Source organism: Stegostoma tigrinum, chromosome 4, assembly GCF_030684315.1.
Source record: "Stegostoma tigrinum isolate sSteTig4 chromosome 4, sSteTig4.hap1, whole genome shotgun sequence".
In the NCBI taxonomy this organism is placed as follows: domain Eukaryota; kingdom Metazoa; phylum Chordata; class Chondrichthyes; order Orectolobiformes; family Stegostomatidae; genus Stegostoma; species Stegostoma tigrinum.
This window is the reverse complement of record NC_081357.1, coordinates 35,958,307-36,027,513: the sequence shown is the minus strand read 5'-3', so window position 1 is coordinate 36,027,513 and position 69,207 is coordinate 35,958,307. Positions and strand designations below refer to the sequence as shown.

General features: G+C 40.4%; 1 protein-coding gene and 1 long non-coding RNA gene across 2 annotated transcripts; one reads left to right on the top strand and one right to left on the bottom strand.

The window, feature by feature from the left end:
• Positions 1-16,437: 16,437 nt before the first annotated feature.
• Positions 16,438-30,139, bottom strand: irak1bp1 (interleukin-1 receptor-associated kinase 1 binding protein 1). Its single transcript, XM_048531877.1, has 4 exons — positions 29,840-30,139; positions 24,741-24,806; positions 21,120-21,250; positions 16,438-17,063 (listed from the first exon to the last, which is right to left on the bottom strand). The coding sequence occupies exons 1-4, from the start codon at positions 30,119-30,121 to the stop codon at positions 16,793-16,795; spliced, it is 750 nt and encodes a 249-aa protein (XP_048387834.1). The 5' UTR covers positions 30,122-30,139; the 3' UTR covers positions 16,438-16,792.
• Positions 30,140-30,309: 170 nt separating this feature from the next.
• LOC125452807 (uncharacterized) lies at positions 30,310-53,236 on the top strand. The gene is made up of 3 exons (XR_007247602.2): positions 30,310-31,009; positions 41,596-41,702; positions 52,256-53,236. It is a non-coding gene; the product is annotated as an uncharacterized LOC125452807 (long non-coding RNA).
• The last annotated feature ends 15,971 nt before the right edge of the window (positions 53,237-69,207 follow it).

The following is a 69,207-nucleotide window of genomic DNA, read 5'->3' as shown; positions in this document are numbered from 1 at the left end:
CCTCCAGTGCTAGTATATCTCTTCTCACTAAGGAGACCAAAACTGCACACAGTACTCCAGGTATGGCCTCACCAGGACTCCATACAGCTGCAGCATAGCCTCCCTGTTTTTTAAACTCCATCCCTCTAGTAATGACAGACAAAATTCCATTTGCCTTTTTAATCAGCTGCTGCACCTGCAATCCTACTTTTAGCGATTCATGCACAAGGACACCCAAGTGCCTCTGCATAGCAGCATGTTGCAATTTTTTTACCATTTAAAACATAGTCCTTTTTGCTGTTATTTCTACTAAAATGGATGACCTCACATTTATCAACATTTTACTCCATCTGCCAGACCTTTGCCCACTCACCTAGACTATCTATATCCTTCTGCAGTCTTTCAGTGTCTTCTGCACACTTTGCTCTACCACTCACCTTAGTGTCATCCTCAAATTTTGACAACCACACTTAGTCCCCAACTCCGAATCATCTATGTAAATTGTAAACAATTGCGGTCCCAACACCAAGCACATGACGAGCCACTGACCACCAACCAGAAAAACGCCAAATTACCCCTATTCTTTGCTTTCTACTAGTCAACCAATCCTCTATTCATGCCAATACATTACCTGTTACACTGTGCAACTTTATCTTATGTAACAGCCTTTGGTGTGGCACCTTGTCAAATGTCTTCTGGAAATCCAGATACACCACATCCACGGGTTTCCCATTGTCCACCATGCAAGTAACATCCTAAAAGAATTCCACCAAATTAGTTAAACATGACCTACTATTCATGAACCCATGACTCAAGAAACATAGTAAGTAGTGTATTTTCACTCCTCCCCCAGCAACTCAACGTAACTGATCCTATCCCTCTAATTTAACATGGAACAATGTCAGAGTAGAGTGAGATCTCACTCCATCACACTCTCTTGGGTGAGTGTCTCGGAATTGCAAGCTGCTTGAGCCCCTTTAAACACATTTTTTTGAGAAAGGTAGTATAAATATGTGAAATGGAATAGTCTATATTTCCATTGGCACGTCTCCTCTTACTACACATTCATTGCAACATATCCACAATATTTTCCATAACTTTTGATGAATTTAATTCACTATTTTATTTCCTCCTTCATGCTAGGAATACATTTAAATTTAGCACCCAAATAGAACAATCTGTGTTTCCTACTCCTATCATAGAATGGTATTCACAGTACAACAACTATTGTTACTATCCTAGCTGATGGTACTACTGGACAAGCCAGATCCCAGAATGAAATAGAACCCGATAAATTTTTTAAAAAGATTTCAGTTAACAGGATGGTCGTTCATTGATACATGCTCACACGAGATTGCAGAATTTATTTAACTACAGCAGTTTATAACAAAAAAGAAAAAAATTAAACTGAATGCAGACTGAAAGGTCTAAAAACAGAAAGTGTCATCCTGATTCCCAACACTATCCATCACAGAGACTCAAATCCAGAGAAATTATGCAGCTGTATCAAATTTTTATGTTCAACTTCATTGGTTCTGCCTAGTTCTTTCCTGTGAGTGTTACTTTTTTTTTCACATGAACACTCAAAACTGAAGCTGAGACTTCCTCATCAACAGATTTCTAACCAGCTCAGCAGGTCTGGCAGCATCTGTGAAGGAGAAAACAGCATTAGCATTTCAGATCCAGTGACCCTTCCTCAGTGTTGGACCAGTTCTCAGGAAGGGTCACTGGACCCGAAACTTTATCTCTGATTTCTCCTGCACAGATGTTGCCAGACCTGCTGAGCTTTTCTAGCAACTTTGTCTTTGTTTCTGATTTACAGCATCCACGGTTCTTTTGGTTTTTATTTAGATTTCTAACCAGTTTTGGTTTGGAAGTTTCACCAACTATACTTTTGCTTTGAGGTAACTGTGCCTTCCCTGCATTGGCCTATACTCCATTCTGGGAGGGAAACTGTTTTACTTCTGACTTCAAACACCTCTGTGAAATACTATAAACTTGTTGATTTTCTCAAATCAATCCTTGATCATCATGATCAAGGGAATTCCAGGATTTCAACCCAGCAACAGTTAAGGAACAGCGGTATATTTCCATGTCAGAATGGTGGTGTCTTGGAGGGAAACTTGCAGGGGATGGTGATATCTTGTCCTTCTAGATGGAAGTGGTCATTGGCTTGGATGGCTGTCTAAGACCTTTGGTGAATTTCTGCAGTGCATCTCGTAAATAATACACACTGCTGCTACTGAGTCGGTTGTGGAGGGATTGAATGTTTGTGGATATAGTGCCAATCAAGTGGGCTGCTTTGTCCTGGATGGTGTCAAGCTTCTTAGGTGATGTGGGAACTGCACTCATCAAGGCATGTGGGGAGTATTCCATCACACTCATGGCTTGTAGATGGTAAAAAGACATTGGGGAGTTATGAGTTAGTTGTTGCAGTATTCCTAGCCTCTGACCTGCTCTTGCAGTCACTGTTAATGTGGTGAGTCCAGTTCAGTTTCTACTCAATGGTAATGCTTAGGATGTTGGTAGTGAGGGATTGAGTTATGGTAACTCCACTAAATGTCACGGAATAATGGTTAGATTATCTCTGATTGGAGTTAGTCATTCCCTGGTGTTTTTGAGGTGCAACTGTTACTTGCCACTTTTCAACCCAAGCCTGGATATTGTCTCGATTTTGTTGCATTTAAATATGGACTGCTTCTGTATCCGAGGAGTTGTGAATAGAGCTGAACATTGTGCAATTATCAGCAAACATCCCCACTTCTGACCTTATGATGGAGGGAAGCTCATTGATGAAACAGCTGATAGTTGGGCCTAGGACACTACTCTGAAGAACTCCTGCAGAGATGTTCTGGAGCTGAGATGACTGGCCTCCAACAACCACAACCATCTTCCCGTGTGCTGGGTATAATTCTAACCGGCAGAGTTTTCCCCCCGATTCGTGTTGATTCCGAGTTGCTTTGGCTCTTTGATGCCACACTGGGTCAAATGCAGTCTTGATGTCAAAAGCTGTCACTCTCACCTCACCTCTGAAATTCAGTTCTTCGTCCATGTTTGAGCCAAAGCTGTAATGAAGTCAGGAGCAGAGTGACCCTGGTAGAACCCAAACTGGGCGTCACTGACCAGGTTATTGCTGAGCAGGAACTGCTTCACAGCACTGTTGATGCGACCTTCCATCACTTTAGTGATGATTGAGAGTAGATTGATGGGGTGGTATTTGGTTGGGTTTGATTCGTCCTGCATTTTGTGTACAAGACATACCTGGGAAAATTTCCACATTGCCGGGAGATGCTAGTGTTGTCGCTGGATTGGAACAGCTTGGCTAAGAGACCGGTAGGCTCTGGAGCACAAGTCTACAGTACCGTCGCCACAATGTTGTCAGGGTCCATAGCCTTTTCAGTATCTAGTGCCTTCAACCATTTCTTGATATCATAAGGGGTGAATTGAATTGTTTTAAAATGGTATTGGCAATGCTGAAGACCATCGGAGGAGGGTGAGATCCTGCAGCTTGTGGTACCAGCCAATTAGTGCAGATCGCTGGTCAGCAAAGGGGGCACTTTTGACTGAAGATTGCTGAGAATCCTTCAGCATCGTCTTTTGTACTGATGTGCTGGGCTCTTCCATCATTGAGGATGGGGATATTTGTTGAGCCTCCTCCTGCATGGAGTTGTTTAATTGCCCACCACCATTCACAACTGGATGTGGCAGGACTGCAGAGCTTACATCTGATCTGTTGGTTGTGGGATCACTTAGCTCTATTACTTGTTGATAAGGTGTTTGGCATGCAAGTTTTCCTATTTGGTGGCTTCACCAGGTTGGCACTTTATTTTTAGGTATGCCTGGTGCTGCTCCAGACATGCCTTCCAGTGTTCTCCATTGAATCATTGTTGATCACCTGGATTGATGGTAATGGTTGAACGGGGAATATAAAATGTCATGAGGTTACAGATTGTGCTGGAGTATAATTCTGCTGCTGCCCACAGCATCCTCATGGATGCCTAAATTTGATTTGCTAGACCTATTCTAAGTCTGTCCCATTTACCATGGTGATGGTTCTATACAACACAATGAGAGCTATTCTTAACTTGGAACTTTGTCTCCACAAGGACTGTGCGGTCGCTTTTACCGATACTGTCATGGACAGATGCATTTACTGACACCCGGTTGGTAAGAATGAGGTGAAGAATGATTTTCTGTTTTGTTAATTTGTTTACCATCTGCTGCAGACTCAGTCTAGCAGCTATGTCTGTTAGAACCCGACCAGCTCAGTCAATAGTACTGCTGCTGAGCCACTCTTGGTGGTGGACATTGAAATCCTGCACCCAGAGTTCATTCTATTCCCTTGCCACCCTCAGAGCTTTCTCCAAGTGTGTTCAACGTGGAGGTGCATCAATTCTAGTTTTGAGCGAAAATGGGACATGGTGATCAGGATGAGGTTTCCTTGGCAAAGTTTGACCTGATGCCTTCAGATTTCATGAAGTCTGGAGTCAATGCTGAGGACTCCCAGGGCAATGCCCTCATGACGGTATACTGTACCACTGTGTGGCTACCTCTGCTGGGTCTGTCCTGTGTTGGGACAGGAGATATCCAGGGATGGTGATGGTGGTGTCTGGGACATGGTCTATGAGGTGTGATTCTGAGAATATTCCATGTTGCTGGACTAGCCTGTGAAACAGCTCTCCCAATTCGGCATTTGCCTCCAGAGGTCAGTAAGGAGCACTTGCATGGTCGACAGAGCAGTTTTGACCATGATCATTTCCGCTGCCTCTGTTGATGCCACATTATTGGTCTTTTTCTTCTCTTTTGAAACTTAGTAGTGATTGATAAAACTGAGTGGCTACAATGGTGCTATGGGTCAAACGAGGTAAGGATGGCAGATTTCCTTCTCTAAGAACATTATTCAACCAGTTTTTTCCACAATTGTGATTCATTGGTCATCATTTTACTCGTAATTCCAGCTACTTAGTGAATTCAAATTCCACCGTCTGACAAGACAGGAGTCGAGCCATTCCCTAGAACATGACCTGAGTTTCTGGATTAATGGACTAGCAATATCACAATTACAGTATTTTTTCAGTGTCACAGATATTAAAAGCCACTGAAGGGTTTCTGCTCCTCTGGCTTTCTTCCACTCAGGAAAACCTTGTCATTAATTGACTCTTTCAGTTTGCTTTAGTTAACTCTGTTTTAATTGAAGTGTGAAAGCTGCACGCTTAAAAAAACAGATATCTGTTGCAATTAGCCAATCACCTACCTTCACCTGATTGTAACAAAACAGGTCTTTGCATAAAATACAGTGCAAGAAACAATAAACGCTGTAAAGTGGAAATCCAGTCATAAAGGACAGTGTTAAAAGTGTTAATGTTTATGGAAAAGAAATGCATACCTGAGAGCCTATTTGAAAAGCAGTAACCAAGTGCTGGGTATTATCAGAGATAATAGGAACTGCAGATGCTGGAGAATCCAAGATAATAAAATGTGAGGCTGGATGAACACAGCAGGCCAAGCAGCATCTCAGGAGCACAAAAACTGACGTTTCGGGCCTAGACCCTTCATCAGAGAGGGGGATGGGGTGAGGGTTCTGGAATAAATAGGGAGAGAGGGGGACGCGGACCGAAGATGGAGAGAAAAGAAGATAGGTGGAGAGAGTATAGGTGGGGTGGTAGGGAGGGGATAGGTCAGTCCAGGGAAGACGGACAGGTCAAGGAGGTGGGATGAGGTTAGTAGGTAGATGGGGGTGCGGCTTGGGGTGGGAGGAAGGGATGGGTGAGAGGAAGAACAGGTTAGGGAGGCAGAGACAGGTTGGACTGGTTTTGGGATGCAGTGGGTGGAGGGGAAGAGCTGGGCTGGTTGTGTGGTGCAGTGGGGGGAGGGGACGAACTGGGCTGGTTTAGGGATGCAGTTGGGGAAGGGGAGATTTTGAAACTGGTGAAGTCCATATTGATACCATTAGGCTGCAGGGTTCCCAGGCGGAATATGAGTTGCTGTTCCTGCAACCTTCGGGTGGCATCATTGTGGCACTGCAGGAGGCCCATGATGGACATGTCATCTAAAGAATGGGAGGGGGAGTGGAAATGGTTTGCGACTGGGAGGTGCAGTTGTTTGTTGCGAACTGAGCGGATGTTGCTGGGTATTATCAACTGTTTAATACAATAGTATTAAAATTCCACCAGGAACAACCTAGTGAACTCCTGACTGCCTCTGAGAGCCTTGGAAGCTGCAATAACCATTGCTTTCCCCTTTGTGTTCTAGTATTAAAGCTTGCAACTGATGAAATACAGGTGGAAAAGTACTGTCCACATGATTGGAGTACTGTATACAGTATTCTTTACCATACTTATGGAAAGATGTGAACATGATGAAAGCCACTCAGAAAAGATTTTCTAGACAAATTCCTGGAATGAGCAGATTGCCTTATGGGGAAAGGATTCCTGCTCGCTCCATCTCCTCTGGAGTTTAGAAGAGTCAGAGGTGATTTAATTGAAGCTTATAACATCCTGAGGGAACTTGACTGGATGGATGTGGAAAGGATATTTCCTCTTGTGTGAAAATCTAGAATTGGAGGTCATAGTTAAAAAATTAAGGGTCATCCATTTAAGACAGAGATGAGGAAACACTTGTTCTCTCAGAGGGCAGAGAGAGTTTGGAATTTCCTTCCTTAAAAGGCAGGGGATGTAGAATCTTTAAATATTATTAAAAGAGGTAGAGAGATTTTTGGTTACTAAGGAATTGAAAGATTACTGGGGTAATGCAGGAATGCAGAGTTAAGGTTAAAAGTAGCTCAGCAAATGATCAAATGGAGTGGCAGCCAAGATGTCTTTGGTTTATTGAAGCTATATATTGAGATTTTACATAATATAGGAACATCATTATAAAAAATGACTCCTCTGATTGACTTTAAGCAAGTCTTGAAATAGTCACATCCAACTCTATTATCATTAACTGTTTCTTTCTCTTCAGATGCTGCCAGACCTGCTGAACTGTTCCAGTGCTTTCTATTTATATTTCCAGCATCGCAGTCTTTTGCCTTTAGTTGTCTCAAGCAATGTTGTGAAAAATCTGCTCAAAGCTGCAAGTGTAACCTCTTTAATGAACTTTAAACTGCTTCATTCTTTCTCTTATTGGGATTGTAGCCATAATGGTCTCAGCAAGACTGTAACTGGATGAAGCCAGCAAGGGGCAGTGCTCACAATATCTGCAGGCACTGTAGCTTCTCTTTTCGAAGTCTGTGCTCTTGCCAGGTGCCTGCACCTGCTGGGGACACTTAAGAGTTGTCGTGTTTTAGAGTTGTACAGCATGGAAACAGATCCTTAGGTCCGTGCTAACCAGATATCCTGAATTAATCCAGTGCCATTTACCAGCATTCGGCTCATATCCCTCCAAACCCTTCCTGTTCATATATCCATCCAAGTGCCTTTTAAATGTTGTAATTGTACCGGCTTCCACCACCTCCTCTGGCAGCTCATTCCATACATGCACCCTCCGCTGCATGAAAAGGTTGACCCTTAGAACCCTTTTATTTCTTTCCCTCTAACCTTAAACTTATGCCCTCTAGTTTTGGACTCCGCTACCCTGGGGAAAAGACCTTGGTTATTTATTCTATCCATGCCCCTCATGTTTTATAAACTTCTATACAGTCACTGCTCAACCTCTGACACTCCAGGGAAAACAGCCCCAGTCTATTCAGCCTCTCCCTAAAGCTCAAACCCTCCTATGCTGGCAACATTCTTGTAAATCTTTTCTGAACCCTCTTAAGTTTCACAAAACCTCCCTGTAGCAGGGAGATCGTAAATGAATGCGGTATTCCAAAAGTGGCCAAACAAATGTCCTGTAGAGCCGCAGCATGCCCTCCCAACTCATATACTCAATGCACTGACCAATAAAGGCAAGCATATGAAACACCTTCTTCATTATCCTGTCTACCTGGGACTCTACTTCCAAGAAACTATGAACCTTTATTCCAAGGTTTCTTTATTCAGCAACACTTCCTAGGACCTTGCCATTCAGTGTATAAATCCTGCCCTGATTTGCCTTTCCAAAATGCAACACCTCACAATTATCCAAATTAAACTCCATCTGCCATTCCTTGGTCCATTGGCCCATCTGATCAAGTTCCCATTGGACTCTGACAAAACCTATTTGGCTGTTCACTACATCATCAATTTTTGGGTCATCTGCAAACTTATTAAACATCCCTCCTATTTTCACATCTAAATCATTTATATAAATGACAAGCAGAAGACCCAGCACCGAATTTTGCGGTACACCTCTGGTCACAGGCCTCCAGTCTGAAAAGCAACCCTCCACCATCACCCTCTGTTTTCTACCTTTGAGCCAATTCTGTATCCAGATGGTTTGTTCTCCCTGTATTTCATGTACTGTAACCTTGCTAACCAGTCAACCATGCCGAACTTTGTCAAACTCCTTACTGAAGTCTGTATAGATCATGCCTGACTTCATCAATCCTCTTCGGTACTTCTTCAAAAAACTCAATCAAGTTAGTTAGACATGATTTCCCACAAACAAAACCATGTTGACTATCCCTAATCAGTCCTTGGCTTTCCAAATAGATGTAAATCCAGTCCCTCAGGATTACCCCCAACAACTTGCCAACTACTGACGTTAGACTCACCGTTATATAGTTCCCTGGCTTTTCCTTACCACCTTCCTTGAATAGTGGCACTGCGTCAGCCAACTTCCAGTCTTCTGGCACCTCACCAGTGGCTATCGATGATACAAATATCTCAGCAAGGGGCCCAGCAATCACTTATGTCACTGCCCACAGAGTTCTAGGGTAAATCTGATAAGGTTCCACGGATTTATCCGCCTTTATGTGTCTTAAGACTTGATTGATGAACCAGTTCACACATTTCCCTAATGTCTTCAGATATCTTTTATTTCTCTCTATGACTTACCCTTCTAATTTTAACTTCTGGTTAGTCATATAATAATTAGTTAAGCAATGCAAGGTTAGAATATATTTTGATTTTGGTTTTAGATTAATATGAAATAAGCAACTTTACACAAAAAAAAATCAGCAGATCTTTACAAAACCATGCCAATAAAATGCAGAAAAACTTTAAGACATACACAATTCCATAACACAAGCTGTTATAATATGTAACATGGCTTCCATTCAGAAATGCAGGCCCCCTTATAATGTTCAGCTAATGATTTGCGTGATGGCAGATAATGGTGTAAATTAAAGCTTGAATTTTAAAATGTGGGGTTGGTTACTTTCATGAGGGCTCTTTTTTAAAATATGTGGGCCATACAGCCCTTCTAGAACAGTGACCTACTCCAGTAAACATCACAGTAAACATCTCTTAAACACTGGCCTAACAGCTTGTGTTTCTCTGGGGTGCAGGAACCAAAATTTCCTTTATATGCCCTCATATTCCATAGCAGAAGAACTGGGACAGTTTCCTACCAGTGTCCCCTATGCAATCCACTACTTTTAATGGTAGGGTTCAGTTTTGCCTTCTCTGTGGGACCTCCCTTTTCTCTCTGGCTTGTCTATGGGGTATTTACTCTGCCCTAATTCTTCTCTGGTGTCGAGACTACAGTTTCCCTGAGGTTATGCATCCACGTATTAAGTCATAGTCATCCAAGTATCATTTACCGGTGGCAGTGACATAGTAGTATTATTGCTAGACTAGTAATCCAGAGACTTAGGCAATGCTCTGGGAAGCCAGGTTTGAATACAATAAAATATTTTGAAATTAGAGACCAACAATGACTATGAAATCATTGGCAATTGTCGTAAATAATCCATTGAGTTCATTAATATTCTTTAGGGAAGGAAAACTTCCATCTTCACCTGGTCTGGTCTCCATGTGACCAGTTCCACAGCAATGGAGTTGACTCTTAACTGCTCTCTGAAATGGCTGAGCAAGTCACTGAGTTTTATCATTTGCTGGCAAGTATTTTTGACAGTTCAAGCAGCTCTCAAAGGTAATTAATATTGGGCAATAAATGCTGGCCCAGTCAGCAATGCCCATTTTCCATTAAGCAATTTAAGAAAAGGTCATGCAAAACTTGAGTGTTACTGAGGACAATTTTTGTCAGAGCTTTTCATTGTGCACTCTTCAGGACAATTTGCAAGAATGCCAATTCAAAGGAAAAACCTACATTCTTATTGCATGAGCGGAGAGTGATGATTGATTGACAAGAGAATTCTGATTGGTGGACATAACGTGGAGGCACCAGTGTTGGACTGGGGTGGACAAGGTCAGAAGTCACATGATACCAAGTTATTGTTCAAAAGGTTTATTTGACATCACAAGCTTTCTGAGTGCTGTCCCTTTGTCACTTCACCTGATGAAGGAGCAGGGCTATGAAAGCTTGTGATGCCAAATAAACCTATTGGATGATAACATGGTGTCCTGTGACTTCTGATTGGTAGAGGCATTTACATGGAGAGTATATCTATTAATGTTGCCCAGTGCCTGGTTTAATAGTTAACTGTCAATCATCATTGATGGGACATTCTCCACGGCAACACCGCTATCAAAGTCCACGTAAATGCTGGTTGTCCTCTTAAATTTGATATTCTTATAAACTGTCCTGATGGGTACAAGAATTAGTACAAGAAGTAGTGGAGTCACCGGACTCAAAACATTAACTCTCCTTTTCTTCCTCCAGATGCTGTCAGACCTGCTGAGTTTCACTAGCAATTTGTTTTTGTTCCTGTTTTGTTAACCCTCTTAGTTTGATGGAAACAAATATTTTTATTTCTTTCAAGCACAAAACTAGCACGCTTCAATTAAAACTTAGTTGACTAGCAAAATTAAGGAACCCCAAAGAAAGAGGGATTTTATTACTTACTACTCCAAAAGAAAATAATAAATTTATCATATTAAATACACATAAAGGTAGAAATTTCTTCATTTCTGAAGATGAGTCTAGGCCTGAAACGTCAGTCTTCCTGCTCCTCTGATGCTGCTTGGCCTGCTGTGTTCATCCAGCTCTACACCTTGTTATCTCAGATTCTCCAGCATCTGTAGTTCCTGCTATCTCTGCTTCTCAGAGTCTTTGAATTATGAGAATGACCGGAGTTCAAACTGTTTAGCTGTTTCGATTATTCAGCAATGATGTAGTTTGTGGATCCTGATTTCTCAGTGAACGGCTGTCATTCTGAAACAAAACAAAGAGTGCTGGAGAAAGATTGTTGTTCCGAGCTATTTTTTCCACTGGGTACTGAAGAGGGAAAGAGACATTCAGACAGTCAATTCCAGTTCTTGCTTGGAAATTTCTTTTTCCTTGTTTGTGCACTACTACTCAGAAGCAGCAGTTGGTAAAGCTCCAATTGTATATTCCTGGATCTGCTGCTTTGCTGAGCTGAACACTGCAGACACCTTTAATCTTAATGTGTAGCTTCCTGAAAGGTGTGAATCAATAGGCACAGAACTGACCTGCCTTCAGTACCCTTTTATAATGATGTTCATTTTGGCTCAGTGATCTTTGATAACTGAGGGTTTCACAATCTTGGCTCAACCTAGAAAAATGATTAGATCAGCTGTTTTAGGTTGTATTCGTTCTTTTTTTTAAAAAAAGAGAGAACCATGAATACTGGAAATCAGAAACAAAAACTGAAATTGCTGGAAAAATTCAGCAAGTTTGTTCCTGTCCTTTGATTATCATTTATTCCTTCCCCTTTCCCCATCCCATCTTCTGCATAAATACCAACCTTTTCCTTGCTACTATCAGTTCTGAATTGGCCAACATGTTAACTCTTATTTCTCTGCACAGATGCTGCCAGACCTGCTGGGTTTTCCAGCAATTTCTCCTTTTGCTCATTTTAAAACCATTTGAAAGGTTTCAAGTATCAAAATTAGATGATGGTAGTTTAATATTTCTAACCAATTTTTATTGAGTCAGTACAGAACACTATGGGTCGAATAGCCTCCTTTTGTACTGTAAAATTCATAGACATTCTATAACAGATTATGTTCTGTTTATTTTCATGCAATGTGGGCATCGCCCAGACAACAGTTAAGAATCAACCATATCGCTGTTGCTCTCAAGTCACATGTCAGTCAAACCAGGCAAGAAATACAGATTTCCTCCCGCAAAGGCTATCAGTGAATCAAATGTTCTTTTTCTCTTGAAAACAACAATTGTCAGTGGTTAAACTAGTTTTTTTATTAAGGTTTTTTATTGAATCCAAGTCTACCACGATGGGATTTTAACTCATAATCCTTACAACATTAGCCTATGATTCTGAATTACTAGTTATCTTCTTAGGAATAAGCACCAAAATGGCAGTGGAGCAGGTCTCCAAGCTCGGGGATCATCCACTTCTCATTTCTTTTAGTTTTTGTTTTTTTCCCTTTCCCTATCTTTCACTTTACTTACTATGAAGAGTTTTGATGGCATTGGCGAAGGTGAGTTATTCTAGTGCAGACTCTGAGGACAGCAAGCCCAGTGCAGAGGACAGAGTTCCCAGAACGGGGGAAATTGAGCCCTGTTGGCGAAGTTGGTGAGGTGGGTCCAGCAGCGAAAGATGATGCCTGAGGATGGATGACTTTGACGTTGTTTTGTCCAGCACTGGCAGTGAAGCAGTGGCAGAAGGGCATCACAGCAACATCGACAAGTTGGGCTGTGGTGAGAGCCTCTGGAGTTGGTGGGTCTGCTCTAGGTGGTGGCAGAGGTGAATCAGCCCAGTGGGGAAAGATGGAGCTTGAGAAATCGGCAACTTTGATGTTAGCTGGCTCAGAACTCGAATGTAGATAGACTTCTTGTTAAGCTATACGTTTTTCATTTTTCTCATTCTTAAACTATCAAAATGGCAGTTTTGTAGTGACAAATGAAAGCTTTTCACTGTATTTTATTGTATTTCTCACCCTAAAATACACATGACAATAAAAATCATTCATACATTTCGGCTACACCACCAGCTCCTCCAAAAACAAAACAGAAGTTATCTCAGCTTGATTAGTGCAACCACCTTCGAATAAAGTTTGGAAGATTGGATTATCACATGATCAACAGAAAGATGGCAGATTTTCAAAAGAATTGCAACAGTTCAACAATGTGATTCATGCTCAAAAGCATTTAAAAATGGGAAAAAAAATAACCTTGTAGCTGCTATCCACATTGACAACTGAATATGAAAGAGATATTTATACTTCATTAAGTTGTCATTGTGCATATCATATCAAGTATGTTTAATTTATTTCTTGTCACTTGCATTTTACTCTGGCCTTTACAGAGAAAAGCTTCAACTAGCGCCACTGTCTGGTGCCATTTTGGATACTTTAAGAATAAAAAGGCTAAAATATATAGGCTGAAAGAGAGTCCTTCGGCTTGACCTGGCTCACCAACAACACCTGCATTTGTCAGCCTGCCTCCACCGCCTGTGCCAAACCCACCAACGTAGAAGCTGCCACACTGGGCCCTAACATATATTTATATACATGTATTAAAGAAAATGTAATCGGGGCCATGGTAAGGGACAAATACTTCCATTGTGAGAAAGGCTCAAAGGATAATATTTTATTGAATTTAGGAGCAGCATGTCTCAATATTACTTATTAATAAAAGCAACAATGTGTGTACATAATTTAAAGTTTGATTGCAAGTCATGTAGCAACTTGTAGCATTTGGGTTTAGTAGACTGTGATAACATATTCCCAAATAACTGCAGTTTGCTTCCCATCCACTTCTTATTTGCCAATCTAACTGATCCAGAGTTAAAATGATGCCAAATTGACTGGACTGAGTTACTAACTCTAAACTAAAAATAATTCATTTGCATTTAATAAATAATTTTGTCAGTTCCATTAAGCATGCAAAATTGACTTAAATGAACAGCAAAAATTGACAATGTAATTTTCTCAATTTTAATCAGAGCAATTTCATTTTAAAATCTTAAACATTTTGATCCAAAAATAAACAGTTTGTTACTAAGGTGGACCTTGCTTCTGGCTCTCTTCAAAAACAATATCAATTCCTGATTTTAGTGCAAACACTCTGAGTCCTCATTCAGGCAAAAGGTTCTTACAACAAGGGGGCAAGGAACGGTTGAATTAGTCAGATTATATAAAACCCATTGAATAATTTATTAATCTAGTTATTTTAGTTACAGAATTTCAAGCTCACTTTGTCATGAGAATTTTAGGGAAACTAAACAGGTGTATGTGAAACATTGCGTAGAAAATGGAATTGGGACACATTCCTCCAGAAAAAAAAACACTCAGCTCTTTCACCAGCTATTTATGCACTGAACTGCAGCCAACGAACTGATTATTTTTCCTCTCAAGGGGAAATGGCCTGTTTTTCTGAGCCAAAAAAAGGGGATCTTGAACTACTGCTTTAATTACTGTTAATTCATGCATAAATCATTGCCTCTATGAGCAACACCAAAGGCTGGATTTTAGAAAATGCTTTTTTGAATTTCCACTATTAGCCCAGTTGATAATGCAACCATCTGGTGTTACACATTATTATACAGATCAGGTCCTATGTGAGACTCCTGAGCTAGGTTTTCCAGTTTGAATTACATGAGCTCCCAGTTGTAATATCAGCAGGAGATTTTTCAAGAGGCACTGACAAAAGTGACATATGTAGGTCTACCTAACAGCCACTTGCAGTTGGGAGCGAATGTAATGTAGTATTTTGCAAGTGAAATCATCTCACATATTTATCCATACTAGTGCTGAGTGTAAGGCAGACCAAAAGTTGTTTCTTTTGTTTTACTGTGCATAATGGAGTAGACACAGCAGATCAATTGTAAAGCCTGTAGCACATTTTTACAAGGAATGTTCAAACAACTGGAAGAAAAATCTTTTAATTTTCTCTAGTATCTCTGCCAGAGGATGCACAGTCCATATATTATGGGGGAAATGACCTTGGAAAATTGCTACAATTAAAGTTTCACGGTGAACTCATGCCTCAAAGTAGTGTCAGTGTTCCAAGCATTGAAAACGGATACTTTACCTAACCTGAAGCAACAATTGGCGTTAATGACCACAGAATGGGAAAATGAATCAGTCTTGCTGAGAATTTGTTGATCCCAATGCAAAGATCCACATAGTGTATAAATGTTGAATAAGAACAGGAGGAAGCTTTGGTTCCTGTACTCCAACCCTTAAGTTGTGGTAAGGCTGATTATCCAGTTATCAGTCAAGGTCTGCATACATGCTTGAAGATTGTCTGGATGGTTAAGGTAAATGAGCTTGTGAAAACAGAAGTACGCAAGTCACTGAGGTTTTTAATAACCAAGTATTTAGTACAAAGTAGGTGTCCACGTACAATTAATGGTAGCTGAGGTATTGTAGTAAGTTACAACAAATGGATGGAACTAAATATACATGAAACAATAGCAAAATACTGCAGATGCTGGGAATCTGAATTTTTAAAAAAGTGCTCAAGAAACTCAGCAGGTCTGATAATATCTGTGGAAAACAAAAGTTCCTAGGGTCTCAAAATATTAATGTTATTTCTCTCTCCACAGATGCTGCCAGACCTGCTGTGGTTCTCTAGTACTCTGTTTTTATTTAAAACAAATATTAACATTAGCATGGTAGTAAATAATCTACATCTTTGAAGAAAAAGTAGCTTTTTTTTTTACAAAATACAATTGTTTTAAGAAATCTTCTAACTTTCCCATTCTGACCCTAAAAATACTTGTCACGTCACAAACATGTATTGGTTCACAACATTGAGTCAAAGAAATGTGTTATTTTAACACTAGAATCTGAATATTGCAGTAACTGTTAGAAACTGCACTCCTTTCCTAGGAATGTTTTGGGAAGTGAGGAAGCGGAATCTGGTTTTCTCAATTACATTGCCAGGTTCCGACTGTTAACTCTGAAAAAATGTCAGTGAAAGGGCCTGAATATAATTCAGGACTTGGGTATGATAGGCCCATCATAAACTAATATTCTAGCCTCTAAGTGGCATAATTTCAAACCATCCCTCACACATTTAATAGCAATTGTGGAAGTAGGGCTCCTTAAACTAAGAATTCATGGTTTCTCTTGAGGAGTTTAACATATCTGGAGGCCAAAACAGCCAGCGAGTTGAGGTAAACCAACTTCCAAAGGACATTAGGGTCAGATGGTGGGAGGTTTTCAGATGGCAGAATTGATTTAAAAAATAAAATTCGACCATTGGTTCCCTTGTACAAAGTAGCACATATCCTGGACTAAAAAATGGAAGGGCAGATATCCCAGTCACTCCATATCACACCTCTATGACAGGTGGATGCTTAAAATACACCTGGCTGTCAAACTCTTGCAAATTCTACTGTGTTCACTGCTGCAGCTGACTAAAAGAATTACATCCTGCATTACGTTGGATGTGTAGCAACAGCAAGCTCAACAACCTGAAACAGATGTGCTGCATTAACAATAGTTTCCTTCTTCATTTTGTATCAGCAATGAAGATTAAAAGATTATATGACAGAGAAATGATTGAAAAAAATTTGATGATACTGACTGTTGCACAAAAGATTACATGCCTCGTAGCTGCATCTATGAAAAAAGCCTGTCGTCAATAACTTTTTGTTCCTCGGCATCTTTTGCCAATAAGCTGACAGATGTTCCATGGAGTTTTGGTTACTGGTGATGAGCTGAATAAGTAGAAATAACAGATTCTGTTATGCACAAGACTGATGGATCCATTGTAATCACACTAAAGAACATTAAAAATGAACACCATCAAGAATTAGCTAATACAGCATTTGCATCTCCAGCTTGCTTACAAATTCTGCATTAGTACAGGTTTGAAACATTCTCGCCCCTTTTCTGAAAAATCAGCCAGTTTCCTGATTCAAAAGCTTTAATTTATAAATTCAAAAGGGTCTTACTCAATTATTTCTTTTGAGATTATCTTTTGATTTAAGTTCAAAAGTCACAAAGACTTTAGAACAAACAGTAACAGATGCATTGCTAATTTGCTGCTGTAGAGTCAATGGCCTTGTATTGTCCACTGCTTGTGCTTCAGAGGTTAACCCTTCAGTTTCTTTAATTTCTTCTTCTCGAACAATCAAAGGTCTGCCGAGTGTCTGACCAAGTAGTCGGCATACTTCAAAAGCTTTACGTCGAGAATTAGCAACTGCTCGAAGACACGCCTGCCGTCTATACAAAATAAAACGGAACTTGGATAAAATTTTATTTTACTCTCCACAGTTTAAAAAAAAATACAGCAGATGCTAAGGCCTTGGATTTTAACTGCCCACCTAATTCCTGACCCTCTACCACCCTAAAGTGTAAGGCAGCAAGGAAATTACAATTAAGTGAGCGGTTTACGCAGAAATTGTGGTCGGTAAGAACACCTGTACAAATGAGGTTCTCTTCAAACATGTGGTGCACTTTGATATCATCAAGGCTCAGTATGGCACTGTAATCTAAGGCCTGAGTAGGATATTAATGGAGTTTCTTTAGGGCAAAGCTTGCCAGAAACATTAGCCAGGACCAAAAGAATGTAAATGCTCCACACAGCTCTATGAGGAACCCTTGGGCAATTCTTGCCCTGGACTTCCCTTACTGGAGAACTTGTGGGGGAACATTTTCACAGGTTTTCAGCAGTAGCTACTTGATGCTAATTTCTTGTGCCTCATCCCAGCAGGGCAGTGATTTCGCTGAGAAATGCAAATGAAGCAAAGGAGCTAAATTTCTGTTACTTAGCCAACCCCATTCATCAAGTTTTTGTAATGAAAATGAAACTCTGGATTCCTACAGGAAATACAATCAAAGTTTCACTGATGTTATGGTGGGAGGTTGGCCACTTCCCTGAAGAATTAGTATAACTGGCCACAGATTAATCAATCAACTTCTGGATGTTCAAATTTCTGTTTTAATAAATTCTCCAACTGTCTGATAACTTCATGAGCTATTATGATTTGTACAATAAACTTTTTCATGTTTCCACACTTTTTGTATGCATAATTAAACCTTAAAACATTTAAATTTCTTTTTTCCTCAAGTGTAACTCCATTATCTTCTCAAAAGAAAGAAGTTAGTACCAGTACCCAAAACACTCCACTTCCCACCACACAAACCTAAGGTCATCCCTGAGGTTGGATCACCGGCCCAGAAACATTAACTCTGTTTTCTCCTTCACAGATGCTGCCAGATTTTCTGAGCTTTTCCAGGAACTTTCTTTTTGTTCCTGAGGTCATTTCCGTTGTTCGAGTCTGAAGACCATTTTGTTTCCTCCACCATATGGTAGTTATGACCTTACAAGTCATTGTTTTAAAGGGATGTTAAGGAATCTAACAATAGGATTGAATTGATTTAAAAAAAAGGTACATGGAATTTAGTGCCAATAAATTACATGGCTTTATTTAGAATAACAGAGGCTACAGAGGTTCAAGTGGTTTGTCCTACATCTGAAGTCACCTTAATCCCAAAAGAAATACCTTTATTATCTGCAATAAAATTAATGAAAATATGGCACGCTACAGGGGAAACAGGAGAGTTTTTTAAAAATTACAGTATGTGGGCATTACATTAATTTGCTAATCGATTACAATCTTTATATCAAGGTTGATTATGAACTTTCTTCTTCAAATGCTACAGTCCCTGGCATGTTGATCCACCCACAATGCTGCTAGGCTGGGGTTCTATTCAGGGATAATAAAGCAGTAGTGATATAGTTCAAGTCAAAGTGCTGGGTGGCTCAGATGAGAACTTGCAGACGGTGCTGTTCCTTTACATGCTGATCGTGCACTTCTAAGCAGCACAGATTGTAGGATTTGCAAGTTGCTGCAATACAAATGATACTGATCTTATGGTGCATGTGTGTTGGAGGGAGTGAATGTTTAAGGTGATGAATGGGCTGCCAGTCAAAGAGGCTGCTTTGCCTTGGATGGTGTCAAGCTTCTTAAGTGAGGCTGACATTTGTTTCCTATCTTAACTGCTTTGAATTAAGTAGCTTGATGAGCCATTTCAAAGGGCAGTTAAAAGTCAACCACATTGTTATGGGTTGAGAGCTACATACAGGTAAGGGCAGGAGATTTTCTTTCCAAAAAGGGCAATAATGAACCACATGGGCTTTTACAACAATCAACGACAGCTTTGTAGAAGGTGGACCTACTTTTGCAGGGGAGTCACTGCAGACTAGCCAGCCTTTGAAATGGAAGAATTGTAAACTGTGATAACAGTGTGCAACTCCAAAAGGACAAATTGGTGGAATGGGTAGAAAGGTGGCAGATGAGGTTATAAATGCAGAGAAGGTGACACACACTGGTCCGAAGAACACTGAAAGACAATATAAAGTATGGAGCATATTTCTAAAAGGGATGCAGGAAATACCTGGGTTTATGTGCGCATAGATCTCTGAAGGTGGCAGTATAGGTAAAGACAGCAGTTAATAAAGCAGTGTTCCTTCTTTGTTAATTGGTTCATAAAGTACAAGAATTGAAGGTAATGATGAACGTATGCCTGTGGATTTCGGTTCTGGGTGCCACATTATAGGAAAGATATGAATATGTTGGAGAGAGTGTCGAAATGATTTGCGAGAATGGTTCCCAAGAGTGAGAAACTTCAGGTTATGCGGAAAGATCGATGAAGTTGGGATGGCTCTCCTTGGATAGATGTTAACTGGGAGAAGATTTCGTAGAGGTTTTCAAAATCATGAGCAAGCTAAACAGAATAGATAGGCAGAATGGCCTCTTTCTCCTCCCTAACGAATCTATAATTCTGTGATCTGCTATTGTAGTCATGTGTGTGAGCGTGTGAGTGAGAGAGACCGGTACAATAAAATTTCTTGTCAGTGGTGACTGTCTGGCTCAGAATGTTAATAGTAAGTAAATTGCCAATTGGCAATGCCACAAACATCAAGGATAAGTGGTTTCACTGCCTTTTATTGAGATGTCATCACCTGGAATTTTTGTGGTACAAAGCTACTTGCTACTTACCAGCTCAAGCTTGAATGCTGTCTAGGTCTTGCTAAATGCAGCACATCATGCTTCTGTACCTATTCATCACCATTTGCAACTCTTTATTGTGCAATCAGAAACATGCTCACTTCCCGTTTTATAATGGAGGCAAGTCATTGATGAAGCAGCGAAGATGGTTGGGCTTAGAAGAATGCCCGAAGAAACTAACAACAATTTTCTAGGGCTGAAACTTCACTTTTACTGACCCTCCTTGATGCCACATTGTCAAATGTCTCTTAGAATTCAAGGACAGTCACTCTGATTTAAATTTTGGAATTCAGCTCTTCTGCACATATTAGCACCAATGCTGAGTAGATATGATATAATGTAAACTATATATTGGTGATTTGCGGTCAACTTGAAACCAGTTTCAAGTCAATACTACATTGATATCAATGGCAGTAATTGATTTTTATATTCAAGCATGAGAACTTAGATTCCCATTGAAGTATTCCCCAAACCCACTTGTTGATGTATTAGTTTATCTTAAAAAAAATACCTAGATTTGGATGCAAGTGGTTTTGATATGCCTTATATCTCACTCGACATTTATTTCTATGGTAGAAACATCTACACCAATACAACTCTAAAGCAATCCAATTGATTTCAAAAACTCAAAATTTTGTTTTAAATTCATTAACATGATTTATTGCCCATCCCTAATTGCCCAGAGGGCAGTTCAAAGTCAACCACATTGGGTCTGAAGTAAAATGTAGGCCAGACCAGGTAGGGATGGCAGTTTCCTTCCCTAAAGGACTTTAATGAATAATATGTAACATATTTTGGTAACAGACAACGCAAGACTCATTAGTACATCCATAACGAGGCCCTTCACTTCACCAAGCCCATGCTGCCTGTTTGTAGGAATGACACAGTTTGTCCAATAGCTATACTCTATCTCCACTGCCCTGCAAGTTTGTTTCCCTCAAGTACCCATCCAATTTTCTCCATCACTGTAGGCAGCAGGTTCCAGGTCAATACCACTCACTATTTATAATAACGAGCAATTAAGATCGTAAAATTTGTGCTTTTTAAAAAAAACTTAACTAGCTGTAAAATTACTCCATCTGCAAGGAACTTCAGTTTGTATGAGCATTAAAAAGGGTTTAAAAAGTGTGTTTTAAATTATTAGAAAAATGAATTGTTCATGGAATAAGTAAGCAGTACAATAAATAATCTAAAACACTGATCTTTCAACAAGACGTCAAAGGGTCTTGATCCTGGCTAACAAAAACAAAGTAGTCCATGTTACCTGATACTTTCCACAGCTTCAGTTGTGTGATAAAACTGAGGTGAACCAACAACAACAGAACTGTCTAGTTTCTCCACCAATAAATTACAGCAATTCTCCATCTTGCTAAAGTCATCGAATATAACAGATATCTGGGAAGTAGAAAAATTCTTTTTAAATATTTCAAAATGATATCAAAATCTGCGGCTTAACTAAACAAAATATAATGAAGTGAAAGATGTTCAATACTACGTATATACATGACACTTTTGGGCTGAGGCTGAACGAGAGAAGTAGACTTAATAACGTCTTCCGAATCTTGAACATTACAATCTTCCAGTATTATCTACAGCTCAAGAACTAGATATTATGGGGTCGGTAGGGCTGAGTCTGTCGTTTTTTTCTGGTGCCTAGGTCGATGGCAAGTGATCTGGCTGGCTGGTTCCATTTATAGAGTCATAGAGATATACAGCAAGGGAACAGACCCTTCAGTCCAATCTGTCCATCCTGACCAAATATCCTATATAAATCTAGTTCCATTTACCAGTATTTGTCCCATATCCCTCTAAACCTTCCTATTCGTATACCCATCCAGAGGCCTTTTAAACTGTAATCATAGCAGCTTTCACCACTTCCTCTGGCTGCACTACCCTCGGCATGAAAAAAAATTGTCCCTTACGACCCTTTTATATCTTTCCCCTCTCACTTTAAAGCTATACCTTCTAGTTTTGGACACGCTCACCCTGGGGAAAAGACATTGCCTATTTACGCAATCCATGTCCCTTGTGATTTCATAAACTTCTATAAGGTCACCCCTCAGACTCCAAAACTCCAGGGAAAATATCTGCAGCCTATTTAGCCTAACCTTATACTCAAACCCTCCAACCCTGGCAACATCCTCGTAAATCTTTTCTGAACACTTTCTACTTTTACAACAACATCCTTCCTATAGGAGGGAGACCAGAATTGCATGCAATACTCCTATATGGCCATGACATGACCTCCCAACTCCTCGACTCAATGCACTGACCAATAAAGGCTTGGGTCTAGGCCCAAAACGTCAGCTTTTGTGCTCCTAAGATGCTGCTTGGCCTGCTGTGTTCATCCAGCTTTACACTTTGTTACCAAACATACCAAATGCCTTCTTCACTATCCATAATACCTGCAAATCAAGGAACTGTGAACCTGCACTCCAAAGTTTCTTTGTTCAGCAACACACCCCATGACCTTACCATTAAGTGTATAAGTCCTGCCCTGATTTGCCTTTCCAAATTGCAGCACCTCACATTTATCTAAATCAAACACCAGTTGCCACTCCTCACCTTTTTGGCCCATCTGATCAAGATCCATTGTACTCTGAGGCAACCTTCCAGGCTGTATAGTAAACCTCCAAATTTAGTGTTACCTGCAAACTTAATAATCATGCCTCCTATGTTCACATCCAAGTCATTTATATGAATGACAAAAAGCAGTGGACCCAGCACTGAATCTTGTGGCACACTACTGCTCGCAGGCCTCCAGTATGAAAAGCAACCCTCCACCACTACCCTCTATCTTCTTTGAAACTTAGTAGCATTTGGTACAAATGTGTGGCTTGCTAAGCTATTTCAGAAGGCGATTGAGACTCAATGACATTCCCTGAAGGAATTAGTGAACGATATGGGTTTTTCCAACAATCAACAGTGGTTTCATGATCATCAGTAGATTCTGAATTCCAGATTTTTCTTCCTGAAACATAATTTTTTGAAATATTGAATTCAAATTCTGTCATCTGCCGTGGTAGGATTCAAACCCAAGTCCCTAGAACACTAGCTGATTTTCTGGATTAGTACTCTGGTGATAATACCACAGGGCCACGAGACTCTGCATGCAGCAGAATAGAAAGTGGAGTTGGGGCCGAGATAATATTAGCCTTCATCATATTAAATGGCAGAGCAAGCTCAAGGAGCTGAACTGACTACTCTGATTATGGTTCTTATGAAAAGTAATTAATTTACTACTATGCATCCTTGGAACAGCAGGGCAGAGAGTAGGTCTCTTATGTCAGTGTTAAACTATTTTTGGAGAAGGTCTCCCTTCCGCTACTGAGCTTAGGCATTTTGCTGGAGTTGGCAGCATATTTGAACAGTGAATTGGGTAGACAAAAGCAGCTAAAAAGTTAGCCTTAACAACTTTAATAAAGTAATTATAATATTCACCTAACGAGAACAAAAGCTAGTTTCCACAATTAAATACATATAAAACATTCTAACAAACTTAGAAGAACACAAGAAATAGGAGCACACCCAGACTGACACCATCATTCAATGTGATCGTGCAGTTCTCAAATCCACTTTCCTGTGTGCTCCCCAAATCCTTTGATTCCCAGCAATTAAAACTCTTTCATATTTAAATTTATTCCACAATGAAGCCTTCTCAAACTTCGGGAGAATTTCAAATGTTGAGAAAACTGAGTGAAAAAAAATTTCAGTTCCAAATGATCAGACCCTAATCCTAAGGCTGTGTCCTTTGTCGAGATTCCCAACCAGGTAAATAACCTCCAAATCTGTACTGTTAAGCCATTTCAGAATTCTTATATTTTCATAAGCTTGCCTTTTTTTGTTAACTCTGGAATGTATATTCTTATTCATTTAGCCTTTCAAGGCAAGACAACCTCCTCATTCCAGGAACTAATTCAGTGAGCTTTCATTGCACCAAATGCACGTTTACCCCCTAAATATGGGGGTTAAAATTGCATGCAGTACTCCAGATGCAGTCTTAACAAAGCTCTGTGCAATAGGAGAATGATACTTATTCTTTTATTCTAGTGCATTTGCAATAAAGGCCTACATCCCTCTTATCTTTCCAATTCCTTCTGTTTATTATTTATACACAGAACACGGATGTTGTTGGCAAACCAGTATTTATAGCCCATCTCCAACTGCTCAAGAGAGCAGTTAAGAATTGACCACTTTGCTGTGGGCTGGGGACATGTGTATGCCAGTCCAGGCAAAAATGGCAGAACTCCTTCCCTAAAGGACACTTTGAAAGCAGCTTGCTTGGCATTGGGCTAGTTCTTTGTTCCACATTTTTAAGTGAATTCAAGTTCCACAATCTGCCATGGTATGATTCAACCCTCAAAAAAAAGTCCTCAAAACATTAGCATGGGGTTCTGGGTTACTAATCCAGTGACATTACCTCTACGTCACTGCCCTTCTGCTTGCTGTAGCTGTATGCCAAATGTTCTGTGATCTTCGCATAAGTACACCCACGTCTCTCTTTTCAAAAACAATAAGTTTCATGTCTTTTCAAAATATATTCTGCTTGTCTATTCTTACAGTTAAAGTAAATAACATCATCTCATAATTATATTCCATTTGTCACCTCATTGCCCATTTACTTAGCCAGTCTGCATCTCTTTAATATATGTCCTGCATTCACAGCTTACATTCCCATCTATATTAGTACATTTCCAATATTACATTTGTGATTGGATTAAGTTATATTTCACAAATCTGTTCCTTTATAAAACCAAAAATTGACAGTATCAAGTTTTCATCCATTATAATTAAATAAGTTAATGCTAAAGACATAGTTTACACAATAGATATACAGCTCTTCTTTACACATTTATGAGAAGTCACAACTGAAACTGAATAGTACCTCTGCTTCCATCTCATAGGCATTTTCAATTCGCCGAAAATCCTTAGTCACTGTAATACCATCCTCCTGGAACATTAACATACTATTTGAACACAAAATATTCAATGAAAGAGTACTGGTACTAAATGTACAATATTCTAATGTAACACTCAATAAAATCATTGCTCCAACGAGCAGGTACAATACTTAATTGCAACTCCCAAGATATTTCTCTATGGGTAATAGAGGACATTTATTTCAACCCACTATGAAAAGAATTTATTCTTCCAAAAAAATTGTGATTCCTGTTAATAATGAAACTGGACTGTGGTGTGAACCCCTTGGGGATACATATGGATTCAAGGTCTTTCCAGGTGTTTCCTTTTCCCAACAATGGGACACTACATGCATGGAATCCTTCCTTTAAGGATAATACTGTGGTGCATTTTTTAAAATCCTGTGGCTCTAATAGGGCTGCCCCTGAAGAGGTTTTACTTGGTGGGAAGGGGAAAGGAGGTAAGTGAGTACCATCAAAGACAGTTAACAAATGGTGTCAATTATGATGACCGTGTGGAACAGCTCCACACCCCTAACAAAAGAGTCAGGGGAAAGGGTTTTCAAGACAGTTGGCAGTGATAGTTAGTTATGTTTGATATATCGTGATCTTGAATGCAGGACTGATTTTGACACAGGGCAGTAAGATTGCCAGTAATAAAAACAGAAGATGCTGGAAAAACTCAGCAGATCTAACATTTTGGGTCCTGTGACCCTTCCTCAGAACTGATTTTTCTTCACAGATGCTGCCAGACTTGCTGACCTTTTCCAGCAACTTCTGTTTTTATTCCTGATTTATAGCATCCACTGTTCTTTCCATTTTTATTTTGTAAGGCTGCCAGTGTTTGATGTGGTGGTGGATAGCTAAGTTCTTATGAGAAGTTATCTATCTCAACTTTAACTTCTGTTTCTGCAAATACTGCCAGAATTGAATATTTCCATTGTTTTGTGTTTATATTTTAGATTTCCAGTATTTTTCCTTTGGATAAATACCTAAAAAGGGTACAGGGAGGGGTCAGACAAATAAATCAAAAGAAGTCCCATCGTAGATTAATATGACACGAATAGTGTAATCAAAGCATGGAGTTCATTTCTAGATGGAAAAAAATTGAAAAGCAGAGAAGTTTTTTTTAAAAGCTTAAATTTCTTAACTTTGTACAGAAGCATGGTCAGACTACAGGTAAACCTTGGAACAGTTCTGGACTCCATATTATTAAAAGTTTGAACACTGGAAATTAGAAGTATACTACCAGAACCTAGAAGTTACACCAAGTAAGGAAAGAAAGAATAGATGGAGGCTTCTTCTCTAGCAAGAAGACTAAGATTATGAAAGGGTTTTATTAGAGTTGAAATGCAGATGATGGTTCCTTGCACGTTAAACCAAAATTATAAATACAAGTTACTAATTTCATAATTTTGGAGTTAGTAATAAATCCCATATGGGTTTCAAGAGAAACCCTTTTTATTCAGAGAGTCGTTAGAATGTGGAACTCACTATCACAGGGAAATTTAAAAATGGAAACATTGAAGGACGTTAGTTTCTCCAACAATACTCAAGGGGGTTGACACCATCCAGGACAAAGCAGCATGTCTGATTTGGCATCCCATCCACTACCTTCAATATTAACTCCCTGCACAGTGGTAATACATGTACTATCTACAAGATGCACTGTAAAAACTTATCAAGGGAGACAATACCTTCCAACACACCTGTCTACTACCTAAAAGGACGTGGCAGCAGGTACATAGAAACATCACAATAATCAAATTCCCCTCCAAATCTCCCATCATTGTGACTTGGTACTTTATCATGGTTCCTTTATCAAAATCCTGGATTTTCCCTTCCTAATGGCATGGTGGAAAGACTACAGCAGTTTAAGGTAGCTCATTACCACCTTTTCCATTGCATGTAGCGATGGACAATAAATGCTGTCCTAGCCAGCAGCTCACACATCAAATGAATGATTAAACAAAATCTATTTCCCAATTTCTTTTGCATCTAATCTTTGCTTCCTCAAAGTCAAAAGGTATAGATTTGAATATAATCAAGAGATTAAAGTATTTACAGCCTGGAAATGGGCCATTTGCTTCAAAAAAATCAATGTTGTGCAGGTACTGCAAATGAGATTCCTCCAACCTTTCTCTGTCAAAGCTGATAAACATATCCTATCCCCTCATTCATTTGGTTTTCTGTTCTCCTACAATGTTTCTGGGGCAAGGATATCAATATATGGTTTTTACAGTTGATTTCCCTTCCTTCAGAAATTAACTGCAGTATTCCACTGCTAATCCAGCTGAGAAAAGCTAATTCAACATTAAGAAGGGTTCAGCCTGCTGTCACCTTGGTTCCTTCTAGCTGAGGAACAACACCCAAGTTACCTCCCGCTGGAGAACAAGTTCAGTTTCAAAATAAACAAGCACCTTACGTGCTTAAAGTTTATTTTGGATTGCTTTAGTTAGCTCAAGGAAACGGAGTGTGGTAAGTACTCACTATTGATTTTCTCTTAGCCATGGAAAGCTTTCACGAAAGGGTTAATCTATATGGCTGTTGAACACAAGTGAACATGCTAGATGACAATGAAATCAAATACTTGTTGTGTCTGTGAAGTTGGCTCGAACTTTTTTTTAAAAAAATCACAATACTCTGTTTTGCTAACTTTTTATATCAATTTATCCATGGCCTCTCGTTAACATGTTACCTCCTTAGGGACATTATCCACTAACACAGGATCAGTTTATGATGTGGGGATGACACAGATGTATTCCCTACCATTTCTTTGTATCTTACATCTACCTTTCTGCCATCAGTGTGCCCATTCGGTATTGCAGTAAACTGGTCAAAATTGTCAACTGAAGTTATGATGTTCGGACCTGTAATAAACCTTGCTTCACTTGACAGTCCTTATGCAACAATTCCACAGGCTTGATTCCTAATTTTTAACTTAGAAGTACAATTCAAACTTCACTTCCTATTAATCGGTATGATTATTTACTTAAAATTCTGTATTATCATGACCTCTTACCCACTTCACACCCATTAGCAGAGAAATGTTTGTTTTTGGATGGAAATGCTGCAGATGTCTCTCACGTATCCAAATTGGCCTGGCTTCTTACCCGTCTCCAGATCACTTGAGCTTTGAATGGATTGCTGTGTCTATGCATTACACATTAAAAATATCAGTTGTGTGGAACAAGCTGGGAATGGACCACAGTGTCCACTGTTTCTGTGTACTTCAAGACTAAATTTCCTTGACACTCTTAACATCTCCACCCTCCTTAAACCCAAATCTGTCCAAAATTCTACTGCCAATATCTTATCCACTATAAGTGATTCATTAGTCTATTCTTTGTTACATTTAAGGTCTCCTGAAAGAAAGGATTCAAAATAATCATCATAAAATTCCTTCACAACCTTTCAAGACTCTTTGACTGGAATGTATTCATCTTTTGAGCCCTCCTACACTCAGTCTTCTCCCTCTTGATTCGAATGCCACCATTAACGGGCATGACTTCAGCTAAATTAGGTGCATCTCTGGAATCTTACCCAAGGTTCCCAAGCCTCAACATTACTCTGCCCAAATCAGAAAACCTTCTTAAAATCCATCTATTTAAACCATGTTTATAATCAGCTCTTCTAATTATACCATTGTGGCTCAGAAGCTGTTCTTTTCACTCTCACCAGTTCCACACTTTCACCATTACCAAAATGTGTTCTGCATTCGTATTACACCATTCTTTATTTAACATTTTCACTGTTACAGGTCACAATTTTAGAACTGTGTACATTATGACAGTCATCGTAACACCAGGTGCCTGCCAATGTCACAGCTGAATTGTTGGAAAATGCAATTTTAAGCATTTCACTTAGAGAAGCTCAGGGCTTCTATGTGACAATATTTTACAAATTCACATGTTGCAAAGTGTTCATGCATATGGAGTCCACCTTGACCTATTCAAGAAAATAACATACTGTATCTATTTGAGGATTACATACTAAAATAACAATTTTATCAACCTGTTCAATGTTGCTATCACACACCTTTGGAACAGGTGGAACATGAACCTGGGCATCCTGGTCGAGGGCTAGGGACACTACAGAGAAAGTTATTACTGACAACCTGCTCAGAATAAGCAAATGGTTTTCACCATCCATCCCGCAAGCATTTGTGAAAAGATTACATTGAGGTCATTGGATAAAAGGTGAACAAAAACATTTCATTTATAAGTTTGAGACAACAAGGTGTACAGCTGGATGAACACAGCAGGCCAAAAAAACTCAAAGAAGCAGGAAAGCTGATCTTTCAGGTTTGGACCCCATTTCTGAAGAAGGGTCCAGAGCCGAAACATCAACCTTCCTGCTCCTCTGATGCTGCTTGGCCTCCTGTGTTCATCCAACTCTACACCTTATTATCTCAGATTCTCCAGCATCCGTAGTTCCTACTATCTCTGAATTATCTATAAGTCTGTTGGATGCAATCAATTCCTTCTAACATGGAATCGGATAGGATTTTCCAAGTGACTGTCAAATATTAACACTACAGCTGCCCAGCATCACTTGTGGCATCTATCAATTACCAAAAGTGAGTGATGCATCCTTGATGCAAGTTGACTGCATTTTCAAGAGTTAGATGATTATTGTGTCAGGCTTAACTGGGTCACTATGAACAACACGGCCAACCTGCAATGATGACGAATCGTTGAACAACGAAGCTCAGGAAGTGGCCATTCAGCCCAGAATCGATGCCAGTCTTTCCAATACAACGAGACCAGAACTTTTACTTGGGTCATGTTTACACCAATGCATAATGTCGATAGGGTGGTTACTCTCGGGCAGCTAATTTAATCCAGTACAAACTCTGGAATGGGAATTAAGCTTTTTTTTCAGGAGCAAGAATTAATCAATCAGAGGGAAGAAAAAAGATACAGGTTTTAAAAATCCCTTTCAGAGTCTGTGGTGCGCCAAGCTCAGCCCTCGTGTCGAGTGCTGGGAGCAGGCGGCTCCGTTCTCGGCTGTCAGTGTTAACTGACATGGTCCCTCTCCTTCCCTGGGCTCGGTCTAACCTTACCCTCACACCGTGTGCCCGGACGCTCTGCAAGATGTATTCGAGCCGCCGACTGACGCTGCTCTTGGCCGCCGCTGCCGCCTCCTTCCGGCTGGCCACCAGCACGCAGATTCGGGCCCGGTTTGGAAGGGCCGACACCTCGGCTGTGGCGCTGACCTGCACCTCCCGTTCGGCCGAAGGGGAAGGCGCGGGCGACTTGGAGCCGCGGCGCTCAGGCCAGCAGCGTTTGCCATTCTCTGTATCTGACAGCAGCGTCGCGAAGACCTGAGCCGGGCTGATCGCCATGGTTACCGGAGCAGCGGGTAAAATGGCGGCGGGGGTGGGGTGAGCGGCGCCGCTGCTATGGCAACCGTCCGCACCCATCCGCGCCACAGCGGGAGGAAGCGCGGCGCCGTTGCTGTGGCAACTGCCCCCGCCCGCCTGGCGGATGGGTGATTGACGCGCATGCGCAGGGGCGGCGCCGGCCTTGGAAGCTGACAGCTGTAGAGGGCAAAAGGGGGCAGCGGAGAATTAGACGGAGTTTTAAACAGTAATAAACAACTAAAGAACTGTGGATGCTGGCGAACTGAAACACACCAAAACAGAAATCGTCGGAGAAAGGCAGCATGACCGGTAGTAGAGATAATAGGAACTGCAGATGCTGGAGAGTCCGAGATAACTAAGTGTAAACCTGGATGTACACAGCAGGCCAAATTGTGCTCCTAAGATGCTACAGGAAGGATGTACACCACAGGCCAAATTGTGCTCCTAAGATGCTGCTTGGCCTGCTGTGTTCATTCAGCTTCACAGTTTGTTATCTCTTTATGTCCGGTAGTATCTGTGTGAAGAAAGCGGAGACACCCTGAAACGTTAACTCTGCCCTCTCTGACCACAGATGCCGCCGGACCGGCTGAGCTTCTCCTGCGATTTCTGCTTTCGTACCACTCAGATTTTTGATGCAAAAACAGTTTTTATTCGTTTAAACAAAAAACCTCCATGCACACACAGTTACGAAAGCAGAGATAACAAAGTGTGGAACTGAATGAACACAGTAGGCCAAGCAGCATCTTAGGAAAGCTGACGTTTCGGGCCTAGACTCGGCCTGCTGTGTTCATCCAGCTCTACACCTTGTTATCTTGGATTCTCCAGCATCTGCAGTTCCCATTATCTCGGTTACGAAAGCAGTTCGGTTTTGTACGTTCTTTGCATATTTAGGGTGTGACGCCGGTGTTGAACTGGGGTGCGCAAAGTCAAAAATCACAGGCTATAGCCTGGTGTCCTAACAGGTTTCTGCAGCTGACCAAGGTGCCGCGGTCGGAAAGCTTGTGATCTCAAATAAATCTGTTGGACTATAACCTGGTGTCCTGTGATTTTTGACTTTGCGTATTTCGAACAAACATTGGGAGTTTGACTTTATAGCTACAATTAACCCAAAGGCATTTCTTAATTAATTAGGTTTGTTGACACAGAATGCTTTAAGATTGTGTGAGTTGAAGTACATTGCAAAATGCTAATCAGGAATGAGAAATACAAACTGTTGAAGAACCACGAAGAAAGCTTGAAACTGTTAGTGATTACCCATGCTCTGTAATTAATTAAACAAGAATATTTATATCCTCAAAGTATTAGAACTCTTTGAATACTATGTATTGATCTTTCTGGTGTTTTCTTCTGATACCTCGTTTGAAAACTCACAAAACAGGCAGGGTTTGTGATTCAGTTGCCAGATTCAAGGTGAGATGGTTAGACTCTGATTGGAGATTGATGGTCCTTGGCACTTGTGTGAGGCAAATGTTAATTCACACTTATTAATGAGAATCTCACTGTTTGCCAGGTCTTGTTGCATGTGGGAATGGACTCTTATCATTCCAAAGAATTGTGACATAAATGAAGCGGTCACTGATGATGAAGGAAGAGAATGAAGCAGCTGAAGATAAGATTGGCCTTGCATGCTGTCCTGAGAGGGAGAATCAGTGAGCTTAATTGGCTGGTTTGCAACACAGAATAATGCCAAATGCAATTCAATTTCTGCACCAGATGAGAAGGTGTGGCAACCATCAGGTTAAACGACAACCAGTTATCTCTCTCATGAGAGAACAGCCCTATGGTTTGGCAAGGTTATAGCGACTTTACTTTTTAACACATGAGAAACGCCCATTGTGATGCCCTGGGGCTCAGCTGAGTGGTTATTGAAGTTGGTTGGCTCACCAAGCTGGTTTGTTGTTCTGCAGATGTTTCGTTACCATGCTTGGTAACATCCTCAGTGCAGCTTCTAATGAAGTGTTGGTATGTTTTCCCGCCTGGTTTTTAAACTCTGGGGTCCGTTGTGATCGATTGCCTCATTTCTGGGTTTCCTCTGTAGTGGAATGTATATGGGCTCGAGTTCAATGTTTTTATTAATAGCCTGTTTCATGGAGTGCCATGCTTCCAGGAATTCACGTGCTTGTCTCTGCCTAGCCTGTCCCAGGATCTTGGTGTTGTCCCAGTCGAAGTGGTGGTTCTCCTTGTCCATGTGGATTGAGATGAGTGAGTATTGTTCATGTCTTTTTGTAGCGAGTTGGTGTTCATGTACTCTTGTTGTTAGTTTCCTTCCTGTTTGTTCAATGTAGTGTTTCTTGCAGTCTCTGCAGGGGATCTTGTAGATGACATTAGTCCTGTCCATGGCAGGAGTGGGTCTTTAGTTCGGTTGAGCACTTGTCATAGGGTTGATGTGGGTTTGTGTGCCACTCTGATGCCCAGCAGTTGTAGAAGTCTTGTGGTGAGTTCTGACGTGTTCCTGATGTTAGGGTAGTGTGATGAGTGTGTCAGGGTGTGCAGAATCTTTCCGATGTGTTTCCTGTGGGCATCTCCTAAGCCAGTTCTTTGGATATCCATTACCCTTGAAACTTGGAAGAGGTATTCCTCCTCCTCTTGGCGTAGTTCCATGTTGCTGCAGTGTGTTGTTGCCCTGTTAAATAGTGTTCACATGGAGCTTTGTTTGTGTGTGCTGGGATGGTTTCTATTGAAGTTCAATACCTGGTCTGTGTGTGTGGCTTTTCAGTGTACTTTCGTTTTGCAGTTCCCCATTTGTCTTGTGCTCCACCATGATGCCCGGGAATGGGAGTTGTTTGTTCTTCTCCTCCTCTCTGGTGAATTTTATTCCAGTGAGGGTGCTGTTTATGAGTTGGTGTGTCTCTTCTAATTTGGTCTGTTTAATGATGACGAAGGTGTCGTCTATGTAGAGTATCCATAGTTGTGGCTGCACTGAGGATGTTACCAAGCACAGTAACAAAACGCCTGTGGAACAAGAAACCAGCTCGGCAAGCCAACCAACCTCAGCACCCACAACCCACGCTACAGAACTACTCCAAAACCTTAGTGAGTGGTTATTGTCCAACAACCACAGTGTAAGATGATTACCATTAATATTACAGACATAGGAGAGTTAATAGGATAGTTTTTTTCTTTTTCCACGTCTTGACTGATCAAAGACAAATATATTTTGAAGGAAAAGTGTTTTAGTCTGCTGAGTGCTGTAACGAATAAATGGCAGGCTTTCTTGTAAGGTTTTAAAATGAAAAATAAATCTTCATTATTCAACTGTCAAAAAGTATTCACTACAATACCCATTCATACAGTTACACATACCAATGAAATTATATCAGAAAAAGTAACATGCACTTAGGTATTAAAAATCTAAAACAACCTGCCACAGTTTCAGAGAAGAGGAATTGCCACATAACTTGTAGTCGCTTGTTTCTCTAGTTTCTGTCCAATTGAGGTGTAGTGGAATTCCTGCAATGAAAACTTGATTTGGTTCCTCAAAGCGTTAGGTAAAGGACAACCCAAATCCTTTGCCATCAGATGGGTTTTAGGCAGGATCCCCTTCCTTTGCTGGTCTGCAATTCTTCTTTCTTTCTGCCGGCTGCTCCCTAAACTGTATTTTATGGAAATGTATTTTTCAGGAAGCATGGTCTGTATTTTCATTCATATCTCAAGGGTGCTGTGTTGAGAGAATTCCAAGCTTTATGAACCTACCCGGCAGAATGTGGTTTTGAAGTTGGAATTTTCATACCAGGGTGATTGTTTAGGTGAGTTGGGCCAGGTGACCTGCAAATAGTGAGAAGGATGCTGGGTGTAGAGGGCTGCTGGACATGAGGCATATCTTGGGCTTTGACATTGTTCCAAAATATTCAATGAAACAATAAATTACAAAACAATTTTGGCACATCAAAGAGATCAGTAATGAGGCATTAAATATTTACAATCTAAATAAATTAATTCGACGAAGGGATCAAATGTAGGCTACTCAATTTGCTGATGATGCAAGGACATGCAGGAAAACAAGCTGTGAATGGGACGTATAGTGTCTGTAAAGTGGTATGGATAGATTAAATGAATGGGCAAAAATTTAACAGAGTATTTTGTGGGAAAATGCGAAGTTTTTCCCGTTGGAAAGAATAATAGAAAAGCAACATATTTAAGTTGAGAGATTGCATCACATAGGGACCTGGGTGTTAACACAATGATGTAACGTCTGGGCTATTGTTTTCCAAATTCCATCATCTGATTTCATACCCGGCACTTTCATGATTTGGAACTCTCTGCCTCAGAAGGGAATGAAGGTGAGGTAATTGAATATTTTTAAGACAGGGGTGGATAGATTCTTCATAGGTTTGGAATCAAGATATTTCAGAGGTAAATGGCAATGTGGAATTTGAAGCTCAAACAGATCAATAATGATCTTATTGAATAGTGGATCAGGCTCAAAGTCCTGAATGGTCTACCTCTGTTCCTTGTACGTTCATGTGTTTACTTCGTATGTGTGTGAAAATAAGCATTTGTTTAAGATTATTGTTGTTTATTGCAAGATATAAGGATGGGATGTAAAGATAGAGATTTATTTTTCTGTATTTGTATAGAGTGTTGTCGAGGCCGTATCTGGAAGCATTTTGTACAGCTTAGGTCCTCTGATTTAAGAAACATTATGTTGGAAGCACTTTGGAGACGTCACTCATCTGATTGTTGGAATAGGAGGTTCATGCTATGAGGAAAAGTTACACAGGCTGGAGTTATTTCTGTTGGTTGTTACATAGTATATTACGAATAAGAAGTGATCTTATTGAAGCATGCAAGACTCTGATGAAACTTTATAGGATGAATGCTGAAACAATATTAGAATTTTTAATATTGTTTTTGTTTTCCACTTGGAATTATCTTCCCTCATGGTGGTGAGGCTTTGGAACTCTCTTCCCCAGAAAGCAGTGGAAACAGAATGGTTGAATACTTTTGATGCTGAACTAGATATATTCTTCATTAACAAAGGAATGACCAAGATTATTGTTTGTAGATGGGAATGTGGAGTTGAAGCCACATTTCAGATCACCACAGTCTTATTGAATGGTGGAGCAGACTGGAGGAGTTAAAAGACCTACCCATGTTTCTTATTCCTATGTTTGTGAATTGGCTCCGTAAATAGCAATGGGATAAAATAACAGGCCATCTGTGTCAGTAGTAGTGTTTAAGGGATTAATGTTGCAAAACATATCAGGACAACTCTTCTGTTCTTCAAATAATTCTTTATGTCCATCTGAACAGGGAGAATTGTTAACAAAGTTAAAGTTTCAGGTCTGGTGACCCTTCATCAGACAAAGTTCCGAGGAAGGCTCCCTGGACACGAAATATTAACTCTGAATTTTCCTTCACAGATGCTGCCAGACCTGCTGAGCTTTTCTAGGATCTTATATACTTCATTCAAGTCACCACTTGCTTTTTTAAACTCCAGCAGAAATAAGCTCAGCCTGTGCAACCCATCCTCATAAAACAAAAACACTTAGTTTGTCTATCAATCTAGTTAACGTTGTCTGAAATCTCACCAATGTATTTACACCTTCCTTCAGATAAAGAGGCCAAAACTGCATACAGTATTTGGGATGTGGTCTCACTAATGCCCTGTACAGCTTTGATTTGACTTGATTTGATTTATCATAGTCACCTGTACTGAGGTACAGAGAAAAAGTATTGCTTTGCATGCTAACCAGAAGAACCAACCTTACGTAAGTACATCGGAATTATAGAACTGAATGCAGAATATAGTGTTACAGCTACAGAGAAGGTGCAAAGAATTAACAATTTTAATACTGTAAATGAGAGTTGCATTCATGATAACAGCGGGGATGAAGCTGTTTGTGAATCTGTTGGTATGTGTTTTCAAACTTTTGTATCTTCTGCCTGAAGGAAAAGGTTATCCAATGGGTAACCAGGCTGGGAGGGGCCTTTGATTATGTTGGCTGTGAGACAGCGGGAAGTGTAGACGGAGTCAAAGGAAGGAGGGTTGCGTTTCATAATGGACTGGGCTGTGTTCATAACTCTGTTTTTTCTTGCAGTCTTGGGCAGAAAAGATGTCATACCAAGCTATTATACATTGGATAGAATGCTTTCTATGGTGGATCTATAAGAATTAGTCTGAATTATTGTAGGCATGCGGAATTTCATTACCCTTCTGAGGAAGTAGAGACATTGGTGTGCTCTCTTGACTAAAGCATCAACGTGGGTGGACCAGAATAGATCATTGATGGTATTCCTGTGGGGCAACCTTTTCACACAGAGGGTGGTCTGTGTTTGGAATGAGCTGCCAGAGGAGGTGGTGGTGGCAGGTATAATTGCAACATTTAAAAGACATTGGATAGGTACAAGAATAGGAATGATTTAGATGCCTATGGGCAAAATGCGGGCAAATGAGATTAAGTCAGTTTGGGATATCTGGTCAGTGCAGACAAATTGGTCTGAGGGGTTTGTTCTGTCCTGTATAACTCTATGACTCTATTTACAGCTCGGAAATGGAAGCTTTTGATCAGCTCCACCTCAGCATCTTTGATTCAGACAGGGGCATGTCCTCCACTCTGCTTCCTGAAGTAGATGACTAGCTCCTTCATTTTGCTGATATTGAGGGAGGAATTGTTGTCTTTATACCTTGCCACTAAGCTGTCAATCTCTTTCCTGTACTCTGTCTCATCGCCATTTGAGATCCAACCTACTATGGTGCTGTCATCAGTAAATTTGTTAATTGAGGGAGAGCTGAATATGGCTACACAGTCGTGACCATGTAAGGACTATAGTGAGGGCCTGAGTACACAGCCTCGTGGGGTACTGGCACTGAGGATTATTGTGAGGAGGCGTTGTCACCCATCCTTGTGGATTGTGGTCCCCAGATCAGGAGGCCAAGGATCCAATGGCAGAGAGGGCAACAGAGTCCTAGGTCCCAGAGTTTGGAGATGAATTTGGTTGGAATTATGGTGTCTAAAGCAGAGCTAAAGTCAATAAATAGAAGTCAGATTTAGGTGCCTTGTTATCCAGATGTTTCAGGGATGAGCATAGGGCCAGGGAGATGGCATCTACCGTGGACCAATTGTGATGGTGGGCAGATTGTAATTGATGAAGGTAATCTGGGAGAATGGAGTTGATATGTGCCATTACAAATCTCTTGAAACAATTCATATGATGGATGTCAGAGTCACTGGACGGTAGTCATTAAGGCACATTGCCTGATTTTTTCTTTGACACTGGAATGATAGTAGGCTTCTTGAAGCAGGTGTGAACCTCACATCCTTGAAAGGAGGAACTAAAGATGTCTGCAAATACTCCCAGTATGTTCAATTCCTCTCCTAATAGAGGATAGCATTATATTCACCTTCTTGATTCAATGTTGTGCCCACAAATCAACTCTCTGTGACTCATGCACTGGAATACCTCAATCCATCTGAATCTTGCAATTCAGCTGTTGTCTGATTAAGTTGTGCTCTGCTTTTATTCTTCCTGCAAATGTGAACAGTTTCATATTTTTCCTACATTATCCTCCACCTGCCAGATTTAGGCCTGATCTCTCAACCTATCTATGCCTATATCCAAACTTTTCTTCTTCACATCATACTCTCCTATCTGCTATCATGTTGTTTGCAAAATTAAGTACCATGCGTTTTCTCCACTCATCTAAATCATTGAAATAAATTGTAAAATATTGAGGGTCTAGCACAGACACTTGCAGGACTCCACAAATTTCATCATACAAAGACTCATGTACTTTTCTTTTAGGAAATTGGATACATAGATGTAAAGGAAAAAGTTGCAAAGCTATTAGGAAAGTGCAGGGGATGAAATTCATTAGATAGTGCTTTCAAAGATCCAATGCAGGTAACAGGAGGCTCTTCGTGGTGGCACTCATCCTACATTCTACAGTGCTTACTTCTGTAAAAGGAAAGTTAAAGAGGTGAAGAGTAATCCTGATCTTGGAATTTGAAACAAGCCTCAATTTTAATCACTAGTATAAGGAAAAATATGATATTAGAAAGTACAAGTTCTAATCACATTTTTTAATATGTGATGAATTAAGACTTTCAGACACAGAAACAAATGTATGCTATTTGGCCCATTGAGTCTGCAGCACCATTGAATGAGATCATTGCTGATCTGATAATCCTCAGCTCCAGTTTCCCTAACATTCTGAACACCATGGCCTCTTATTAAGTAAGTGTAATGAATTCCTTTTGGAAATCCAAATGTATTACGTCTACCAGTTTCATTTTACATAGCCTCAAAGAACTGTAAGGATTTTATTAGGCAAGTTACGATGGCTATTTTATGAATAATAGCTCTAGACACATTTGACATTTAAAAAAAAACTTGCAACAATGTTTGTTAGTTAGGTTATATTATTCTGGACCAGACCAAACCCCGTCAAAATATATTAAGAAGATAACCTAGACTCCAAAGTTTTCTTATTTTTAAAGGCAAGTATAAAGCATTGCATTCCAGATGCGATTCAATGAGTCAACAACACATGTTGTTTATATTTTACCTCTAGAATAAAAGTAAAGAACAAAGGATTGGAATAACAACTCTCTTGGAAAACTTAACAAAGTAACAGATAATTTAACTTCTAAACTGCAACTGTTTCAATATGGTAACATGCCATAAACACGGCTTTGGCAAAGCAGAGGCAAATTCAGTAAAATAGATGGTCTCACATGCAATTCTCCAGTCCAGGAGGAAAAAAACATCAGGTGAAAACTCTGTGTGAGAGAGAGAAAGAACTCAAATGTTGAACACCATGTAACTGCTCTTTTCTAACTGTTCAACCCAAATTGATCTTGATTTAATTTCAATTACTATCTATGAAGAATTTTGCCTTTTTAAATGTTTTAATCATGCAGAAGCATCTTTTTTGCTCATAACCTCTCTATGTCCACTATTACAATTGACTAATGTAACCTTTTTAGAAAGAGGCATCAACTATATTTGGAATGCTACTTTGTGACAGGACCCTAGGTAGGGTTGTTGAACAGAAAGATCTCAGGGTTCAGGTACCTAGTCCTTTGAAAGTTGTATTACAGGTAGACAGGGATGTTATGAAGGTGTTTAGCACACTTGTCTTCATTGTTCAGACCATTGAGAATCGAGGTTGGGACATTATATTGAGATTCTACAGGATGTTGGTGAGGCCACTTTTGAAGTACTGTGTACAGTTCTGGTTGTTGTGCTATTGGAAAGATATTATTAAATTGGAGAGTGTTCAGACAAGATTTACCAGGAAGTTGCCAGGACTGGAGGATTTGAGTTATAAGGATAGACTGAATAGACTGGGTCTTTTTCCACTGGAACCTAGGAAGTTGAGGTGTGATCTTTTAGAGGTCTATAAAATTATGAGGGACATAGATAAGGTGAATAACAAACGTCTTTTCCTTAAGGTTGGGGATTTCAAAACCAGGGCATATTTTTAAGGTGAGAGGAGAAAGATTTAAAAGAGACCAGAGGGGCAACTGTTTTTTTTACACAGTGGTTCATGTGTGGAATGAACGTCCAGAGGGTGTGGTTGATTCAGGTACAGTTATAACATTTAAAAGACATTTGAATAAGTAAGTGGGTCTAGTTTAGTTTGAGAAACTTGGTTGGCATGGACTGGTTGGATTGAAGGGTCTGTTTCCATGCAGTATGAATCTATGATTCTATGCCATTGGACAAGGTGATGGAGGTATAAACTGATGGAGAAAATCTCGGGCTTGATGTTGGAGCATGCTTCTTTACATAGAGTTTCAAAATCTTGAATTATCATACAGGTGGAGTACTTGAGGAAAATACTCTGGATTCATTGATGAAGCATTTGGATATGGAAATAGATGAATAGTTTTAGTGAACTAAGATATCAGCATGATGTTCCTCATATGTACATAAATATATACACTATGATCTTTCTGAACTAACCCATATAGGAAGATTCCACCAAAAAAGACAATTTATGAAATATTCTAGGATCACCATTGGCTAGAAACTCAATAATCAGCCTCATAAATGCTGTTTGACTGCAGTATATCAGAGGCTGTGTATTCTGTGACAAGTGGTTCACCTCAACTCCCCAAGATCTCTCTACAACCTACAATATATTAAAGACTCATTCATACAGAACAGGAGACCTATTCCTCACCAAAAACATGAATTTTAGTGATTTCAAAACCATATTTAAATTGGAAGACATCTTGTGTTGTGAAGTGTTTTGCTTTGATCAAATACTATGTGTAGTGGAAGCGAATCAAAAGTGATTTGTTACAATGAAATTACCAGAGGTATCGTCCTAGGCAATGAACCACAGTGATATTGGCAAGAAATTTTGGATATCAGCGGTGAGAACTCCTTGATGTCAAGAGCAATTAAGTCCTATTTTCAAATGAAGCGTTGAATGATATTTCTTGCCAGTGAGCAGTGAGACATCCATTAATATGCTCATTGTTATGTAACCTCATTTCAATTATATGTATTTTTCCAATCTCCCACTCGCTGCATGGAATCTAGCTGGTGACAATTTCGACACGAAAGTCGAGAGTGGTAACTTCAGCTCACTGCTTGCCTCTTCGGCCTTCCATCTGTCATGAATATCTCAGGGCACTCTCCATGAATAGCAATTTCCTGTGTACCAGGTTCACCAGGGTCTCTAAATACTCATCGGCAAAGTGGGGTGCAACTTACCCTCTGTCTGGGCATGTGACAGGAACATCTGGGCAGCTGTGAATTGTCAGTGCTTGACCAAGTGCATGGCTGGGCTTTAAAGATGGCACAGGTGCCAGGAATCCCAGGAGGACCTGGTAGAGGTTGGTACTTCCAACTGTGGTAAGTGAGAGAATATGATGAGTGGGGTACCATAGGACCATGGTGTATAGGCAATGAGGCAAGTTTGAGATGACGGTGTGAGAAAACTCACTAGGTCTCGCCAAGTGAAACCGCCAAGAAACTTACCAAAAGTGACACTTAGTGGACTCAACTCTTTGACTCAAACTCAGAGTTGTGTTTGAATCAGGCAGTCATATTTCTGGTGAGAGCTAAATTGCAGTGCTGTAGTATCTGTTAGTTGCCACTAGAGAGTACTAAAGCATTTCCAAAGTTTTCAGCATTTGCAGTGAATGAGTTATAGCAAAAGCTTGGTGAAGCAGATGAAAGCTATCCAATATAACATTTTACTTTCTCGCTTTCGTAAAATGTTAAACATGAACCTTTTTAGCAAAATAACTGGAACAACTTGGCAATACCATAAAATTTTAAAAAAATTCTCAAGAAGCTGTCAGCATTACAATTTACAAGCCAGGTGGAATTCTTTTGTTCCTTTCTTAAACACTTTGCTGTGCCTGTATCAGCTTGCATTTACGTAGCAACTTCAAGATCATAAAACATGCCATGTTGCTTGATAGGAATACAATCAGTCATCATGAATAGTGAACCGTGTAATGATGTTAATTTTTGCAATGTATATTTGACAGGTATCCGGGAAGAATGATGTTGTCAACTGTGTCAAAGACTGAAGACAGGTCAAGAAGGATGAGGAGCAATAAAGCTGCAGTCACAGGGCATCTCATTTATGACTTTGGTAAGGACTGTCTCAGTGATGTGGCAAGGCTTAAAACACAGTTGGGGAAGTTCAGAGATTTGGGGAGGTCATGTCCTAATGGTATTATCGCTGTTAATCCAGAGATTAACTTGGGTTTGAATCCCGCCACGTCAGATGGTGGTATTTAGGGTGGCGCAGTGGCTCGGCAGTTAGCATTATTGCCTCACAGCGCCAGGGACCCGGGTTTGATTCCACCCTCGGGCGACTCTGTACGGAGCTTGCACGTTGTCCCCATGTCTGTGTGGGTTTCCTCCGGGAGCTCTGGTTTCCTCCCACATCCTAAAGATGTGCAGTGTAGGTGGATTGGCCATGCTAAATTACCCATAGTGCTCAGGGAAGTGTAGATTAGGTGCGTTATAGGGGATGGATCTGGGTGGGATGCTCTGAGTGTTGGTGTGGACTTGTTCGGCAGAAGGGCCTGTTTCCAAACTGTAGGAATTCTATGATCATGAAGTTGAAAGAGAGATAACCAAGGATTTTTAAGAATTTGCACAGGCAGATTGTACTTTGTTTTAAAAATAGATTTGAAATGAGGTGGACAGTACCTGAGGAGAGATATCTCTTTGTAATATATCAGATAATATGGGATTCCAGATGGAAACTAGAGCTTAGGACAATTGTAACTTTAACAGGTAAGGAAATTGGAGGGATTTTTTTACATGCACCTGAAAAGATAATCTGGATCTTGACGATAATTGCATAAACCTCACTCTGATATTAGTGAATCTGGTGTGACTTCTTCAGAACACTTGATTTTGACAATTTTTAACAGCTGATGAGTTCTGAAGAAGAATCAGATTTCTAGCATCCACAGTATTTTGCTTTTATTCAGATGTTTGTTTCACGTGCAAATGATTGGTGGTGAAGTAAAAAAAACAGTGGTTTCCTTTGCATTCAAGAGGATTTTAGAGTTGTAAGCAGCTTTGCTAGAGGAAAGCAAAGCTTGATATTATTCACTTTTGGTTTAGCCTGCTCAGGGGTAAATGGCAAATCTGCTGTGCCTGTGCACATTCAAAGCTGCATTCCTTGGAACTAATAGTGTGAAGATGGAACTGTGACTGGTGAAATTACCAGGGTGGGAAAGAGGAAATGTTTTACTGGGGGAATAATACAATGAGACATTGTTAGCTGTAGGGTAGAGTCTCAAAAGTGGGGAGCATAGGTTACTGGGATTTACACACCTAACTGATTTTGTTTTAAGTGATTATGTGTTCAATAGCTCCCACAGACTGTGCACAAAAGCACCTATAACAGAGGTAGAAGTCACATGGTTACCACAAACCAGCCAGGACACCAAGTGTACAGTTGTGTTTGTCCAAACATCGCTCTTTCATGAAAAATGTTCAAACTATCGTTTGTAGTTATAAATTAAGGAAGTTCCGCAAAATGTGTAGTTACAAAGAAAAATATAATTCATTAACAAAAGAGTATATTATAGCTAGTCAGTTTCACTTTCATCAGTCTCTTTACATATATTGAATACATAGTCTTTAAATCAATGCAGGCCTCCGATGGTACACGTGAACATTATAATTTGCTGTTCCTTTGGTGTCTGCCCGTTCCTAGGCTGCTGATGTTCCTTCTCCAGGATGTGTCATTCCTGTGTGAGGGTACTTTTACCATGGTAAGTGTTGTTGTTGATCCATTTCTTTTTCTGGGGTGCAGTAGATCTCTGGTTATTCCTGTGCAGCTGGTGAAATAATTTCTCCCTCATCTAGTGCTTGCAGTGAAGGCTCAGCTTTCCCAGTTTAAATAGGTGTCTGCAGTTGTGGCAATGTATCTGGTTGTTCAAGTTCACTGTTATGATTAGGATAACAGCTGCTGTACATGGATCCCAAGTTACTATGTGGGCTTTTGTTGAAAACTTTGTACATTCACCAGTTATTAATGGTGTACCGCAAGGGTTGGTGTTGGGTCCAGTTACTAGTGGTGTACCGCAAGGGTTGGTGTTGGGTCCAGTTACTAGTGGTGTACCGCAAGGGTCGGTGTTGGGTCCAGTTACTAGTGATGTACTGCAAGGGTCAGTGTTGGGCCCAGTGACTAGTGGTGTACCACAAGGGTCGGTGTTGGGTCCAGTTACTAGTGGTGTACCGCAAAGGTAGGTGTTGGGTCCAGTGACTAGTGGTGTACCGCAAGGGTCGGTATTGGGTCCAGTTACTAGTGGTGTACCGCAAAGGTCGGTGTTGGGTCCACTGCTGTTTGTCATTTTTATAAATGACCTGGATGAGGGCGTAGAAGGATGGGTTAGTAAATTTGCAGACGACACTAAGGTCAGTGGAGTTGTGGATAGTGACGAAGGATGCTGTAGGTTGCAGAGAGACATAGATAAGCTGCAGAGCTGGGCTGAGAGGTGGCAAATGGAGTTTAATGCAGACAAGTGTGAGACGATGCACTTTGGTAGGAGTAACCGGAAAGCAAAGCACTGGGCTAATGGTAAGATTCTTGGTAGTGTAGATGAGCAGAGATCTCGGTGTCCATGTACACAGATCCTTGAAAGTTGCCCCCCAGGTTGACAGGCATACAGTGTTTTAGCTTTTATTAATCGAGGGATCGAGTTCCAGAACCAAGAGGTTATGCTGCAGCTGTACAAAACTCTGGTGCGGCCGCACTTGGAATATTGCGTACAGTTCTGGTCACTGGCACTATAAGAAGGATGTGGAAGCTTTGGAAAGGGTGCAGAGGAGATTTACTCGGCTGTTGCCTGGTATGGAGGGAAGGTCTTACGAGGAAAGGCTGAGGGACTTGAGGCTGTTTTCATTAGAGAGAGGAAGATTGAGAGGTGACTTAATTGAAACATATAAAATAATGAGAGGGTTAGATATGGTGGATAGGGAGAGCCTTTTTCCTAGGATGGTGACGGCGACCGCGAGGTGGCATAGCTTTAAATTGAGGGGTGAAAGATATAGGACAGATGTCAGAGGTAGTTTCTTTACTCAGAAAGTAGTAAGGGAATGGAACGCTTTGCCTGCAACGGTAGTAGATTTGCCAACTTTAGGTACATTTAAGTCGTCATTGGATAAGTATATGGACGTACATGGAATAGTGTAGGTTAGATGGGCTTCAGATCAGTATGGCAAGTCGGCACAACATCGAGGGCCGAAGGGCCTGTACTGTGCTGTTATATTCTATGTTCTATGCTGTGTTCGCATTCTGATTGCCTCTCCAGAGCTCAGCTTTGGCACTGACATGGCAATTTTATCAACGTGAAGTTTGGCTTTTTGTCATTTTGCTCATGCCTATAGTGGAAGCCGTACAAAACTTTATCAACCAGTAGATGTGATTCTGCCATTAGAAGTCATTTGTTAAATAATCTGGACGTTCCTAACAGTTGCACTAAAAACGAGTACAAGATAATTAGGCTGCTCTGCAGCATGCTGTGTTTCTGCATGTCATAAGTTACATATATAAATACACAGGATACTGTTTTACCTAGGCAAAAGGAATTTGTACATGCCTCGCGTCTTTTTAAAAGAAAAATGGATCATGGAAACAGCCAAACTCTACTTGCCTCATTGAAGAATTAAGATTGACAATTCACTATTCTTGCTGCATCTCTGTGCCAATTATGTCCTAACTAGTCAGCACCCTCTTCTCATTCTGTATAACTTGGTGTTTTTGCTTTCAGTTTCTTTCAGCATGCTAGTTCTAATGAGCACATGATGAAAAACTACACCTTCGAGTCTCATTTTAGCAATGTTGATGTGTGTTTTCAGGTATTTTGTAATTTCACTGATAGTCATGGATGTCAACTGGTCAGTCACCTAGTAGTCAATATAGTAGAATAATTGCCGATGGTGAAAATAATGAGTCCCTGCAAAAATGAGAGGGATCTATTCCATGTTATCTGGGATGACATGTACCATAACAGCTTTTTAACTTGCTTAGCTTAGTATCGATTGCAAGGACTAGCTGATGTGATACTTAATCTGATTTGTTCACGTTTGGCCATTAGAACACTTTTCTTGCTTCCATCAGGCTCGCTCCAGTTTCTGAGGGCTTGCAGGGATGTGCTTTGGAACCTCTTTTCTCATCTCCTAAAAGATAATTAATCTGTTTCCTTTGTACCAGATGCTTACTTGAGTTGTCATTTCATCTCTATATGTCTCCTGTAGCAACAGGTGTGTTCTCTATGTCTTCAGGCCATTCTTTCATTATTATTTTCTTCAGCGGTAGCAGGGTTGCAACTTGTTATTTAGCTTACTTGATTTGAGCAGGATACTTGTCTTTCAGATGTAGTGTCTCTGTTGGGAATGATGACTTCCAGAACAAGTTGAACTGTTGTTTCTTGTTGAATCTGGAAGATTTTGCACTCTCTCTTAGTATCTCATCTTTATTTATGGAGTCTGCTGCTTTTGACAGCACGCCGGCAATGCATATCTACTCCTCTTGCTCATATTTCACATCCAAATGATATCTCTACGAACTAAATAACAGTCTTCACAGATACTTTGAAGCAGATAGAAGCAGTTTGTAGAAAATGGTTTGTGATCGGGCTTCAGTTTTACTTTGTCTCTCTGAAAGAGGAATTGATTACACTGCCCACAAGCAAAGACAATAGCCAGATATTCTTGCTCTATTCATGTGGGGTGTCATTCAATTTGCATTTACTTCTGAGATGCAATTGCAATTACTTGTCTTTCCTGTGTAAAGGTTGCTCCATGTCATGTCTCACTGGTGTCACACTGCAGGTTTATTTTATCACTGACATCAAGGTACCTCAGCACTGGCATTGTTATCACTAGTTGTTTGTTTCTAGTGAAAGCTGCTTCTTGTCCTGTGTATTAACACCACTGCACTCTGTCAGTAGTGAGCTTGCCTAGAGAGTTCATACTTTGGTGGTAAATAAGGAAATAGGTTTCCTATGTAGATTACAAATCCAACAAGTTGATGTACTGATTTAACGTCCATTGATTGCTGCATCTCAGCTACAATGTTCACTTTGTCAGAATCTGTGCAAAGTCATTTTGCTCTCAATACGTGACCTATGTGTTTGACTTCAGGTATTTTCAATTGCATCTTTCTCTTGTTCAGCTTCATGTTCATCTGGCAAGCTGTCTCCAGCAGTCACATTAGATTCTGATTGTAATATACAATGACCACTTCTATTGTGTCTATATCCGCAGACCAGCAGGTAATCCACAGTGACTCGCACTCTGGAAAAATGAGTAACTATCTTGTGGCTTGTTATCTTGTTTGCTCTGATATATTTCTGGAGCAGCTGAAATGCCAAGCAGCAAGAAGAATCATCTGCATTTGCTGAATGGCGTCTTGAATGTATTGTTGTTTTCATCCAACTTCTCTTGCCAGTTACTGTCCTTCATTGATATCCTTTGGATCTGTGCATTCTCCCACTCTTCCAGGTTGTCTCATTGCTTCCAATCTGTGGGAGTTGCCTCTTTTTCCACAACTCTGTTATATTCCTTTTGCTTTCTGGCTAGACCTGAGGGCAGCTGGAAAAATCCTTGGTAGATGCTGCTTGGTCTTACACTCTCATTCACTTTGAGATTGTATCTACCAGGAATACATCCAAAACCTGTAAAAGCATCTTCACAATCTTCTCAGATCTGTTTGGCAGTCAATGGCTCAGCAGACGATAAATTACAGCAAGCCTCTTCTGGTATATTTTACAGTTAGTGTCCAAGCTTTAGAGCTGCTTCAGCTTAGATGAGTCGAATTTGTTTAACATCTGCTATGTGGAACTCCACAGTCTGCTTTGTCCAATTGCATTGGGTTTTCAACCTAATTTGTCCACTTGGTTTGAATGTCATTCTATCATACAGTTTCAACATTACTTATGAGGACTTCATTTTTGGATCAACATTGAGCCATTTCACATAGACTATGAAATCTGTGATGTTGCATGAGGCACCAGTGTCTCTCTTAAACTTTGTGTTCACATGATGCTTTCCTTCTACAGTCATCATTCTTACATTCAGAAGCCATTTGTCATCTGTAAACCTGATAAAGGAAAACTGTTACACAGTATAAGGTCCTTCATCAGAATTATGCGGTGTCATCTCACCAGCAGCTCTGTTTATAGGCTTGCATTGCTTATTTTTAGATAAACGTGTGTGTAAAGTAAATGAGTCAACTTAGTTAACAGGTTAGCTAACAGTTTTGACCATGCTGGACTTACTTCTTCTTCTTTTGTATGATATCCTCCACAATATTTACATCCTGAACCTCTAGTCTTGATCTTTGTTTTAGCTTTTATGAAAACATTTATTTCTTCTTTCAAACACTCTGCCTGGAATATCTCTCATCATAATGCAAAGCCTTGACTGTTTCCCCATTTGTAAACTCTAGCTGATTATAGACAACTTTAGATCTTCTGTGAATAACAATAACTTTCTCACTCTCAGCAGACATGCTCACATGGCAGGATCATTTAGGTCTAAGGCAATCATATCTGTGATGAGATAATCTTTCAGTTATCCAAACTCTCAGGATTCAGTTGTATGTGTCAGTGTGGTCACTGACTAATCCATAGCCTCCCTCTTCTCTTGAGCTCTAATGTTGAGAAAATACTATTTATAAATAACATTCTTATGAAGCTCAGAGTGTGATTTCAAAGACTGAAATATTTCTCCTATCTGGGTTTTATAATCCTTGGTGATATCTTGTTTGTAATCCAGTATATAGCATTGAAAGCAGAGTTAGATCTTTTCTATATTCAAGTTTTTGAATTAATTTTGTTACTATTTTATAGTTTTTCCACAAATTCTAATTTTGTCTCATTTTACTTTCAATTCCACAGCAACAGGTGGTGGAAAATGTATGGCCATTTTGACTCACACAGTAATTTAAAGTTTCCTTCAGTAGCTGGCTTTCTTACTGTTCTGAAAATTTGTGCATTTTCAGGAGCAGCCTTTGCGATCCTTGTTTAAAGTCATATTTCAACTGATGTCATCAACACTACTTTATAACCTTAACCACCATTTGTGCTGGGGCATCTAAACATTTATTTTCTGTAGAGACTTAATCAAATTGAGAGTTTACAGTTAACAAACAGAAGTGATTACTTTTCTAATCATCTGGCTTAGTGCAAATTTATTGCATGAAGTGGTAATTGATTTCATTATTAATTCACCCAACAAAAGCAATAGTGTGACACAACCTCCACTAACCTACCTACATACTGTTTACCATTATGTTGCCACTCTCAGGAACAAATTTGTGTCTCTATTAATTATTACAATGAATGTGTGCTAATTGCATGTACCAGCAACTAATGCTTGAGGTCTCTAATTCTGGGGAAAAAAGCAATACTTCATAGCTAACCTAAGTCAACCTTCTATAACAGCTAGTTCTTGCTGTCAGACATGGTCACACCACAGCACCATATTAGTGACTGAACATCTATACTTGGTCTGCCCAAACCTATTTTTCATGTGATTTTTAAAACCAATAGATATAAGGTTCTGTATTGTGCTGTGAGTCCATGTTGGATTCCAAGTCCTAGACATGAAAAGCAATTGTTAATTCAAAAGCAACTCACTCTTCACTGTTTTCTAATCATTTGTGAGAGAAATTCTGGTGATTTGTCTACCTGCCATAATTTTGACAGGACTTCCAAACTTTGGGGTAGTGGCATAACAGCTGCTTGTATTTCTTGCCTGTGGTTTTGACAACTTTTCAGTTGAAGTAACAGAAGACAAGCAGAGTCCCTGTTAAAATTCATGCTTGACATTTATAACTTTGAAAATCTATTTATCAAACATATTTTAACTAGTATATACATTCATGTATTTGAAAAGATAAAGCAATAAATTTTTTAAAAGAATACTGTTTTAATCTATCTTCTACCTTATGCGTTAAAATAACTAAAACTTCTTGCCTTACATTTTATATTAATTTAACTGAAGTTAAGATCGCTACTGCAGAATGTAAATTTCATGAGCGAGAAAACGAATTTGCAGTCTTTACTATATGACCTCTCTTGTCAACTCATATCGACCACAATGACTTCTCATATTTTCTGCCAAAGAAGTCACACCTTCTTGCATTTTGTGACAATATATTTGTGTTCCATTTAGTTGAACTGTTGAGAAGAATGCTGCTTCAGAATTTGTTTGGCCACAATGCATTCATGAGAGGTGAGCTATGCTGACCAAACAGCATTTATGATCCCTTCTGGATTGCCCTTCAAAAGGCAATAGCAAGCTGCCTTCTTGGACTGCTGTAGTTGATGTGATTTGTAGTTCCATTAGAAGGGAATTCCAGGATTTAGGCCAAGCTACAGGAAAGGAATAGTGAAATATATCCAGGCCAGAACTTTGCATGACTTGGAGGGGAACTTGATGGTGATGGTAGTCCCATGCGTTTTTTGTCTTTATTCTTCTAGGTAGCAAAGTTCATTGCTTTTTAAGTGCCATTGAAGAAAGCTAATGAGTTCCTATGGGGTATTTTGTGGAAGGTATGCACTGCTGCCATTGTGCATCAGTATAGAATGCATGACTGCTTAATGTTCTAAAGATTGCCTTGTTAGATCACGCAAGTTATATCTGCAAAATTTGCTGAACTTCATCAAATCAATTGTTTGTATTTCAATTGATTGAGGAAGTCATGGTATAGAGAATTTTCTGCAAATGGGTACCATTTCCTTCGTGTGAACATACTGCTTTTAAAACAGCTTTAATTGCCTGGCTCTTCACAAGTGGAAACATACCTTAGATAAAGATTTCTCATTTTCTTCCTATTTCTTTCCTGTCTTTTTTAATGTTTCATTTTGTAAGGTGTAGAAGTAAATTCAGATCAATGTCAAGAAAACCGAAAAGATATGAGCTGCAGGCAGCCATAGAGTAGTTTTGACTATAACAGCATTGCACTAGAATGCCAAATGTTTATATCGTAGATTTTTATATACATAGAGAAAATGGACATCACCTATTGACAGAAGAACCAAGATGCCATTCACAAAAATGCTCATATTTTCTGAACACTTATGGAATGGCGTGTACATTTGTAGCCCATTTGGAAATCTTTTTTTGCATAATTCTTTTCCAACAAATGAAACAAAGTTGAATGCTCAGACTTGACTGTATTTGTTTACTCTTTGGTTAACATTAAGCTGTGAACCTTATGTGTAAACACTATCACATGGAGGACATACAGATATTTATTGTCATTGTCTCTGCTTTCACATATTTGTGAGTTCAGTTTTGAAATTGAATCTTTTATCTGCTTATCTTACCAAAGACTCCGGTTAGTTTTTCATGTTCCTCACAGTGTGGGTTATGAAGCTGGAACAATGCCACTATGTTAAAGTTAAACATTTTTAACCTTTAAACTGGGTTGTTTAAATTCTCACAGTATCACGGACTGGCCCTAAAACAATACCTCTATAGCTATTCTTACTGTTCCACAATTCACATGTTTGGACTTTTTTTTCCACTAAAAGGTGATTTTAGAAGCATTGACTTCAATTATCACAAATTCCTAGGCTGTGTTTTGCAGTGACACTGGAGTAAAGCTGTTTGTCACCTCTACCTAGTTAAATTCCAATTTATTCTTTCTTTATTAATGCAGATGTGAGTACAACAAACTGAACTGAAATATGAATTTCTTCTCCTCCTATAAGGCACTAATGAGAGCTAGCAACCAGAAATTATCACATAGTCCAAACTGCAACTGTGTGGGGATATAAACAGACAGTAAGCTGCCCAGAAAATGATTGTGAAAGGAACCATGTATCTGGGACAGTGTTCTGGGTGACCCCACATTGGATATTTGTAGGAGCCTTCATGTTGGGCTTTCATGATGCTTTTGCATCTTATAAGGGCATTGAAGTCTTGGAAAGAATTTTGAGAGAGAAACAATGTTAATTTCGAGTAACTACTTGTGAAGTACCACTCAAAGAGCTAATCTTTGATCAAAAAGCTGAGAAGTCAGCATTTGACGAAAGTCTTTAAGAGCTTAAGGAATATGGGCTGAAGTACCAACTTGGATTGTATGCAAGAGGTCTGAAGTTAAGCATGCCATGATCAAGGATAAGTATGAGAATTTGTGGGTATGTACCCTAGATTCCTAGCAAAAGCAATTCATACTGTGTTGATTAACGAAATCAAATGACATTTGAATAAATATCTGGTTTCTGCCATGGCAGAAGGTTATGCGACTGAAGACAGGTGGGGTGGAAAACAATGGTTTCTGAGCTGCTGGGAGTATGAAAATGATACACCATGAAGACTAAGTGATGAAGAATGAGTGTTGTAAATTTCAGATACTCCGATGTTTTCATTAATTATCTGAAAAATGTGGAGAATGCTTATGGAAAATTATATAGGCATGTTACCCATAAAGCACATTATACATGGTTATTATAGAAAATTAGATCCTCCAATTATTTAGTCAAGACATATGAGTTTAAGGTAAACTATTGGCAGTAATGCCAGGAAGTAAACTCATTAAGCTTTTATAGTTCCTTTAACCTTTATATAAATATTCGGACCAATTTTATAACTCAGACTATGGATATTTGGGATTGACTGTTCATTGACTTTAATTCATGTAATTACTTTTTCGTGCAACAGGTGAATTATTCACTCGGTTATGACATACTGGATGCCCATGCCTGTATAAGGGGTCCTGTCAATGAGATATGAGATGGCTTATGTTGGCAGAGACAAACTGGGAGACAATTGCTGATGGCCATGACCTCTGGAGGAGCATTGAAAAGCTGAGGAGAAACAGAAAGCTCAGCTGACAGAGAAGAAGGCCCAGAGAAAACAGGCCCTGTACTTTCTCCACTACTTCAGCTCAATACCTGCACCAAATGCAGCAGTCTTCCACACTAGAGGAGGACATCTGAGCCACACTAGGTGATGCTTAACACAGAGAAAGCACAAGTTATAGTCTCATGAGATGGAAGGTTGTGAAGAACAGAATAAACTCCCTTAGTTAGTGCTATGCACAAAGGATGATTTAGGAAAGCATTTTGAAGTGACGAAAGTAAATTGAAAATTAAGCAATGCAATTTTCAAAAAAAACTTTTACAAACTGTTTAATCTGCTGCTTTCAGAAGAGCATATTCTGAAGTAGGAAGGAATTGAGTTCTTGGTTTATTTCACCTTTTCTGATTGAAATGCAGTCTCATCTGCTGGAAAATGGGCATTCGGTAAGAACAACATTAGGCTTGGTCATACTGTCCTCCAAGATAAAGAAATCTACAAACAAGTGCTGTTCTAGATTTGTGCTTGATGAATAGTCACTGAAGAAGACATTTTAACTCTTCTTGCTGAATCTCGATGGAGTGGTCAAGCAATTAAAAAAGAATAGTTGCACTTCCCACTCCATCAACATCTGATCCTAATGTTTGAACAGCAAATGAGGCAGCTGACAGACACAGGCAGGAGTCTCTTTCATAAAAGGCTGTTGAGGTCCAATAATGTCAATGGATCCCAAATTACATTTTAAATTCATCCTGAGTTGTGGCTAGCCCATGGAGTGATATCTGTTCTGAAGCTAGTGAAGACCCCCAGAGGTGACTGAAATACTTTCCTTAGTGGGGCCAGTCTGAGTACAAATTAAACACTTGCATTGTGAAGCTTTAATGCATCAAATGAAATACCATTATTTTTACTGATTATAATAAAAAGAAAATGAATGTTACACCCCTAACCAATGCTTTTTAAGCCTGATTCATTAAATAACATGTGGTGAATAGTTAAAAAAAACCTTCCAATGCAAACATCAAAAATAATTTGGTCGTGCTTTCCATAATCCTTTTAGTGTTAAGTAAAGCAACTGTCCTAGTTCATTTGAGCTAGCTCAGTCTTCTTGGCCACATAGTTGTCTTAATTATGTCTGACATATTAGCGTTAGACCCACCCTTCTCCCTGTCAGATTAGATATAAAATTCAGTCACATTGCGGTTGTTGCTATCTAGAGGTGCCTTTTACTCTGACGTCATTAATTAGTCCTGTTCTATTACACAGTACCACATTTACTGTAGCCTACTTTCTGGTTGTTCCAAAACTTGCTGTTCTAAGAAATTATCTCAAAAGCATCTGTGAACACTTCATCAAACCCATTGCCAATTGCCAACGATTACCAACCTAATCTTTCAAACTTGTGTTAGGTTAAAGTCACCCCATTATTATTGTCATCCCTTTGTCACACTCAGTCACTATTTCTTCTTGTATTCTTTGTCCCACACCGTTGTTACTGTTAGGGGATCTGTCGACCACTGCCACTTGTGACTTCATTCTCATTATAGTCACCACGTCCACTTAAACTGATTTCACACCCTGAATGAATGAATGATTTGATCTTCTGAACTGAGGTAATCTCTAAATATTTCACTACTGCCATCCTTGATTATCAATGTTGCTCCTCCACCTTTTCCTTCCCTCCTATTCTGTTTAAATGAAATACATACCTGTCAATATTCAGGACCCAATTCTTGGCATCCTGCAATTGTCTGCAACGGCTAGCAACCTATTTTGATTTTCTTCAATGTGTATTAGTAACTAATTTGTTTTGCTAATTATGCTACACATATTCAGATGTAGACCCTTTACTTTTGTCTTTATGTTACCTATGTAACATCTGGTCCCAACTGTTAATGTATTCTTTGGTTTTTCTTCCCTCTGTTCCGTCCTTTAAAGGCCTCTCCACATCCTTAATTTTGTGGCTCACTGGAATACCTGTCTCAGCATGGCTTATGTGTAGACAGTCTCAATAGTATAGACCCCACTTTCTCCAATACTGGTACCAGTGCCTGTGATCTGGAACCCACTTGTCCCCCATCTGTCTTTGAGCTGTGGATTCATCTTTGTAATCTTATTTGACTTGTGCCAATTTATATGTAACTCACATACCAATCCAGTGAAGAAGCCAAATGCGAAATTGGCCTTCATAATAGGAGGATTCAAGTATGGGAGACGTGACAGAGAGCCATTAGGTTATCTATCAAGAAGCAGATCCTTCAAACCAAACTTCTCTATGCTGACCGAATTTCCCGAACTAAACTAGTCGCACTTGTTGTGTCTGGCCCGTATTTTTCTAAACCTTTCCTATTCATGTACCTTTCCAAATGCCTTTTAAATGTTGTAGCTGTACCTGTATCTACTACCTCCTCTGGCAGTTCATTCCACACATACCACTTTCTGTATGGAAAAGTTGCCCCTCAGGTTGTTTTTAAACCTTTCTCCTCTCACCTTAAGAATATGTTGCCTAGGTTTGAACTTTCCCACCTGAGGGAAAAGAGCTTTGCCATTCACCTTACCTATGTCTCTCATGATTTTACAAACCTCTATAGAGTCATTCTTCAACCTTCTAGTGAAAAAAGCCTCAGTCTATCCAGCTTATCCTTGTGAGTGAAATCCTTCAGTCTTGGCAATGTCTTTGTAAACCTTTTCTGAACATTCTCCAATTTAATAACATCCTTCCTATAACAGGACAACCAGAATGGTGCACAGTACTCTAACAGTGGCTTCACCAAATGCTCTGTATAACCTCAACACGATGCCCCAACTCCTGTAGTCAATGGTTGTCTTGCTGCAACTGCTCAGGGCATGGGTAAGACCATACCTGGAGTGTTGTGTGCAGTTTTGGTCTCCTTATCCGAGAAAAGATATTCACGTTATGGGGGGTTTACCAGATGGATTCATTGGGATGATGAGACTGACATAAAGGGGGAGAGACTGGATTTGTTAGGACTATGTTCACTTGAACTTCAAGGAAATCTCGTAGAAACCTATAAAATTCTAACAGGACTACACTGTGTAGGTGCAGGAAAGATGTTTGAATGACCAGTGAGTCCAGAACAAGGGATCACAGTCTAAGAAAAAGGTGTAGGCTCTTTAGGATGGAGATGAGGAGGAATTTCTTCATCCAGAAAGTGGTGAGCCTTTGGAATTACCTGCCACAGGAAATTGTTGAGGCCAAAACATTGATGACTTACAGGAAAGATAGGAGTAGAGGGATGAAAGGATGTGGGGAGAAAGTGGGAAAATGAGAATGATCATATTAAATGGTGGAGCAAACTTAAAGGGCTGAATAGCCTATACTTGATCCTATTTTCTATGTTTAATTTTGAGATTATGAGGAAGCTTTGGGGTTCTGCTTTCTAATCTGATGCCTCCCTTTTCATATTCCCTCAACAGAGCCTCTTTCCTAGTTCGACCTATGCCATTGGTTTGATGTGGTCTTTGATCTCCCCCCCGCCGCCGTTCTTCTCCAGCCAAGAGCGTGTATTGTGAACCCTAGCATCAAGCTACAGAGAACAGTGCCAATTTCCCTCACTATACTGTTCCCTGCTAGCACTATGTTCATTTCTGCCCCACACCTCGCTACTTGAATGTCTTCCTGTAACACAATATTATTGTGAGTTTGCCTATCCACCCTTCAGCTGTCACTCTTATTCAAAGAAGCTGAAAAAAGTCTTAGATCAATTGGACAATTGGGCTCCTGCTCTCCTGTCCTCTGAGTCCCCTCATCTTCTCAATAGTGATCGTACGCTCTGTCCTTGATCACTGGTTAAATTATCTTAAGGGGTGTGATTGAAGGGTTCAGGTAATTTTAGCCCTCCCTGATGTGCTATAGCTTTTGGAGCTCGGCCTCCAGCCCATGAACTTCATTTAGAAGTTCCTGTAGGTGCTGACACTAATGCAGCTGCATTTGCCTTAGATCACTCTTGCATCCAGAAGTTCATCTATACTGCAGTCACAGCGCATAACCTACTCTGCCATTTTAGTTGAGTGAATTAATTAATAATTGTAAATCTATAAGTAGTAAATTCTGTACCTCCCAGCCAGCTAAGTACTGCTGATAAACTTCACCAATAAAAAGCTTACAATTACTTATAGTTATGGGTAGTTCATGGCTTTAAATAAAAGATAGCTTTTTCAGAAGAAGTGACATACACGCAATCCCTAACAGCAATGACTCACAAACTAATCAACCCACCACTTCCCTGTGTTGTCACCATTTCATATTTTGCCCAACCAGAATCTGAAGTCTTTTGAATCAACGCAGCCCTCTCTTAAAAGCTTTGGAGCGTATTTCTTGCAAATGCTATCAATTAACAAGTTTTTGCATGCATATATTTCACATAGCCACGACTATATCCTGTGGACAAAGCACGAGACATTACACATTTACTAATGTTGATTCCCCATTATTCTAAAGGACGTCTCCCTTGAGATAGCTTTCGACTCCGGAGAGGTCAAACTGAAAATTCTGTACCATTTACACAAATTATTCTGCTGAGGATCAGATGCAGTTCTGCAGCTGTGCTAGTGATGGCTTTTAACGTGCTGTTTTGTCACACAACATTTTCATACAATGTTTCCTCTGTAGAATGTAATTGTCTCTACAAAACTTACAACATGGACAGAAATTAAGTGAAAGTGCTCTCTGCAGTATATTCAACTCTCTTGCATTTTTTTCCAAATGCATGTGCAAACCCTTACTTCCAAATCTAAATGTGTTGTTTAACTTTCACAGGTCATCTTGAATACCCTGATTAGCTGACTATTTCATAGAATTATAGAATACCTACAAAGTGGAAGCAGGCCATTTAGCCCGTTGAGTTCACACCAATCCTCTAAAGAGCATCCCTTCCAGACCCACACTCACACCCCATCTCTGCAAATCTGTCTGGCTAATCCACCCAGCCTGAACATCCCTGCACCCTATGGACAATTTAGCAAGGCCAATCTAACTAACCTGCACATCTTTGGGCTGTGGGAGGAAACCCACACAGACACAAGGAGAATGTGCAAACTCCACACAGTCACCCAAGGCAGGAATTGAACCCAGTTCCCTGACGCTGTGAGGCAGCAGCGCTAACTACTGAGCCATGAGCTGCCCAGTGGCTCAGAGGTCGTTGACCCATGGAATTTTACTTGAACCATGCTACTTGACAAATCTATCATTTAACAAAACTTAGTTGATTCGAATTCAATACTTTATTTACTTTTAGTGCGGTGTGCATCTGATATTTTTATTTTGCATTACTGTGACATGAGTGGTTCCAGGAAGGTGAACAATTATTGTCTATCCTTATTGCCATTGAGAAGTTGATGGTGAGCCACCTTCCTGAACTGCTGCAGTCCATGTTTTGTAGGCACACCTACAGACCTGTTAGAGAGAGAGTTTTAGGATTTTTCTCCAGAAGCAGTGATTGATTGATTGATTGTCATATGTACTGAAAATCAGTGAAAAACTTGTTTACGAGCAGTACAGTAAGAAAAAGGATGTACTTCTGAGGCTTATAATGCTCTGGTCAGGCCACAGTTGGAGTGTATGCAAATTTGGGCCCCATATCTTGGGAAAGATGTGCTAGCCCAGGAGCAGGTTCAGAGGAGTCGAAAGCTATCTCAAGGGAGACGTCCTTTAGAATAATGGGTCCCAATGAAACGCTTAACATATGAGATATGCTTGAGGACTCTGGGCTTATATTCGATGGAGTTTAGAAGGATAATGGGGGATCTAATTGAAACTTACAGTATACTGAATGGTCTGGACAGAGTGGATATTGGGAAGATGTTTCCATTGGGAAGAGAGACTAGGACCAGAGGGCACAGCCTTAGAGTAAAGGGAAGACCTTTTAGAATGGATTCGGGAATCGTCTTCAACCAGAGAGTGATGGATCTATGGAATTCACTACCACAGAAATGTGTGGACAGCAGGTCATTGAGTATATTTAAGACGGAGATAGATATGTTCTTGACTGTCAAGGGGATAAAGGTTTATGGGGAGAAAGTGGGAGGAAGGGGTTGAAAAACTTATCAGCCATGATTGAACGGCAGAGCAGACTCGGTGGGCTGAATACCCTAATTTCTGCTCTTATGTCTTATGGTCTTATGGTCTTATGGTCAAAGGATGTACCAATCAATAAGACTTAGATGTATACAGGTTACATTGCACAGGGCATTCGCTAAGCAAGATCAATGTTAGGAAGATCAAATGCTATTTGAGGCTAGGGAATCCACTCATCGGTCTAACTATGGCCAGAAGAAACTGTTCCTGCACCTGCTCGTGCATGTGTTCAGGATTCTGTGCCTTCTGCCTGATGTAAGAGGTTATAAGAGATCATTACTGGGGTGTGATGGGTCTTTGGTGACGTTTGCTGCCTTTCCATGGCAGGGAGCCATGTAAATAAAGTCCGTGGATGGAACGTTGGCTCCTGTCATGGTATGGACTGTGCACACCACCTTCTATATTTTCTTACGATCCTGGGCAGAGCAATTGTCACACCAGGCTGTTATGCACCTGGACAGTTTGCTTTCAATGGTGCATCTGTAGAAGTTAGTGGGGGACCTTATGGACATGTTAAATTTCCTGACCTGCCTGAGGAAGAAGAGGCATTGTTGTGCCTTCTTGACTGTTGCATTTACATGGGAAGCCCAGGACAGGTTGTTGGATAAAGTCACTCCGTGGAACTTGATGCTCTTCAACCTCTCAAACTCAGTTCTGTTGATGCAGATGGGGATGTGTTCTCCTCCTTTCGTTTTGAAGTCAGTGAGCAGTTCTTTAGTCCTGCTGATGTGTAGAGACAGGTTGTTTTCATTGCATCATGTCACCAAGCCCACTAACTTCCTTCTGTAGTTTGACTCATTGCCGTTCGATATCCGGCCCACTACGGTGGTGTCATCAGCAAATTTATAGATAGCATTAGTTCAGAATTTGGCCACACATTTGTAGATGTAATGGGAGTGCAGTAGGTGGCTGAGGATGCATCCTTGGGGGGGGCTCTAGTGTTGAGTGTTATTATGGAGGAGGTGCAGTTACCTCTCTTTACTGATTGCAGTCTGTGGGTCAGGAAGCTGAGGATTCAGTTGCAGAGGTTAAAGCCAAGACCAAGATCATGGAGTTTTGAGATCAGTCTGGAGGGGATAATGGGTGTTGAAGGTGGAGCTGTAGCCAACGAGCCAGAGTCTGATATAGTCCTTGTTGTCCAGATGTTTCAGGGACGAGTGCAAGGCTAGGGATATGGCATCTGCTGTGGACCTGTTACATTTGTAGGCAAATTGTAGGGGATCGAGGCAGGTCAAGAGACTGGAGTTGTGGTCCATGACCAGCTTCTCGAAGCACTTCATGATTATGGAGGTCAGAGCCACTGGGTGGTAGTTATTAAGGCACGTTGCATGTGCTTCATTAGGTACTGGGATGATGGTCTTCTTGAAGCAGGTGGGGACTTCGGATTAGAGGGGAAAGAGGTTGAATATGTCAGTGAATGCCTCCGCCAGCTGGTCCACACTGGCTCTGAGTGCTTGGCCGGGTACACCGTCCAGGCCCGTTGCTTTCCTTGGCTGGAGTTCCAGGAATCTGAAGCAGTGACGGAGGGAACATGTGTGTCTGGGGCTGCCAGGGCAGGCATGACCGAGCTGCTGCCATTCTGTTTAAACTGAGCATAGAAAGCATTGAGTGCATCAGGGAGGGATGTATCTTTGTCTGCTGTCTTGCTCTGCTACAGTTCATATCCTGTTTAAGCATTGCCACAGCTGGTAGGAGTCCATTCGGTAGGTTTGGGCCTCAAACTTGGTCTGGTACTGCGACTTGGCCTCCCTGATGGCTTTGCGGAGGTCATATCTAGATTTTCTGTATAGATCTGCATCATCCAACTCGAATGCTGCATGTCCAGTCTTCAGTAGGGAATGGACTTCCTGGTTCATCCAAGGTTTATTTTGGAGAACACTGAGATTGACTTCTTTGGCATGCAGTCCTCAGCACATTTGCTAATGACATCCATGACTGTGATGGCGTATTTATCTAGGTTTTGCGCTGAACACTTGAATACCGCCCAGTCCACCAATTCCAAGAAAGCCCGGACAGTCTTCTGCTGCCTCGGACCAGTATCATATGCTTTTTGTGAAGGATCCTCCCGTTTCAGCTCATGCTGTGGATGGGGGATGAAGCGGTAGGCATCTTTGATGGTTGTGTAGCAGTGGTCTAGGGTGTTCGGTCCCCTGGTGGAGCAGAAAATGTGTTTGCCTTCAACCACTTGAGATTGGCTTGGTTGAAATCACCGGCCATAATGAATAAGGCCTTGGGGAATTTTATTTCTCGAGTGTTTGTGGCAGTGTAAATCTTGTCTAGGGCATTCTTCATATCCGCATGGAGTGGTATGTAGACTGCTGTCAGATTGGCAGTTTTACTTCTCAGTCAGGATGGTGTGTGGCTTGGAGCAGAACTTGCATGTGATGGTATCCCCATGCACCTGCACCCCTTATTCTACTAGGTGATGTGGTAGTGAGATTGAAAGGTGCTACTGAAAGTGCCTTGATGAATAACTGCAGAGTTTGGTCCATTCACACTGCTGTGTAATGGTAGTGGAGGGAGTGAATGCTGAAGATTGTGGATGTTGTTCCGATCAAGCAGGCTGCTCTGTCCTGGATAGTATCAAGCTTCTTGAGGGTTTTAGCAGCTGCACTCGTCCAGGTTAGTGGAGAATATTTAATGACTAGAACTGTGTATTCTATATGGTGGTTACTGAACATGGCAATGTGCAAGGTAAATCCAATAAAAGATCATGCCTAAGATTGAGGTGTGCGTTCAGATATATAAACTAGTTGTTTCATCATGTTAATTTAATAGATAGCTAATTACAATAAATGACAGGGATGCATGACTTATCAAATGGATAAACATTGTAAAACGTAAATATCATATTTAAGTTCTGGTCAGGGCCAGTCAGTCAGGTTCAAATGAAGAGAAAACAACAACTATAAGTATAAATTGGATTGCAATTTCTGCAAGTAAGATCATGAGTCTTGGTGCTTGACCTTATGTTGCAGATATGAAAGAACTGTTGGAAGAAAGAACCAGTAAAAACACCAGTGGTAAAATTTGGCACGCTACTGCAAATGTGTGAAAGGGCTATTGTTTTTGTGAGTTAAAAGGCATGTGGATTCTAAGGACAGTTGTTTATGGAATACTTATGACTCTTTCCTGAAAGAAATTCTGATTCGTTCAAGATTATTGCAAAATGTTACAACTGCACTCTTGAAATCACAGGCTTTGATGGAAGAAATACTGTGCTTCACTGTTTTGTTAGGATCAAATGTGTCTGTCCCTAGGACAGTTCACAGAGATTTTTGTGTGGTTATTTTTAGTTCCTGGAAGCCTGGGAAGTGCAGGATCCACGCTGTTCAAATGTTCTTAAAGACAGCTGTAACTGGGTCTCTGAATCTGATTATATGAAATAACAAAGATGTTTTGTATGAAGTACAAGCAGGAAGAAGTAAGGTGGGTGGCAACATCTATCATAACTCACAAGAAAAAAAAACTCAAAGCTGTTGAAATAAATGTGGGCGAAAAGACAACAGACGTCAGCAGGTCTCATATATTATTTTCCCATGTATTGCAAATCTCTGGTGGATTTGAATTAACATCCTACTTTCTATGCAATGTTTGCGAAGTGTCAAGTTCTTCTCTGTGAAGCTGGAATTCCATGATAATCTGATTTGTGAGTCGATATAACTTGCTAGATAGACTGTGTTTCGCTTTGGCAGTTTGACCGTGTACGGTAGTGGACAAAATCCAAATTAGGACATTTTAATCCTGGCACATTTTTGCCTGTCTTTGACACAGCTTCATTATCTAAAAAGAAAATCACATTTCAGATGGTCAAAAACAGCTAAACAGATAATGCCCCTTATTAATTTACTGAATAGCATGAGAATTGTTAGTCACCATTCTGATCTGATAGCACCAGGCAACAACCAGAATGGCAGAAAGCAAACAATATAGATTTTGATCTTTTTCATCCAAGAGTTCTCATGTTCTTGCATTTCATATTGTATCTGGATGTCCTTACTAATGGTGGATTTCTGGATCAAAATGATAGTTTAAAATGTTTTGACAAAAAGCTCCTACCTCCAGCCACACCTCCATTTTCTACCTACTAATCTCATCCCGCCCCCTTGGCCTGTCCGTCCTCCCCGGACTGACCTACCCCCTCCCTATCTCCCCACCTATACTCTCCTCTCCACCTATCTTGTCCTCTATCCATCTTTGGTCCACCTCCCCCTCTCTCCCTATTTATTTCAAAATCCTCTCCCCATTCTCCTTTTCTGATGAAGGGTCTAGGCCCGAAACATCAGCTTTTATGCTCCTAAGATGCTGCTTGGCAGCTGTGTTCATCCAGCTTCACACTTTGTTAACTCCTTCTTAACAACTCTGTCCACCTGAGTGGCAGCTTTCAGGGAATTGTGGACATGAATCCCAAGATCCCTCTGCTCCTTCACACTGCCAAGAATCTTTCTGTTAACCCTGTATTCTGCTTTCAAGTTTGTCCTTGCAAAATGAATCACCTCACACTTTTCAGGGTTAAACTCTATCTGCCACTTCTCAGTCCCAGCTCTGCATCCTATCAATGTCCCTTTGTAATCTAGAACAGCCCTTCACACTATCCACAACTCGTACTACCTTCATATCATCAGCAAACTTACTAATCCACCCTTCCACTCCTTCATCAGAATCATTTACAAAAATCACAAATAGGAGAGGGCCCAGAACAGATCCTTGTAGTACACCACTCGTAACTGAGCACCATGTTGAATATTTTCTGCCCACTGCCACCCTTTGTCTTCTCTGGGTCAGCCAATTCTGAATCCAATCTGCCACATTTCCCCCATCCCATACCTCCTTACCTTCTGCATGAGCCTACCGTGGGAAACCTTATCAAATGCCTTACTTAAATCCATGTATACCCATACATCCCCTGCTCTACCTTCATCCACGTGTTTGGTCACTGCTTTAAAGAATTCAATAAGGTTTGTGAAGCATGATCTATGCTGACGATCATGAATCAAACTGTGCCGTTCCAAGTGATCATAAATCCTATCTCTCAGAGCCTTTCCAATAATTTGCCCACCACTGAAGTAAGACTAACTGGCCTGCAATTTCCAGGGTTATCCCTATTTCCCTTTTTTGAGCAAATGAATGACGTTTGCCTCTCCCCAGTCTTCCAGCTCTATACCTGTGGATAATGAGGGCGAAAAGATCATCGCCAAAGACCCTGCAATCTCTGCCCATGCTTCCCATAGAATCCTTGGATAAATCCCATCAGGCCCAGGGGTCTTATCTATCTTCAAGTTCCTCAAAATCCCTAGTACATCTTCCTTACTAACATCCACCTCCTCCAGCCTACCAGTCCGTTTCACACTGTCCTCCTCTACAACTGGGTCCCTCTCAGTTGTGAATACCAAAGAGAAATATTCATTAAGGACCTCTCCTATCTCTTTAGGCTCCGTGCACAAATTCCCTTTACAATCCTTGACTGGCCATAACCTTTCTCTGGCCATTCTCTTATTCCTCATGTACGTGTAAAAAGGCTTGAAGTTTTCCTTGATCCTTCCTGCCAAGGTTTTCTCATGCCCCCTTCCCGCTCTCCTAAGGCCTTTTTTCAGCTCCTTCCTGGCTAACTTGTATTCCTCTAGAGCCTTTTCCGTTCCTTGTTTCCTAAACCTTATATAAGCATCCTTCTTCCTCTTAGCCCGTTGTTCGACCTCTCTTAAGAACCAAGGCTCCCTCAGTAGACTGCATCTTCCCTGCCTGCTAGGAACAAACATATCGAACCCACGCAGTATGCATTCCTTAAACAATCTCCACATTTCAATAGTGCACTTCCCTGATAGCATCTGGTCTCATTTTGTGTTACCCAGTTCTTGCCTAACAGAATTATAATTACCTTTCCCCCAATTATAAACCTTACACTGCTGTACGTACCTATCCTTCTCCATGACTATTGTAAAAGTAACAGAGTTATGATCGCAACCACCAAAATGCCCTCCTACGAACTGGTCTAATGCTTGGCCCGGTTCATTGCCAAGCATCTAAAACTTGGCCCAGTTCATTGCCAAGCAATGATTCAACAGTACAACTTGCATCCTGTTACCAGGCTTAAAATGAAGTGTACATTCAAGGATCACCTGTATTTCTTATTCAGTAGCCACTTCACCCTAGTTAATGTACTCAGTTAAGATGGGAAAAAATAGTTTATTTGTTTCAAATCAGCTTCCCTTGTGGCCACGAGTTAAATTGAGCTAAAGTTTACAAAATCAATATTTCCAAGTTTTCCTTGGAGAGAAAAAGACGAGGAGATTTGATAGAAATTTTCAGCTGGATAGAATAATCAGGCAGAAACTGTTATAAATAGATCAAAGATAGGTGGACATTGGTTCAAAGTGATTTGTAAAAGTATTAAAGCTGAGTTTTGCCAACAATTCCTGTGTTGATATTAAATACTTAAACTAACTTCTGAGTAACTATTCAACGTGGCACATATGCCCCCAACAACACTCCCCATGCCCTTACACCCCCAGAAGCTGACCTGCCACCACCCTCACACCTGGAAGGCCCAATACTCTCCCGTAACTGTTGCTGGACTTGACCCTCGGTACGCTACCCACCCCCTCTCCATGCCCAGGGTCTGACACCTCACATCTGGAGCAGTTTCTACAGAATGGACTGTGAAAAATGCAAACTTACTATTTAAAAAGAGAGGGAGGGGAAAAACACAATACTGGGGAAAATGCCAGAGTCTATAATAAAAAGATGGTAACAGACCATTTGGAAAGTATTAATGGAATTGGATAGAGCTAACATGGATTAATGAAAAAAGCCATGTGCAATAAATCTACTGGAGCTCTTTTTGAAGATGTCACTGGTAACTGGTACCAGATAAGGGAGAACCAGTGGAGGAGTATTTGAATTTTTGGAAAGCTTTGATACGGTCCCTCATGGAAATCAGCTGGCAAAGTTAAAGTATACGGAATCACAGCTAATATATTGCCATGGATCAAGAAACAGAGCATGGGAATAAATGGATCTCTTTTTTCAAGTGGCAACATGTGACTGGTGGGGTACCACAAAGATCAGTGCTTGGGCACAGCTATGCAAGGTATAAATAAATGAGCTGAATAAGCGAACCACATTGAACATTTTCAGATTTACTTATGATACAAAACTAGGCAAGATTGCGAATTGTGAACAGGATGCAGGGAGGCTTTGAGATAACTTGGACAAGTTGAGTGAGTGGGCAAACACATGGCTGATACAGCACAATGTGGCTAAATGTGAAGTTATACATTTTGCATGTGAAAAGCAGAAAGGCAAAGTATTATTTCAGTGGTGATATTTTTGGAAGTATGGATGTAGAAAAGGATTTGGCTGCCCTTGTAGGCCAATCAGAAACAGACAGGTGGAGTAAGCAAATAGGAGGTCAAATGGTATTTTGGTCTTTATTGCAAGATAAATTAAATTCAGAGGGAATTCCACGAGTTCACTGCCCTTCACAAGGAGAGATTTAGAGGTAACAAGGTATAGAGCTGCATGAATGCAGCAGGCCAGACAGCATCAGAAGAGCAGGAAAGCTGACATTTTGGGTCTGGACCCTTCTTCAGAAATCCTCCATGCTACATTATCCTGATTTGTAACTATATCACTGTATCTTCATTGTCACTGGGTCAATATCTTGGAATTCCCTTTCTATTAGTACTCTCTTCCTAATTGTACCTACCAGTACCGGTAACAGCAGATCAAAAAGGTGGCAAGCTGATGCCTCTATGCATTTAGTGATATGTAACAAATGCTGGCTTTGTTGGTGATACCTGCATCCCACAAAAAAATAGAAAGCTGCACTGATTGTTCAATTGCTATCTTTACATTATCTGTGTTCAAAGCTCAATAGTCATTAGAGCTCGTTCATTGTGCGAATGAGATGTGGCATTGATTTATTCTGAAAGCTTTAATTTTACATCTCAGTTTAGTTAGTTGTTTTGAATTCAGCAACTGGCAGCCATTCTGAGACCTGTCTGTGGGTAACAATTTATGACATTTGGAGTTTTGGCAGCGATCTCATGAAAGACCGATAAAGCTGATCACATCTGTTCATGAGCATCTCCAGATCACGGGCGTCTGAGTAGCTGTTATAATTAGGGCCAAGAATGAGATTGCAATTTTCTTTTGTGAACACTCTCAATGATTTTACATTTCTGTTTTGTTATTCCACTCAACCGCAGAAGTGCTTCAAATTCAAGTAGCTGGTGTGGAGCAAAGAGCTTTTGTGTCATGTGAAATGAAACATTTTGTCAAAGCTTCGGATCTTGCACTCATCAATATAATCCAGAAGAATTAGCAGAAGAAAAGTGAAACAACATTTGCACTGTATGAGAGGAATTAATTGATTCATTGGCAAGTGGATTTTGATTGATCGAGACATTGTCATGAAGAATACTTGAGCTAATGATGACTGGCAGTTAACCACCAAGCTTTGTTTAAATTTTAAACAAGGCAGCTTGACATTGATTTGTCAAGATATTGTCTGGAGAAATTTCCCCTATGGCTCTGGTTTTTAGCTTATATAACAATAAAACCTTCCCTTTCAAACCTACTTGTTTAAATATATCTAACTGATACTGGAAGTATTAACTGACAAGCCCCTACTTCCAGTGACTGGCATACTGGGAGATGATTTGTAATTGGCTACACTGAATTATTATTGCTCCAAGATCTGGCTGCTAGATACCAGCAATGCAGTGTCTTAGCACAACAATCGTCATTGGCTTCATGAGTGATCCTCCCAGTGTTATAAGAGATTAGATTGTTTAGTGACAATTTTATGGTTCTTGTTTCGAGTCACAACTCTTTTTAGCTTAACAATCTATATTAGATCCTGGATATTATCCAGGGAAAGTAAGGTTTCTGTTATGTGAATACCAGGCAGTGATTACCGTCAACAAGGAAAGACTCTGCCATTGGCTTTCATCAGCATCAGTCCTTAAGACCATAAGACATAGGAGTGGAAGTAAGGCCATTCGGCCCATCAAGTCCACTCTGCCATTTAAATCATGGTTGATGGGCATTTCGACTCCACTTCCCTGTACTCTCCCTGTAGCCCTTGATTCCTTGTGAGATCAAGAATTTGTCGATCTCTGCCTTGAAGGCATCCAACATCCCGGCCTCCACTGCACTTCGTGGCAATGAATTCCAGAAGCCCACCACTGTTTGGCTGAAGAAATCTCGTCTCATTTCAGTTTTAAATTTACCCCCTCTAATTTTAAGGCTGTGCCCACGGGTCCTAGTCTCCTCGCCTAACGGAAACAACTTCCTAGCATCCACCCCTTCTAAACCATACATTATCTTGTAAGTTTCTATTAGATCTCCCTTCAACCTTCTAAACTCTAATGAGTACAATCCCAGGACTCTTAGCTGTTCATCATACGTTAAACCTACCATTCCAGGGATCATCCGTGTGAATCTCCGCTGGACACGCTCCAGGGCTAGTATGTCCTTCCTGAGGTGTGGGGCCCAAAATTGGACACAGTATCCTAAATGGGGCCTAACTAGAGCTTTATAAAGCCTCAGAAGCACTTCGCTGCTTTTATATTCCAACCCTCTTGAGATAAACGACAACATTACATTCGCTTTCTTAATCACGGACTCTACCTGCAAGTTAACCTTTAGAGAATCCTGGACCAACACTCCCAGATCCCTTTGTACTTCTGCTTTGCGAATTTTCTCACCATTTAGAAAATAGTCCATGCCTGTGTTCTTTTTTCCAAAGTGCAAAACCTCACATTTAATCACATTGAATTTCATCAGCCATTTCCTGGACCACTCTCCTAAACTGTCTAAATCTTTCTGCAGCCTCCCCACCTCCTCAGTACTACCTGCCTGTCCACCTATCTTTGTATCATCGGCAAACTTCGCCAGAATGCCCCCAGTCCCTTCATCCAGATCATTAATATATAAAGGGAACAGCTGCAGCCCAAACACTGAACCCTGCGGGACACCACTCATCACCGGTTGCCATTCCAAAAAAGAGCCTTTTATCCCAACTCTCTGCCTTCTGTCAGACAGCCAATCCTCAATCCAAGCCAGCAGCTCACCTCGAACACCATGGGCCTTCACCTTGCTCAGCAGCCTCCCGTGAGGCACCGTATCAAAGTCTTTATTGAGTCTCCCACAATTAATATGTTTTGGGGTGGATAGGACTGGTGGTGTCATCATTCACCAGATGCTTAAATGAACAAGCCAGAATAATATCAGTCATCAGTCAGATACAGTCGTGGGTGGTAGATTGTGAGATTCTCCAGCTATCACCTGCAGATTCCTGGAAGAAGTTGATGAAAAGATTAAGTGTGGTGGGTGACCTTGATTGCCTCTGGCAATGCATTCCCTGTTGCCCCTGTCTTAGCTGCTGAACATTTCCAGCACATTTATTTTCATTTCAGCTTTGACTTCAAAGTCCTAGAAACTCTGGAAACAATGTATATGCAGTTAAAGTCAGACTTTGAGTCTGAGAAGGGGATAATTAGTTATTGACAATACTTAAATAATTGAACTGCCTGTCCATTGGATTGTTTTCTACATGCTGTAGATGGCACTCAAGTTAAAGGCAAATGTTGACTGGCTCTGACGGACGTCCATTTGCCTATAATTTCAGCAATTTAATCTGCTTTCAAACCTTGCCTCATTAACCCCAACACATCCATCCCACCCCTCTAACACCATCATCATATTATTTTGC

Coding starts and splice junctions, on each gene's coding strand:
- irak1bp1 (XM_048531877.1), bottom strand. CDS start 30,121: ATGGCGATCAGCCCGGCTCAGGTCTTCGCGACGCTGCTGTCAGATACA. Junction 24,807..29,839: donor TCCGGGCACACGGTGTGAGG/GTAAGGTTAGAC, acceptor TTAATGTTCCAG/GAGGATGGTATTACAGTGAC. Junction 21,251..24,740: donor CCTATGAGATGGAAGCAGAG/GTACTATTCAGT, acceptor TCTACTTCCCAG/ATATCTGTTATATTCGATGA.